This window comes from Solanum lycopersicum, chromosome 7 (assembly GCF_036512215.1).
Source record: "Solanum lycopersicum chromosome 7, SLM_r2.1".
Classification (NCBI taxonomy): domain Eukaryota; kingdom Viridiplantae; phylum Streptophyta; class Magnoliopsida; order Solanales; family Solanaceae; genus Solanum; species Solanum lycopersicum.
The window spans coordinates 4944797-5007062 of NC_090806.1; the positions used below are offsets into that span (position 1 = coordinate 4944797).

General features: G+C 27.6%; 2 protein-coding genes across 2 annotated transcripts; both read right to left on the reverse strand.

The window, feature by feature from the left end:
* Nucleotides 1-6083: 6083 nt before the first annotated feature.
* LOC109120649 (uncharacterized) lies at nt 6084-6519 on the reverse strand. The gene has a single exon (XM_019214650.3). It carries the CDS (start codon nt 6380-6382, stop codon nt 6179-6181), a length of 204 nt encoding a protein of 67 aa, XP_019070195.1. The 5' UTR covers nt 6383-6519; the 3' UTR covers nt 6084-6178.
* Nucleotides 6520-56011: 49492 nt separating this feature from the next.
* Nucleotides 56012-60722, reverse strand: LOC101252698 (purine permease 3-like). Its single transcript, XM_004242747.5, has 2 exons — nt 59360-60722; nt 56012-56414 (listed from the first exon to the last, which is right to left on the reverse strand). Exons 1-2 carry the CDS (start codon nt 60107-60109, stop codon nt 56064-56066), a joined length of 1101 nt encoding a protein of 366 aa, XP_004242795.2. The 5' UTR covers nt 60110-60722; the 3' UTR covers nt 56012-56063.
* Nucleotides 60723-62266: the final 1544 nt, after the last annotated feature.

Sequence of the window (62266 nt, forward strand, 5' to 3'; positions counted from 1 at the left end):
GTACTTTTCATATAATTTTAGAATATCTAATTTTTTTGTTTAAAATATCAAATTAATATGATTTAATTTACTTTTGAAAATTAGTCAAATTGACTTTTGGTAATCGCAACATGACAAACAATTCTGGACGGAAGGAGTATTTTTATTAAAAATAATTATTTTAAAATACTCATTAGTTTTTACAACAAAAGAAAATTATTATTTTTTTGCAATCTTTATTGTTATGACTGTAATAAATGTTCTAAGAAAATATACTTAAAGGATTAAGAGAGATGAAAAGATAATAAATTAGAAAAAAAACAGTCTTAACTTTTTTTAAAAAATATTTTCTTAAAAGATGTTAGGAATATTAAAAGTGATAAGTAATAGATGTAGGGTTTTATTTGCCTTGATTTTCTTACTATAAATAGGTTTTACTTTTAGGAAAATATTTTGGATTGACTAATATTTTTTCTTGTAGGAAAAGGTTTAGAACTCTATAAGTAGAGACATATTCCTTCTAACTTAATCAGCATTCACAATGTAGTTTTAAGGTTTTTGAGAGTTTTGTTTAGGAGGAAATTTGTGGGTCACAAATTTAATACGTTATCCCTTGTGTGAACTTCACATGTATTCCGAGCGAATTGGTTGAGGTTGTTTCTCTCTGTATTTTGTACTTCATATATATAGTGGATTGCTCATCTCCTTTGTGGACGTAAGTCGATTGACCGAACTACGTTAAATCTTTGTCTTTCGCTGTATTTCTCGTTTGTCTTCTTACTCGTGATCTTTCGAGATTCGCTTTGCTAGCTTCCGCATTACACCTACTTATTTTCGATCCTAACAATAGTATCGGACAGAATACTTTTAAATAATAAGCAAAAAATAAAGTTAATGTTATAAAATCTAAACTCAATACGATATAAATGTAAAGAGAAGAAGACAAGAAATATAGATGGAAGCGAGAAGACTTTTCTTCTATTCAAGTGTATATCTCAAATGGTGAATGATATCTCTATTTATAGTGTTGAGATATCACTCTCAAAGGTCACCGAATTAATACATACATAGTTATCAAATAAAATCCTAAGGGGTATATTACCTTCTTTTATTTATAATTTTTAAAAGAATGTATAAAAAAATACAATTAATATAAAACGAAAATAGTATAGTAAAACCTCACCACCTTTTTTCTAGCTCTGGGACCAAAAAAAACTAAAATGGTCACAACAAATATACATTGTTTTTTCTTCTTGGAAAATTGGTAAAAATTGTCAGAAAATTTGGCATTTGATGTCCTATACGTTGTTTCGATTATTTATTATTACTTTTTTTTTTGTCTGTTAATTGTAGGAATACGTGTTTGCAATTTCCAAATAAATTCCCGTGAATATATAAGTACGTTTTTTGGTCGATATAATTAATTGATAGGTCACCACTCTTGCCAGCTACAATTATGTTTGAGCTGTCAAAATTCATCAGAATTTTTGTTGTGGTCAGAGGTTTCGAGGCGTTGTCATGATTTGAAATTTATGAGTTTAAAATTTTAGCATATTGAAAATTACTATACATATGTTTTGTCTAACTCCGCCTATGATGGTATGCTTCTTTTTTTGTTAAGTCTACTGATGATTTTAAATATATGAATCGGCATGAGCAGAGACGGATCTAGGATTTGAAGGTTGAGGGTGTCACAATATTTAAGTAAGATAAAAGGACTGATTGCTTTAATTTTGAGTTACAATTCAGGTTATTAATTTAATTTTGTTTTATAAACAAATCGATTAAATGTGCTTATAGAAATATTTTCTTTTATATATTATGTGATCAGAGATAACTAAACAATTCAATTTATTTTTTTTGGAATTAAATGTCTTATTTGCTGAAACTTTTGAAAAAATAGTCACGTTAAACTTTGAGCTTATATAAACCATCTAATAATATTAACAACCCATATGTATTATAGTAAATTTTATTTATTAGTAAAACAAATTATATAAGTACCCTTTGATTTCATAATTAAACATAATCTCACTATTATAACATAGTGATTCATGGAAAAAACACCCTTTGATTTTATTTATGATATATTTTTACTTAGGACCCGTTTGGTAGGAAGTATTAATCAAAACATTTCATTGATTAAAATATAGTTCAACAAAAACATTGTTTGGTTACTTTATTTAACCTAATCAATGGATTAATTATACCTCATACAAGGTCTTTCTTAGAAAGAGAGGGATAGCTAATCCAAGGTTTAGCAATCCTTGGATAAGACCCCTTAAATGACTAAATTATTCCCAAATATTTTTTCCTTTTTTTTTTTTTGTAATTCATGTTCTTTTTTTTATTTATATGAGCATATTTATGAATGTTCGTTGAATTCTCCAAATTTATTCCATGTATTTTGATGGTTTCACAAACTAATATTTTTTTCTCCATGTTTGAATTGTTATATTGGGTTGATTTTTTGTTTTTAAATGTAGTTCGTCAATTGACCACGTGAACTATTTTTAAAAAAAAAATAAGCTAAGCGTATTTAAACAATTTAAGTAGCCTTAAATTCATGTTAAGTTCAAGGTATATTTGACCAACAAAAAATTAGAAATATACCATGTGACATCACACCTCAAAATTAATAATATTTTTATATTTTTTTTAATATTTAACTTGACTAGTTAAATGAAACATAATCTCACAATAACTAAAGGGTATGATAGAAAATAAACTTTTTCTAAAGTTTTAAACCAAACATAAGACTAGGTAGGAAATAATGAACCAAACGCCTACTAAAAAATAATCTCTGCACTACTAAACCCTGCATTACTAATCCATACATTACTAATTCATGCATTACTAATCCTTGCATTATGCATCTTTGTACCAAAGGACCCCTTAGCCAGGTTGTCATCTACCAACACCTTGTAGTCTGTTTGGATTGATAAGTCAAAAGTCATACGTCTGTTTTTTTTTTCTGAATGACAAGAAAAAGTCGCGGTTGTTATTCTTTAGGTGTGCACAGGGTAAAATCTCAGTTCTTATGTAATAGCTCATAAACCACACAGGAGAGAGGTAATCCGCACTAGGCAAGCCCGGTGAGACGAGCTCGACCAGAAGAAAACTCCCTGCTTTCATTGGCAATTAGTTTCGAACTTGAGACCTCCAATATGGAAGTCCCAAGCCTAGATCACTGGACCACTCGAAGGGCGTCCTCTATATTATTTTATGGACATTATTTGACTTGATACGATTTTTTTAAAAAAGAAGACTTTTAAAATTCGTGATCCAAATAATTTTTAAATATATGTAAGGTTGAAAAGCATCTCATTAAGGGTACAAGAGGTATTGTAATGTTAAATTGTTCCTAAGAGGGTGTTTGAATTGTTTTAGAAGTTGATCAAATCTATTTTTAAGTCGGATTTTGACTTGTGAAAGTGTTTGACAAAGGTAAAAATAACTTTAAATATGTAAGATAGTAAAGTAAAAATAACATAAAATAAGTTAGGAAGTGTTTCGCAAGGATAAAAATAACTTAAAATATGTTAAAAACTAAAAATAGGTATCCTCTACATTTTATGTTTTGACTTAAAAATCATTTAAGTTTAACTTTTTATTTTGATGTAAAAATTAATTTCTTTTAAATTACTCTGAATGGGCTCTAATCACAGTAAGATCGTAATATTCTTTTTGAGATGGACTAAAAATAAAAGAATGCCACATAAAATAAAAAGAAGAAAGTAATTTGTAAGAAATTTGAACTTGTAATTTATTCGTATTATTTTGACTTAAAAATAAGTGCTCATCAAGATATTTTTTAGATTATCCAAACAACATAAAATTGTATAAAAGTTATTTTGTCTTCCAAACAAGCTTTTATCTTTGTGCTTTATGAGTGGATGCATGCAAATCTACGGTGAGAAGTGAGTGTTCATTTCCTCATTCATTCATGGTTAGTCAGTGTCCTATCAATTCTACAAAAGACAAAAGATTATTGGTCCAAATGAAGTTTTTTCCAATTGCTTTTATCTTTAGTAACTTATATATATATATATATATATATATATATATATATATATATATATATATATATATATATATATATATATATATATATATATATATATATATTTATTGTATTGTTTCTTTTCTAATAGAAGTCTTTAATTTGAATTTTGAAAATGAAAAAGTCTTTTATAGGGAGCAATGTCCCTCCTAATTATGGGGCCCTACATGGCGCTGAGAAGTGAGTTATTAGGACTGTCTCTTTTCTAATCAGAAGTTTTTTGTTTGAATTTTAGAAATGATTTTTTTTTTGATAAATCCCTCCTAATGGGGCCCTACGTGACGCGAATACAAAATAATCAAATTTCAATATGGACACCAAATACGTAGCGGAAAACCAAAGAATAACTTGATGCTTGTATAAATTGCTCAAGAGTCTTTGATTTCTGAATCCTCAACTAGTGTTAACCATTTGGAATTTTGATATTTAGTTGAAGTTTGAATCAAATAGTTTATGTTGAAGTACTTGAAATACGGATAACTCGATACATAAAGCATTTTGTGTAAATAGAATTTGTGGAGGAGTCATATTTCAAAAAGTTTGATGTGAACAACTTATTCTAATAAAATAACAAGATAGTTACTTTTGCAAACGACGTAATACTTTTAACTATACAAACAAAAATTAAGTTAAATACATTAGTGGGGAGAGTTTTTATATGCTCATTAGTCATTAGGTAATCTATTTTATTCTTAAAGAAATTTTCCCTATCGATATACTTCAATAATTTGATAATGTAATTATTTTTCACATATATAACTTAAATTCAATAATAATTGGTATATGATATGTTTGCCGTTTGCCACATGTTGCTATGTGGGTGTCTTCCTTTTCTTTTGGCCTCTATATTTAAAAAACAAAATACAACATGGTACATTTAGACATTTTTAATTTCCTTTAACAACGAAATTAATTTTGTTGATGTCTATTTATTTCGAACTTTGAAACTTTTATGTCCTAGTTCAATGAAACATGATTTTGATTTCTTGTCATGATAGGTAGGATAGCAATTTGAATTAACTTTAGTTCCTACTTATCACTAAAGAGAAGAATTAAATTTTTATGTCGTATATTAAGCTCTTATTTATAAATTTTCAAATCCGAGTGAATGATCGTTAAAAAATAACCATTTTTAGTATTATTGACAAGAACAATGACATACTTGTATTTTTAGTCCCAAAACTTGGCAACTTATAGCCAAGTGCAATAAATTAAAAACCTTTTGATAAGTTTACAATTATAAAATGATATACACGATATATATAATGTGAAATAAATTGTGAAAAAATATGCTAGAATTTTTTATATAGCCCAACTTCTAAAGAGTTTTGTCACTTGATCTGAACTTATTTCTTCTATTTTTATGATTTCTTGATAATAGGTATTCTTCTATTAAGATTAGGTTTATATTTTGTGCTATACTAAGTTCATTTCTCTTTTTATGTCTTACCTTTTGTAGTTAAAGATATTGCAATTTTGTAAGTTATTAATTGGTTGTTGTGAAAAATATCTAAGGTCTGTTGAGAAAAAATAAATGAAGAAAGAGAGATACAATTATAGGAATTATCTATTTGCCATTTTTTTTGGGACTAAAATTATCTATTGCCTTTTTAAAAATTTATACATGACAATTAAACAAGTAATTTTTTTTTTACTAGAATTATCTACTTATTTACAAAAAGAAATTAAAATTAGCTAACTCTCTTCATTTCTTTTTAGTTGTCATGATAAGATTCGACATGATTTTTAAGAGAAAAAAAATAAGGAGTATTGACAAGTAAAAAGAAGCGGGGAAGTAGTTAACAAGTTTAATCGCTAGACTATCATTACATTGCTCATATTAACATACTTTTTTAATAGAATGAGCAACTAATTTTACTATTTTACAAAATTTGACCATGTTTGATTTCTATTGTTCGAGTAATGAAAAATACCTTTCTTCTAAAGGTATGAAAAATACATTTATTTTACAATGCACGAAAAATAATAGACGACTAAAATCGTGCAAAGCTAAAAGTCTAAATACTAATTCGACCAAAAGTGCAAAGCTAGAAGTCCGAATATTAATTATGTTTGAACCAACATAAATGCCAAAGAAACAAGCTAGAAGTCTGGATACTGATTCGATCGAATAATTTAAGGGTACAAAACAAGTCGCCTAGAACATAAAGAACAAATGTACTTTATTTTAAACCTCAAACAAATAGGCAAACAAAAAAGCTTGCCTTTGCCTTCAATATCCACAGCCTCCACTGTCCCTCCACAATATGGACATGCCCCTGATGCTTTCTTCCTTCCTACTTCTTTTTCTTCTTCTTCACACACATATATCATACGCATTCTCTCTTTCTCTCTCTAGATCTCTCTCTCTAAATTTCTTTCTTTTTTACTCTTCTTCTATGTGTGTGTGTGTCTAATAAATGTTGTGCTTTATATAGGTGTGTTTTGGACTTTTGGTGTGAGAGTGAGCTAAAGTCACTAGTAGAAAAGAAGATGTTGGTGTAGATGGACAAATTCTATAGATAAATATCAAAATTTATCGCTAATTTTTTTTATGGGAAAAAGGATAAATATACTCTTGAACTATCGAAAATATTATGCAGATACCCTTCGTCATGTTTTTGGGACATTCATGCCCCTGTCGTCCAAAATCTAGAGCATATATACCCTTTATACTAACAGATATATACGTATCATAATCTTATTTACCGACCGAAATTTATTAAATATTGAATAGACGGATAAGATTGTGTCACGTGTCCTCATTTAGTCTTCCGTTAGAGTGAAGGACATATATGCTCTAGTTTTTGGATGGCAGGGCACCAATGTTTTAAAAATATAACGGACGGTATCTTCATACCATTTATGATGATTTAGAGGTATGTTTGTCCTTTTTTCCTTTTTATTGATGAATTTGTGAAGGTAATCAAAAGGTTTTGTTAGCTACGAGCAATCTAATGAAGGATTATTGACGAACTTAACGACATTGTATCTAAAGTAATTAAAGTCTTTAGCAGCATTAATAGACTTTTAATTTAAATATTTATATTTATTATTACCGCTAAATATAATATAGCAACAATTATATTAATACCGCTAAATCTTTTTTTTGTTAAAAGGTGGTAAATGATATACTAAATAATATATGTTCAGGAGCAAAACTAAGTAATGCAAAAATAAAATAAAATTAGGGCATGGTCACATTCTTAGTGGAATTAGGTTACCATCTATATACTCTTGTTGTTCTTGTCATACGTGGACTCTGAATTTCATGTGTCCAAAATCTTTTGAGGAAAAAAATGTTCGAGTAACATTTTCTTTTCTAAAACGATAAAATTTGATCACAAGTTTTAAAAATAAGGCAAAGTTGCTCGATATTAAACAGTACAAGAGCAAACATGACCTTAAATATGTTACTTCGTATGTAATTTTTATCACCGTTAATTATATCGACCCACTATTCGAATCTTTAGTCCTTCTAAAGTATTACATCATGATGATATGCCTTTCACAAAAATGTCATGTCTTTATGTAAAATGTACAAACTATGTGATGGACCATTTCTATGAAAGAAAAGAAAAAAAAAAGCAAGTTACCAAACTATTTATAGCCATTTTTTCATATATAGTTGTCAACACTTTCATTTTGGTTTAGATAATAGTAAAAAATAAGAACACAACCAAATTACTTTCTAAACTCGTAGAGTCCAAACAAAAATGCTCTAAGCAATGTTAGTTTCATTTGACAATGACATCCTTCTGTATTGGGTCAATCTACTGTCCAACTTTCTTGAGTCACTTTTTGAATGTTCCTTTAAAAAAATACATGAAGTTATCAATGATATAATTGATCATTATTGTGGTTTATTTTGGACATTTTTGTGTTGAGAGTGTGCAATAGGTCACCTATAACACGGCTCTCCCACTTGAGTTATCTTAGCCCCAGGCAGATCCAAAAAGGGAGAGGACACACACCGTTCGGTGCGTGAAAGACGAGGAACGGGGAGAGGGGGAAGGGAGAAGTAGGGCTCGAAGAACAAGCCGAGCCGTGATTCTGGCAATGTAGTTGGACTCTCATGTCGATCCGAATGAATCATCCTTTTCTAATTAACTAATAAAATTGTGCTCTCTCTACTAGCTTGCGCTTTTAAATAAGATAAGTCAGACACTTCAACATGTCAAAGCAAACATAAGTGTTCTGATCGAAATATCAAAAAAAAAATCCACGTGTTTAGTCTAGTCTGTGAAAAGAAATCAGGACTGCACGTGAGGTGACATATTGAGAATAGAATTAACTAATAAAAGTATATTCTCTGTAGCAATATAAATTTTTAGATGAGATTGTCACCGTGTGTGACATTTTCTAGTATTGTTAATTAGTGGTGTTTTTACCTTTATTTGCACAAAAGAACTTTTTGTATATCTTCAAAAAAAGGTATCTTTTCCACTTTTATGGTGAAATTATTGAAAGTGAAAATTAGTTGCACTATTAGTTTTGCTTTAAAAAATAATCCTTCTCCTCAAATGCTTATTGTACGCGTATATATCAACCTTTGTTTTTATTCTTTTTAAATCAAGATATTTTTCCTTTTTTAAGAAAATCTATATAACAAATTCCTATAGAAAGAAATTATTTTGAGAACAAAAAAAGAATTATTGATTGAGTGCATGAGTTAATGGTGTTCTATAAGAAAATAAATAAATATAAGAAATTAATTTTACAATTATGAAAAAATTAGTTTTTATTATGATACTCATCATTGAAGTTTAATTTGAATATTTTTTTTTTTGGAATTTTCTGATATTGCTAATTATTTTTTTGATTTAGTTTGAACTTTAATACTTTAATTTTTACAAATCTTAAAAGTATCTTTTCCACTTTAGTGGTGAAATTATTATTATTGTCATCTTATCTCGTTTTGATTATAATTATTAGTTCACACATGGAAATTTTTAGAAATTATTGTGCTATCAATTTCTAATTTTACTAACAATTTCCTTTTTCAGTGGCAAGAATTACACCAATGTTTGGCATACAAAGGAATTTCAAATTAAGTTAAATTTTATCAATAATGGGTATCAAGTATTAATATATACAGCAAAATGAAAAAAAATAAGTAACATAAAAGGGATGTTTTCCTTTGTATAACAAATACAAAATAATTTGGCTTCTAATTATCCATTTTTAAATGGATGAACCATTTTTTGGGAAATAGCAAAATAATTCTAACCATATACAATTACGATAAAATATACACATGATATACATAAATCATACATTTAAAATTATATCATATTAAAACTAATCATCGAAAAAATACCTAAATGCACAACTTATTATACTATATATTCTAAAATTACCTGTCATTTAAAAAAAACACAAAAATTTATATTTCTCCACTCTCTCTCCTATTCTCGGATACATCAGTACAATGTATAGGGACAAGCGTGTCTACTATCAACAAAGGCAATGAATCAGGATGTTGAGCGACGTGTCTTGTTTCAACAAAGGTAATATATTGAGATATTAAGTGATGTATACGGGATTCTTAAATTTTAAGAGATTTTAATAATTTGAAAAAGAATAGACATATGATTTAATTAACTCTTAACACTATGAAATTTATGTATTTTTTACATTTTATATACCCGTGATATACTCCAAATATACAACTATGTTGTTATGTGTAATTTTTATGCCGTTTGTTGTTATTTTTTTTAAAAAGCATGACTATCATTTCTTCCGCCGTTTCAATGCAAGATTTGAGCTCCTAATTCCTAGATATTGTTTGATTGTTGGATAGAGTTATACAAATATTAATAATATGAATATTAATTGTATAGGTATTGAATACATATATCAGTTATGGCAGAGTAAATGTAATTGTTAAATTTTCATATTTGAGTGGTTAAGTACTTTGAAAATATATTTTTTCTACGAGACTAAGCTTTTCAAAAATAAGGAAAATGAGCACCCTTATTTTCGTAAGGAAAACAAGCTATACTATTCCACAGCTGTCAAAAAATCACTATTTTTCCATTGAAATTTTCCTTTGATAAATTTTTCGCAGTTATTTTCACAGATATTTGAGTCAACTAGCGAGAAAAAAAAACATATAAAGTAGTGTTTTCACCCGGAAAATTTTAAAAATTTCAAGAGTTCCAATTAAAATCTGTTAATTGTTTTTCATTATACATTTTTCAGTGGGTCAGTTTCATGGAAAATAAGTTGAAAAATCATGTTTTGTAACATCAATTTTCCACTGGTTCTTGTTACAATTTTTTGTTTATGGTTATGGGAATTGGTTGTCCTTCTGAACCTGACTTTTACTCTCATTGAATCATATTCTATTTGTTACAAGTCACCTTTTTTGCTAATATTTTTTTTCCAATCATATTCTAATTTTCCTCAAAAGAAGACATTGAATTTCAACGAGAAACTGAACTCATGTTCAAATATTGTTAGGACACAATATATGTTCATTTACTTCTTCTCATTCTCATATAAATCCAAGAATATAAGAAAAATAATTAAAGTGCACATCTTATTCTTTATGCACAAAATAGCTTTTCTCGTTGAAAAGAAAATTGAAGGTGTGCAGTGCTTGAATGCGCTTGGAAAGAAAATAAACTAATCTTACCAAATATACTGAACATGTTAAAATAGTACTAATTCACACCAAGTCTCTTTTATATGATAAAATAATATGCTTTTTCTTCTTCTTTTTTCCCAATAAAAAGAACACAGAAATAATTTTCTTACCACAGAAAATACCAACAGTATAAATTTCCTAAGCTTGTTATCTCCTCTATTCAGATTAACAAACTACAAATAATAAAATATGAAAAAAAAAGAATAAAGAAATATCCGAGTCCACAGAATCCACCGTATGTCCTTAAGAAATTTAATCCCCTCATGTACCCGAGGTTGCAGATTAATTTCTCCAAAGATAAAACGAATTAACCATTAAAGGTAGTTGTACCTCAAACTTCGATAATTTCAACGAACTCAAAAAGACAGTAATGAATCTCATACATAGACACAACCGATCGATTTTGTTTTGTAAGAAGTGTATGCAAATGATGGGAAGAGTTCGATGAAGAAAATGAGAGAGAGTCTCTCTATGCATAGCCAACGAAGGTTAAAGGTCACAACTCTTTGTAAAAAAGATAAGGTCATAATTCGTTGGGAAAGGCACAACATTTCAAACGGTCACAACACTTATTAGAAAAGACAGACCATTTATAAAGGTCACATCCTTTCGGCAAAGTCACAATCCTTTAAAAGATTCACAACCCTTTTTTTCTTGTTCACACTTTTTAAAACCTATCAATAACTCTGTAGTGATCAAAAAATACTTAGGACCTGTTTGGATTGACTTTTGGCTTATGACTTATAAGTAAAAAACCATAAGTTAGAAATCTAACTTATGGCTTTTTGGGTTATTTTTGTTATTTTCGCTTTAAAATAAGTGCATATAAGTACTTTTTAACTTTATTCAAACACTTCAAAACTGCTTAAAAGATATTTTAGCTTAAAAGCACCTAAAATAAGTCAATCCAAACGAACACTTAGTTTTCTCTAGCTTTTATCTTCTAGAGGTTTTGTTACCTCATCAGGATTGATAAGGTAAAGCCTAACTCCCTTTACTTGTACTTATTCACGCTGATAATTTTATTTTATTATTAATAAAAGGCTGCTAGACGTGTCTAGTGGTCTAAATTTGTTTTTTTCTTATATTAAAAAAACACTGCATCAAAAATAACTTTTAGTGGTATTAAATATTGACATTAATAAAGAGTGTTAAAGTCTTTATCGACATTAGTTAAGTGCCTTAGAACAATATCGCTAAAGGCTTTAGGAACATGTACAAAGAGTGAAAATTGCCGCTAAAAATACATATTTAGCGACAATTAAGAATTAATTGCCGTTAATAATCATTTTATTGTAATATCATAATATTTATTTGAATGACGTATACATACTCTTAATATAATATTTTTTTTCTTACCTATCAAACATAAGAAAATAAATTTTAAAAGTTCACTTATTTCTTAAAAAGTTTTCCATAAAAATATTTTCTTCGCACCGATCACACCCCAGCTTACATTATATTAATAGTCGATATGGTTAACATATTACAAGATAAAGGTACTTCTAGAATAATTTTAACAAATGTGGATGAAGCTCGTAGGTTGTACGCCAAACATAAATGCTTTAAATTAGGAACCACTTATTAATAATAGGAATGGCAATAGTTTCTCTATAACATAATATTGTGGTGATGATTCAAAGGGAGCATTAATCAAAAGGCAATTTCAATTTATAAAACATTATATTAGCAAGATTCGAAGAGGATCGAACCCCAAGTAAAGTGATAATTGAGAAAGACAAATAGGTCAAATTGATTAGAAAAGAAAAGACACAAAGCAACAAACATATTGTAGCACTTTTTGATTTGATAATGTAGTAGGTTCCTCATTCACATTCAATTTCCACAAAGGAAGGGCATATCATGTTTTGTTCCATGAATTATTTTTCTAGGTTGTATAAGAAAAGTGTTATTTTGTGTATTAATAACTCGCATTAATTGTGCTGAAATTATTTCTTATACAATTATTAATTTGGTGCATCAAAAATAAAATTCGTTGCATAATTTCTGAAAAAGTATTTGTTTACATAAAACCATTCACAAATATGATGGAAAGAATAAGGAAAAGATTTTGAAGGATGTTCGTGTTTTTAACCATGTTAATGCATACATTAAAAACGTTTGTATCATAAATATCATAAAATTTTCATGTATTAGTTATACATTCCTTAGTATCAAATAGAGTGTACATTTTGCATTAGTTATAATTAGATTGAAAAAATATACCAAAAACAAATACTATAATACACAAAATTAATATATTGTCACGATCCAAATTCACAAGTCATGATGACACTTATGTTCCAAATTGATAAATAAGTCAACCCAATCATTCTACCAATTTAATTAAACATAATAGTAGAAAGATAAGTGACAAATTACAGAGTATCCAAACACTAAGCCTTTCACAAGTATGAAATGCGAGAAACTAAAATACCACCAAAAATTTTGTGTCGTAAATACAAGAGCTTTCGAAACTAAAGTAACTAGTCCGATTATAAAAAATCTCCTTCCGGAATACTAAAAAAACAGAATAAATAAAGACTTAGAGAAGGTGTGGTCCACATATAGCCAAGCAACTAACCACAACTCTAAGATAACTCAAGCTCAAACCAAGAAAGCTCCACGAGATGAATTCAGATTTGAAATACAATCTACGCTATAAAAGAGCGCAACATGTGTAATATAACAACGAAACCACGTGTATTCAGTATATAGAATTGTAAAAGAAATCATTCGTAGAGTTTTAAAAGTTTACATTATACATATCAATCAAGTTTCACCAAATAGGGTTAATCAAATATTACAGAATGTCCAAACATCAATGAAACACCAATCAAATAAGAATGAAGGATGTATTGAGATGCAATTCAACACCATGAAATGATATGCCTCAAATATTACATAAAACTTCTCGAGAGCTCATGACCCTCATGAAGCTCGCGAGATCCATATGACGATACGCAATGATCTCTACGTGTCTATACAGATGATCTAAATATGCTCTCATTAAATTAAACAAAAGAATTTTGGACAACTTACACATCAAAGTCATCTATTTATTTATTTATTTTGAAAAATCAGTTTATACTTTACTTATTAAAATAGATGACAAAATTATAGTATCAAATAAGTGGGAATATGTATAATTTATTAATCTTTAAAATGTATAAAAATACTTGAGATAAATGTGTTACACGTTTTCATAGACTCATAGTCTTCTTCTACTATTTCTTTTTAATTAATGCCCTTCTGCTCAATTTCAGGAAAACATAAAGAAGTCATATTTATATTGCAAGTTGCAACTACTATTATTAAAATTATAATTAGGGAGAATTGACCAGCCACTTTTCTTGATTATTTAAAATTATACCCAGGAATCCTAATTACAATTGATTTCTTCCAGAATCTCACTTAAAAAAAGGTTAATTATTCCATTTGTCGAGGTTTATAGGATGTAATTTTGACTGGACATGATATATAAGAAAGTAGTTTTAAAAAAAATTATGAATCAAGTTTTTGAAGTTATTGATGTTTGTATGATTATAAATCATATTATTAAGAATATAATAAATATTACATTAAATTAATTACTATTAACTATAAAAATATATTATTAAAATTACGTAATTACATGACTTATATAACATAAATTCTAAAATCTCTACAATTTGAATAAATTACAAAAATCACTTTTTCTCACTTAACATGAGAATATATTACTCCCCCCTATATTAGTTACATAACAATTTTCTTTGTGTATAATGTATTGCGAAGACATAGCCTCAATTAATTCAAATCAAAATAAGTATGGATATGATTTATAGTAATGTATCTGACTATTTTACACATAATTCATGCATCTTTTGATATGAAAATCTAAATTATTAGATTTTAAAAAAATTATTAAGACAAAATGTAATCGACGTCAAAATTATTAAAGTCTCCCTACTTTATATATTTCTTTTATACTGACTTAAAAAAAAAAAGGAGGTGGCTGAATGAAAGATAATAAAATCTTATTAATGTCATCCTATTGAATATATACTACTAGAAGATAGATAAATCTTCAAAATGTTTTTCTAATTCAAGGAAATTGTACTAACTTGTCATTCATTTGTTGTATGAATGTATTTTCTTGCTCTAAAAGCTTGGAATATAGTTAAATATACAAAGTTCTAGTTGCTAAACTCACTACTTTATTTACCATGGATGAAATTCAATAAATTAGTTAACTCCAAAATTAGGAATTATACAAATTTTTTCACGTTTGAAATTATCACTCTTTTTATTTTATTTGAACATCCTAAATTATGTTGCGACCTGACGCGGGCTCCATTTGGTTTAAAATATTTGAATTTTCTAAATTTATTATGCTTAATTTTTATTTGAAATGTATATCTTGTTATTAGTTTAAATATATTTTTATCGTTATTAGGTGGAATCAAATTATTAAACTATTTTGAAATGAAACAAATGAGTCATACTTCCCCTTTCCTTTCTCTTTCTCTCTTTTCTATCACTTTCATCAATATCTACATTATTAATTCAAACGCGTTAAATAACTTGAATATGCAAATATAAAATACTATTTTAATTTAGATATACATTATACGTTCTTTTGGGTTTTTTTTTCTTTTTCTCCCTCTCTCTAAACAACTACTAATTTTGATGATTAGAAATCAATTTGAAAGGGGAAGAGAAGGTTGTAGGGGTACTTGCTCGAGCATAGATTGAAGGTGTACTTGTGAATTTTTTCTTAAAAATATAAATAAAACTCAATTATATATGCATGTGTCCATAGTTCCTTATTTTTGTCTCTTCAAGTTTCATTTTAGATTGTGATATTAACTCACTTATTGTAACCTGGTCGGAAAGTCACTATTATCTGTTGAATAAAAACCTTTTAACTTACTTTGATAATAATTATATTGTGGAAATTAAATACTAACTTCCAAAATTTTAAATTTTTAAATTTTTCAACAACCATAAAGCACCTTAATGGGCTCCATTTGCTCACCATTATTGAAGTTTAATTTTTTTTTTTTAATTTGCTCAAAAAGTGTAGTTTTTCACATGTTGAATGATGAGGTTAGAAAACAAAGATATTGACACCTTTCATCCTCGTATTCCCTTGAGGGACAAGATAGACCATATTTTAGGAGAATAATGAGTCAATGTCACAAGTTAAAATGCTCAAATAAGTCATCGAGCTTTGAAAAAAGATTTATTTATGTCATTCATTGAAAGTTTGACTTATTTATATTGTTTTTTATTGAGAAAAGACTCATCCATGTCATTATTTGTTAACTGAAAACAGTTTCTGTTTTGCAAAATGATTTCTTACACGTTGTCAGTTATGATAGCATTAATTAAATCATTTTTAAAAGGAAAAAAAACTCAAATATGTCATTGAACGTTGTGAAAAGACTCATTTATCCATTAAAAGTTTGGGAGTGAATCTTATCACATACGGAAGTGACATAGATAAGTCAATCTTTTAACAAATGACATAAATGTGTCTTTTCATAAAGTTCAGTGACATATTTGAATCTTTTCCTCTGTCACTATAACAACAATAATATAGCTTGCTAATTCCATTAGTAAAATTTGAAAAGGATAATTAGAGAAGATAGCTAAAGAGATTATTTTTTATAGACACTCGACAAAAAGAGATAATCTTTAATCGTTTATGTTAATGCCACCAAGAGGACATCTTTAATCCTAACAAGGTAATTAGAGTTCTAATTATATCCGTGAATCTTTACTATCACAAAAATAACTTTTAGCGGCAGTAAATATCGACATCAATATATAGTGTTAAAGTTTTTATAGGCATTAATTAAGTGTCATTAGAACCAACGTCGCTAAAAATTTTAGAAATATATACAAAGAGTGATAATTGCCACAAAATTTACATATTTAACGGCAATATATAAGATGTAGTGCTTCTCGATTGGACATTAGTGGTCAGGAGTCTACTAAATAAAGGAATACTTGCAATATCTTGATCATTCAGTTATTTTGAAGTATGATTTTTGATAATATTGAGTTGTTCTGATTCTTTAGGGGACTCGAGAGATGGAATAGATGAGAACTCATAAATTTTAAATTTATTATTAAGAAATTCATATAAATGAAAAAAGAGAAATTCTCAATTAAAAGAATGATATCTAGATCGAGAGTTAGAGAAAACTAATACCATTATACAATAATATGGTAGCATTTAGTTTTATGATAATTAAAGTGAAAGCCCTTTATTGTTGTGAAAGAGTGCAAATACAAGGAACAAAGGATGGATAATTTGTGTAGCCTATAAGGTGATGAAGGGAGACTTTTGATCCCACGATGGACCCTTGACTAAGAATCTTTTCGATTAATCGATTTTTTAGTTCTTAAAGATTGGTTTCGATTCAATCGAAAGAAAATGTTCATATGATTATATATACACGATGTTCATAAAAATATAAATAGTTGTAGGAAGAGAAGTCCAATACTAATTTCTACATTCATTACTTTTGTTTAGGACATTAATTTAAACATAACTGTTTGATGCCAATGTGGAATTTGATCTAATTAGGTTTGGTGATCGACCTAAATGCTAAATAACTCTTTACCTACTTTTTATTTATCTTGTTCTCTATTTTTTTATTGTGTCGTTTTCATAATTAAAATATCCCCCCCCCCCGCCCCCCCCCCCCCCTTTATTTTCGTTGATGATTATTTTTCTGATTTAATAAGCAATAACTTTCTTAATATAGTTCACGTTGTATTTGACTAAGCTTTACTAATTAAATATCCAACGTGGTAAAATTGTCTTTGTTCTGAAAAAGGAAATCTTTGAAAATTATTTGAAAGTGAAAGGGTTTTTTTTTATAAAGAAGATTTAAATTTATTAGATACTTTTATTTCCCGTGAATTAAACATTGAAATTAATTGAAGTGGTTTGTGTTGGTCAAACTTTTTAGAGATCAACTATATTTTATTAATATTTTCAAGCTATAAAGAAAGTAACAAAGAGTAAAGGTGTTAATAAGTTGTATAGCCAACTTAAAGAAATGCATTAATAACTCTAGTGTCAAATATACGAATAAAAAGAATCATTATTATTTCACAATAAATTCTCTTTTACTGAAAAATGTTTAGTGATTCTAACTAAAATATCTTTAAAAAATTTCAAAACAAAAAAGTAAAAAGTTTTATAATATTTTAAGGAGAATTTGTTTCATCATTTTTTTTAGCAAAGGTGATTTTAGATCCGACCACAATGATTCATCTCGACTCCAGATCCAAGACTCAACTTTTAAATCGGGACGCTGACAATCGATTGATAACAAATTCGAGATTTGATTTCGACAATCAATTTGAGACTCAAATTTTGAATTGAAACCCGACTCTGACACCCAAATCCGATTCTTGATCCAGATTTGATTTTGAACTGAAACATAATTACGATGACCTTGTCTTTCAGATTAGGACCTAACCCCGATACGGGACCCAACGACTGATTTGAGACCTAACCCAGACATCCAAATTGGGACCCAACTTTTAGATTATGATCCGACCCCGACACCAGATTTAGAAACCGACATCAAATCTAGACGCTAGCCCAACTTCCAAATGGAAATCTGACGTCTGACACCCTACCTTGATGACCTATTCGGATTCAAACCTAATATCTGACCTCGACTCGTGACCCAAAATAGGACTCTTACACCCAACTCGAAACCCCCACCTCGGCACCTGACTTAGGAATTGACCCTGATATCCGATTTAGAATTCGATCACGATCCTACCCTAAACTCCATGTCAAAATTAAGATCCCATTCCGATCCAATCTAATCCTATTTAAAATTTGGAATTTGAATCTCGCATCGAGATTGAGAGTAGATTCTCGAATCAAGAATCATGAGTTAGAATCCTGATAAGAATTAGGAGTAGAATTCATCTTGATAATAAGAATCATACATCACTACTTGAAACTTTAGTAAGGATGATTAGTTGTGGCGTGAGGCTGTGAGCTAGGTTTAAAAAGTAATTTAAAATGAGAAAAATAAATTAATTTAAAACATATCTTAAATATTTAAGTCAACTAAAATAATAATAATAAAATTTAAAAAAACATTTTTCATTCATTCTAGTAGCACAACCTTTTTCATTGATACATAAATTTTCCTGTTTACTTGGCTGCTTGAAAATCAAAATAGAGGTGCCTCGATGTTTCTCATAATTTGTCAAATCTATCCATTTTTAGTAGATATATATGGATCGTTAACAACCAAAAAAGTGATAATATATCTCAAACATCCAAAAGCAATAGTATAAAGTTTGCAAATACTTGTATTTTTCTAGTAAGATCTAGATAGACCTAAGATATATATACAAATAATTAAGGGGGGAAGAGTGCAAAAAGACAAAAAGGAAAAAAAAACAAGAAAGAGAATAAAGTTTTACTTCAAACTCACTTTAGATCTTTGTTCTCTCGTTTGGTTCACTCAATTTTTTATATTATATTCCAAAAAAAAAAGTGTCAGAGATAAAAACAAAAAAAATAAAATTGAACGGATTTAAAATTTGATTTTTGTGAGTTTTTTTTTTTATATATTTCGAATTAAACGTTTTTTTATAAAATAAAGATCTACGTGGACCAATTACACTATTAAAAGACACTGAAAATAGTTATGGACTTCATTTGTTATCCTCCGTTATTTATAGCTAGTGAAAATTTATCACTAATATATTATTAAATAAAATTAATAGTAAAATTTTAATATTTTATCACAAAATTTGTTGGTTTGCTAATTTTTTGAGGTCTTAACCAAAGGAATAGCAAAACTTTGTGATTTTATTATTTTAAAATGAATTATGTCACTAAATGAAGCTTATCATATGATCACGATATTAACTACTTTTATTATAACTCATTTTATTTGCTTTATATTATTTCAAGTCAATCAACATTTATTGTTTCTTTTTCATTTTATGTACTTTCACTTATTATTTCATGTCAATGCACAATTGTCATTTTTTTTATCTTGTTTCACATTGAATAAGTTATATTATACAAACAATATGTTTTGATTATCTCAATTTGTATGATTCTAAATCACTTTTATAAATTAAACTATATGTGAAAGTAAATAAGGATCAAAATATAGTACACAAATGAACAAGAATTGAGATTTTCATAAGGATTATAATATAAAAACCATCTCTTTTTGATTAAGAACTCAATTATTACAATACTATATTAACTTAGAAGTATTATAAAATTTCTTATCCATAAACTATACAAAGTAATCCAAAGAACATGAAGATCCCACCAAATCTTGTAAGGCCAAGATCTTGATCAGATTGAAAAAGGGTACATAAAAAATAATTATTAGTAATAATTAATTCTTAATTATTATGAATATATATTTTTAGCGATAATAAATATTTTTTTTATGTATCTCTATTAGCAACATTGGTTCTGATGAGATTTAGCTAATGTCGATGAATATTTTAACATTCTTTATTAATGTCAATATTTAATATTGGTAAACGTTATTTTTATCGTAACGAGAGTTCAATTTCAAGATCATTTGGAAACATCCCATGATATTTAGGGAAGCTTCCTTAATTTGGCAAAAGCGTAAAGGCTAATTTTTTTTTATTTTTTTTAGGGGTTTTGGGGGGGGGGGGGGGGGGGGAGAGCTAATGGTATGTTTGTTATACTATACAGGGAAGAGACTCTAATATGTCATTAAATTTTTAGAAAATGGTTTATTTATGTCATCAGTTAAAAGTTTGACTCATTTATGTCATTACTGTTAAAGAAAAGGCTCATTCATGCTATTATTTTTTAATAATGACTTTGCAAAACCTGACACGTGATCAATTATAATTCGGCTACGTCATCAATTTTTTAAACTAAAAAAATCAAAATAAAATTAATTCAATTTTTTCAGAATTTTGATTTTCTTATTTAAAAAATTGATGACGTGACCCAATTATAATTGGCCACGTCATCAATTTTTTAAATAAATAAAATTAATTCAATTTTTTTCCAGAATTATGAGTTTTTATTAAAAATATTGATCATATGACCGAATTATAATTGACGATATATCAAAAAATAATTTTACAAAACTATTATTAAAAATAATAGTATGAATAAATTTTTTCTTTAACGATAATGACATAAATAAGCTAAACTTTTGCGGAACGTGTTTGCCCCACACTCACATCGTATCATGCCATTCACACATATCTTGTGGAGGGCAAATTGAACTACTTTGGCCAACAAAATAGCCTCACTTAAATTGATAAGGACATTGTCCCCACTCATGTGTGCTCAATTTTTTTTTTCTCTCTCTCACTCTTTTTAATTTAGCATTTGAAATTTTCACCAAATTATATTTTTGTCAATTAAACTCAATAAGAGGGTAAATTATTCATATTTCTCCAATTTTCAATGTGCTCTTTTTATTTCTACAATCCATTTTAATAAATTGAAAAACGTAATTGTTAAAATCATTGTCATGTTATTCAAAAATCACAATTTTGAATAGTAACAACAATGTCTTGAAAATAATGAAAACAATTCTTGATAATCACAAGGGATATACTTCCTCATTTCAACAATAATTCTTCGCTATAATATTTTAAAATATTCAATAATATCTATTCACTTTATGAAATTAATGCATAATTTTATATTTAATTTTTAATTTATCTTATCATAATTATAATTAATATTCTTAAGATATTACATTTTATTATATTTAATAAATGATAAATAATAATTCTCTTGTATAGTTTGTGAGCTATTATATAGGAGCGAAAGTTTTATTTTGTGCGCAACAAAGAATAATAGCTACGGATTTCCATTGTCATAAAAATAAAATAAAATTACTAGATAAGTATTTATTTTTATTAAGAAAAAATGCACAAGTATCGTTCAGTCTATGTTCGATATTTCATAGACACACTTATACTATATTAAGGTACTATTACTTCTGAATTTATTTTATAAGTAATTTTCTATCATTTTTTCGACCTATGTGACACTAATTTTAAAAAAAAAGTCAACTAGCGTTGAATCCACAAAATAATGCCACGTAGATCAAAAAAGAGATAAAAAATTATTAATAAAATAATTTAAAAATAATAACATCTTAATATTATATAAATATGTCTCTAATTTTGAAGAAATACTTATACATTATCTCTTTTATTAATCCAAAAATTTAGTACATCGAGTTATACTTCTTATACTCTTTTCAACTATCTTAAAAAAAAGTGCATTTTTTAAGAAAGAAAGAAGAGAAAATGGATACATCCACTAAAGTCACCGTCCACCGAGTAGGTGAAAAACAGCAAATAAAAATTTCTTTTCTAAAAAAATTAACCTAATCCCAATTAAAAAAATTATAAATTATAATTAATAATTTACTTCATGAACGAGATCTCTAATTCAACTAAATTGATAGGAGAATTAATAATCAAATTTCTCAATTCTCAAAACTCGAATATAAGACAAAGAGTAAGAAAGGGAAATTCCAATCTTATTATATTTTGGCTCATTTCATAATTTCACTAAATTGACCACAACTTACATTTCATACATTGTTGAGCAAAATGAATTGAGAGTCTCAAACAACCCCTCTTTCAACAAATTTAAAAAAAAAAAAAAAACCTAATTCTATCTAACTCGTTCGATCTCTTCAAAAATGTCAATTTAACACATATCGAATACGTATGTGCAACAATATTTTTGAAGAGTCAGAACTCACAAGGTATAGTAATAGTAGTAATAATCAAGAATACAAAACTAAATGTTTTGAACATAAAGTACATAAATACTTCCTTTTAAACCTAAAACAAATAGGAAGAAAACAAAGACGAAAACGCCCTTCAACATCAATAGCTTGAACTTTTCCACCACAAGAAGGACATGCCCCTGGTGCTAATTTTCTTCCAAGCTCTTTTTCATCTTCATCACAAACACATGAAAAACAAAACATCTTTTATTTGTATTTTTAAAAAAAAATATAATTCAAACTTTTTTTTCTATTTCTTATAAATAATATCAAAGAAAATGTTTATTTTTTTTCCTTGAGGAATTTTGAGGACAAAAAAAGAAAGAGAGAGAAGAGAGAGAGAGAGGTGGTGAGATTTTTGAGGTATGAGGTAAGATAGGTGACTATATATAGAAGCATAAATCTATGATGTGGGTCTAATATTTTATAAAATAAAGGATATATTATAAAATGATTTATGCACTTTCACTATGTATACTTTATTTTATTTTTAAAAAAATTGTGTTTGGTGTTTAGTATTTGTACGAGAGTGAGATTAATTTATTATGTAAAATAAGATTATTATTTTTTATTTTCAAGGATTAAATGCAAAATCTATATATATATTCATTGTATTAAAAAGAGAAAAGATTCAATAACATTTTTGGAAAAGTCTTATTTATGTCATCAGTTAAAGTTTGGTTCATTTATATCATTACTGTTAAAGAAAAGCCACATTCATGTCATTATTTTTTAACAGTGGTATTGTAAAATCATTTCTAACACATGTCTAATTTAATTCGGCCCGCGTTATCAATTTTTTAATTAAAAAAATAATAATATGAAGAAAAAAAAAGTTGAATTTAATTTTTTTGACTTTTTTTTATTAAAAAATTAATAACGTGGCCGAACTATAATTGCAACGTCATTAATTTTTTAAAATAAAAATTTAAAATTTCGAATAAAATTGAATTAATTTTTTTGATTTTTTATTAAAAAATTAATGACGTGGGCCGAATTACAATTGGACAAGTGTTAAAAATGGTTTTGCAAAATCACTGTTAAAAAATAATGGCGTGATTGGGTCTTTTCTTTAACAGTAATGATATAAATGAGCCAAACTTTTAACTGATGACATAAACGAGTCTTTTCTGAAAGTTCAATGGTGTATTTAAACATTTTCCCTATTAAAAATATTATTAACAATAAATAATTCTTAATTAACGTTAAATATATATTTTTTAGCGGTAATTAAAAGTTATTTTTATTATAGTAATTAGAGTTGGAACTTGTCTGATCCATCTAAAAAAAACTAGGCTTTAAGCCGGATTATTTTTCATTTTTAGAAATTAAATTCAAAATTTATTAAGATACTTTATTTTTTAGTTTGTTTGAAAGGGAATATTTTTTTTTAAATGTATATATATTTAATACCTCTTTCATTCAGTGACGTGGTATAAATTATACATTAAAATTCGAATAACGTTACACTCATAAGGACATTATAATTTATAAAAAATGTTAAAATTCTTGACGTAAGATAAATAAGATCATTTCAATTTCACTATTTATTTTCTTATTTTACTTTTAAAGAGATAATTTGTAATCACATCAATTGATTTATTTATCTTACCTCATAAATTTTAATATATATTTTTTATTTAAAATTACTAACAGTTAAATATCATCACGACAGACATAATCCATTTATTTTTAGTATCTCACTTAACATATTTATTTAATAGCTTAAATACAAATAACATTTTATTACCAATACATCTTTATTTTATTTTATTTTATTTTATTTTATTTTATATGGTACACTTGGAATATGTTTATTTTACACGTGTGGGGGTGGGGGTGGGGTTATTGAGTTGAAAAAGAGAGATCTAGAGAAGTGTAGGCTTCTACGTGGCAAGTGTGTGGATTAAAGTAAAGCCAAATAGACAAACCAAAAATATCAAATTGAAAAAAAAATAAAATGGAATTAAATGCTCCAAAAATATGTTTATTGGTTTTGGTTTGATGCAAATTTTCATATTTAAGAAGGGAAAAATCCAAACAATAATGGCTTTGGTTTGGTGTTGATAGAAAAACAATAGTTTGAACTATAATTTTTTTCCATATTCAGATTTGCATCGAGAAATCTTATATATATTGAGTAAATTATTTTTCAATAAAATCAATTTCGTATTTAAGAAAATTTAAATTTAAATTCAAAAATTTTTAATTAAAAATAAATATATATTTATCATTCTATCATAATTCGATAAGCGACAATTGAATCAATACCAATTACATTATATAACATTTTCAATTGTAGGTCTAGAAATTGATTAAAATATAATGTACCTTGTTTAATTTTCAACCTTTCTTTAACACGTGGTTTTTGGAACTTATTGTTATTGTGTCAATTGGTCTAGTATTTTTAATTTACTTGATTTTAATAAGCATATTGTGTTATGAATCCAAAAGTTGACTAAGGAAATTTTAATACGTTACTTGATTAATTAGACTAATTTTTTATTTTATTATTGAGGATTCAATTTTTTGCTTGAAAATATATATTAATTTGTCATTTTGAAAAGAGCTTATGCATCAATAAATTCTCAAATAAAGAAAATTACATCTTATTCACTTAGGAATTAAAATCACATTTTTCCTACTCAAAAGACCAATCAAATTATGAAACTATTGATGGATTAGCAAGAAAGTAATAAATATTAGGTTAGATTTTTACCACTAAATTGAATCATAAAATCGTGTGGATACCTATTCTATTTTAATCAGATAGGTGAATCTTTATCACTTATACCTATTTTACTAAGAAAATCTTTTAGAAAACATAACCGAATTAATAAAGTAAAATAAAATAAGAAAATTAATTCGACTTACAAAATCACTAATAACTTTTATGGATCATAAAAGAGTGATAGAGTCTCATAAACAATGACTAGTGTTACTCTTTTTACTATTAAATTTTATTTAATGAATCATTTAAGGTGAATTAAGAGGGAATAGTTCTTTAACTAACAAATTCTAAGAATCCATCCCTAAAAAATCAGGAGAATCATCCTTTTTGTATGCACAAAAGATTGATACTATTGAATACTTGAAATTTCTATCTAAATATTGTAACGTATTCACCCATTTTTGGGTATTAGGCCCAAACATGTCATGATTATTTAATGGGGAACTTACACATATAGCCATTTAAAAATTGTCTAATTATTTCCATAGCTATAGTTTGATAATTACAATTAGTAACTACATGTTATAGAGATAAGAGAGGCGAGCGAGACTGGGAGAGAGAGAGGAGAGAGACAAGAGAGAGGGCAAAAAGTGGGAGAGATGTGAATTGTATATGTATATTGGTTTAGATGTATAATTGTATATTTTACATATGTATTTGTATATATAGCAATCAAGATTGGGGGAGGGAGGCGAGAAGCGAGCGAGATTGGGAGAGAGGAGAGCAAGAAAGGCCAGAGAGTGGGAGAGCGGTGAATTATATATGTATATATTAGTTAGATAATTGTATATTATACATATGCATTGGTATATATAACAAGCGAGATTGGGAGAGGGAGGAGAGAGTCGAGCGAGAGAGTGGGAGATAGGTGAATTGTATATGTATATCGATTAGATATTTATATATTATACATATGTTTTGAATATTTTGACGAATTAAACATAAACAAATGTGCTAATTATATAAGCTAAAAGTCAGCCCACGTAATTAATGTGTAATGTTAGTCGTTAGTGATAATTATAGCTAACTGTAACTATGATGAGTAATTAAGTAATATAAATTTACTTAACCGCATAATTTTTTAAATGTGATTAAATTCAGTCAATTAGTCTTAGCTTATTTCCTTAGGTGCCCACCCTACTTGGCACCTTAATCTTTGTATTGGTTCATTTATTAGAACTAATGCATGTTCCGTAGATCGAAAGGGAAATTAATTTTTTTATTTTGAGTATTGCAATTAGAATGGTCAGCGTTTAAGCGAATTCAGAATTTAAGTTTTATGAATTCAATTTTTACGATTCTTAACATTATACCTATTATATTAGGTATTGCAATTGTAATATTTTATAAAATTATATTCTACATTAAAAATGCTAAATTCAAATGAACTTTATACTAAAAATGTAATCTCCACTACTAGGTTTGAGAGGCAGAACTCGATCTCAAGGGTAAAAGTTAACTATTCATAAATATAAAAAGGGATGAATCTTTTTAAATATAATCAAGAATTCAATAAGACCAAATGCTTAGAACATAAAGTACATAGATACTTCCTCTTCATCCTATAACAAATTGGGAGGAAAAAAAACTTCAAGCTTCCTTCACAATGTGGACAAAACCCTAATTCCTACCTCCTTTTCTTCTTTATTGAAAACACATTTCAAAAAACACATTTTCTAATGGCTTTTCAAAAAATGGGAAATATATGTTTTTCTTTTTAAGAGAATTTGGGGAGAAAAGTTTAGTTTTTTTTTTTTTTTTTTAAAAAAAGAATAAGCTTAAAGGCTAAGTTATGAATAAAACTATTTACTAGGTTTTGTTTTATAGTAGTTAATTTTTTTGAATGAGTCTCTCTTAATTTCAATGATGTGGATATACATTGGATATAAATTGTCATATCATTTTTATCAATACAAATACTATTTTTCTATGAAGAAAATATCAAATTCATCTCCAAAATTAACCTTTCGAAAGTGTTCCACTGAAAAAATGTCTTTTTTATTCACTTTACTCAACGTTAATGGCAATGACAACACAACTATTTTTTTAAAAAAAGTAAAAAAAAACGGAAAAATCTACATACAATAAGATAACAGAAATGACATAATAAACGAAAGGAAAAAGATTAAATAATATGTCATTAAATTTTGAGAAAAAATTTATTTTTGTCTTTAGTTAAAAGATTGATTCATCTATATTATTTCTGTTCGAGAATAAATCTTATCCATGTCATTATTTGTTAATTGGAAACAATTTTAGTTTTGCATTATCATTTTTAACATGTGGTCATTATGGTTCGATCACATAATTAGTTAAATCATTTTTTAAGGAAAAATGTTCAAATATATCGTCAAATTTTGAGAAAAGACTCTTTTATTTCGTTAGTGTTAAAACTTGAAGCTCGTCTATGATACTCAATTAACAAATAATGAAATGAATAAATATTTTTTCAAACAAAATGATATAAATAGATCAAACTCATAAATAAACCCAAAATTCGATGGTATATATCATCATTAGCACCTAAAAAAATGCAGCAATAGGTTTTGGAATTTTAGTCCAACTCTTGTATCACAATAAAACCATTTTTGTCGGATTAACAATAAATTTTTTTTATTAATAGTGATCACATAAAAATAAATATGAATATCATAATTTAAAAAAGAGATGAACCAAAATTTAATTGTGAAAAAGACTAGAATAGCTTAATGTAGAACACACCAAAAAATTATACGGTATTTGATTGAGTGTGAAACTTATCGAAAGCTTCTTATTCTTCTTTTTCGTTTTCAGTTTGCAATAAAGAAAATCGTGAAACAGCAGAGATGAATTCAAAATTTAAATGTTATGAATTTCATTTTGTAGGTTCACTGATTACAATTTTAGTATATTTTTATATATAAATTTATGTTCTCTAGTTATAAAGTACCCAATTCAAATGAATTTGATACTCTGATGGCTACAAAAATTAAAAGTTTTAATTACTTATTGCAATTTAAAAATATTTTATACATAAATTTGTGCTCTCCAGTAAAATACTGAATTCAAATGAATTTGATATTTGGATAGCTACAAAAATTAAAAGTTTTAATTACACATTATAATATTAGTATATTTTTGGATAAAAATTTATGCTCTTTATTAAAATACTGAACTCAAATGAACTCTATACTACTATCGCTAAAAGAAATTAAAAATCTGAATTACTCATTGCGATATTTAGTATGTATTTATATATAAATTTATACTACACTAAAATGCTGAATTCAAATGATCTCGAATTCTCGATACTAGCTACTATGACTACAAAAATTAAAAATCCAAAGTTAAATTAAAAATCCAAAGTTAAATTATTTATAAATATAAAAAGACATAATTTTTTTTAAAAAATGAGAAAAACTTTTACTTTTCACCATAATAATCAAGAATACAATAAAACCAAATGTTTAGAACACATAGTACATATATATTTCCTTTTCATCTTATAACAAATTGGGAGAAAACAACACTTGAAACTTCCTTCAACATCTATTGCTTCAACTTTTCCTTCACAATGTGGACAAAACCCTAGTGCTATTTTTTTTCCAACCTCTTTTTTTTCTTCATTACAAACACATCTCAAAAAATGCATTATCTCTTCTTCTTCTTCTTTTTCAACAAATGAAAAATGGATTTGTATCTACTTTAGAGGTTTTGGGGGAGAAGAGGTTCTTTTATATATATATATTTTTAAAAATAATCTTAGGGGCTAAGTTACAAGTAAATCTTATAATTCCTAGTTTTGTTTTTTAGTAGTTGTATTCTTTTTTACTAACTTGACTAGTAGTTGTGTCACGTGTGAGCATGAAAAAGGTACTACTAGGTTGTTCTAGAACATTTTAATTTTTTTTTTATATAATTTATTTTAATGTGATTTACTGTTAATTTTCAGAAATCTAAACTACAATGTAACAAAAATTCAGGAAGAAGAAGAATTTCATTGAGAGAAAATTTGTGTTTTACATTCAGGAGGGGAGTCTAATTTCAGTCCAGAGGAAAAATTAAAATGAGATCATCATAGTGGAAAATGCTCTCTTTTTGCTAGGAGGAGTAGACCTAGCTAAACCTCATTAAATCCTCGTGTTATTTTTTTTTCTATTTTCTTTATTTGTAATTGTGTGCTAGTTAATCCACGATAATTTCAGAACTTTAGATTATTCATTATCTTGAAACATCGAAAAGTAAGCAACAAAACAGAAATAACAACAGAAAGGAGAAGAAGACATAAATATATACAATCATACAAGATTCAATTGCAAGACCTATTAGACGAAGGTACAAAACTAGTAAAATGAGTATAAGCTACAAAATAAACTAAATAAGTATAGAATTTTCCGAATACAAAAGACTAGACAAAAATTGTATAGAGATGGAGATGAATCTAACTAGGTCTCTATCAACTCACCCTCTATCTCTGAAAGCCCTCATTATTGCATAGTAATCAACAATTTTGGCTGGCGCTCAGATGAAAAACTGATGTATAGTGTAGCATTTGTCCAAAACAACAGGTACCTAGTAGACATCATAAGATGATTGAGCTTAGAAAGTAAATACATAGTGAAAAGCGAGGAAATAAATGGTAGATAAACGTCATATAAATGGAACGATGGTCGAAAGTCTAACTATACACCTCGATAATCTAGTAGGAGCAGAGCGATAAGGTAAAACAATTATCTATAACCTAACTGGATCCTCATAAGCTCAAAAAGTACACTATGCTCAATTAAAAGATAAATAATCCAAATGGACCTCCATTAGCCCGATTAGTACATAAAAGAGCTAATGATATCATATCTCCAGCTATGAAACTTAAACGGTTGACCCTGGATTCGAACCGCGACGAAGGCACCCTGAAGAACCCAATAGCATACAAGACATCATGACACAAACCTGACTAGAAGAAACGTACCCGAACTCAAACCACAACTAGTAAAAATGTGCCCAAACCTCAAACTAGATAGTACACTTCCTAGGACTCAATAAACACATATTCATCATAATGTTGGAGCAATTATAGAATGAAACATCTTTTTAAATCACAAGGACCCACTCCATATCGAAACCCATGACCCAATCCAATGTAACTAATAAGGCCCAAAATCACAAGTAAAATACGTTGCGACCGCAGCATAGAGCAATTATGGATGAAAGTGTTAGTAAAAAAACTTACAAGATAATAAAATTGCAAGATTACAATTGAAAATAAAATGAAGAAAGTAATCTCTTCAGGCTGAGGCGCGGATATCTCGCTCTCTTTAAGGAGATTCAAGCCCACTGCAGCAAATGTTTTCACCGGTCCAGCAGTAGTCCTCTTTGACTTGTCCCCTCCAGGATACAACAGCCTTTACAAAGTATAACTCAACAACTCTGGACAAGAGTTGAGTCCAAAGCTCCACAAAAAAAGAACATCTCCCTTCAACTAATAAGAACTCTCTTTAGACTAACTCTTTCACTCTTTGTTTTCTCTTATGAATTGTGTGTGACTAAAACCAAATGAAGACTACCACTATTTATACTACAAGAAGTCTTCCTAGCAATGAATAGGAAGATAATGGAGGTAGTAAATAGTGAAGATAATGGCCTTAGGAGTTACATAGGTTACAATGGGAGTTACATAGGTTACATAAGTTACAATGGGAGTTACATATGTTACAAAGGGAGTTACATATGTTACATAGGTTACAAAGGGAGTAATGGAGGAATTAAGAATGAAATACATTGATGGATAACCAATGCTAATGGATGATGTAGAAGTCATCCATTCTTATAACTCCAAAATAAAGCAATTTAATAGGTTAAATATTAATATTAAAATGCTAATAACCTAACAATCCCCCACTCATTTTAATATTTAGATAAGAGAGTATATCAGCTGAAGGAAGACTACTATGCATAATTAAGGTGTGCTTTGCATTGAACCTCCACTTAGTGAAACAGTAACTTTTACTCCAGAGTCGTAGTGGTCTCAGACTTGAACTATGACTGCTTAAGGGAAATAAAATATCACTGCTCACACATAATAATCAAGGTGTTGACATGAGCTTTAACAGCCAGCACGTTATGGCCATGTGCTATCCCGGTTTCATGAGTGCATTTGAGAATAAGCCCCATTCTCATAGGAAGCGACCTACTTCCACACATCACATAGGTGAAATCTGTCGAGAGTGCTCCTGTAAGATTAACACTCCACCCATACGGGCTACAGATATTCATTAAGAGTTTTATCAACTCAACCTTCACAAACTACAGGAAATAATGCACTCACATCATAGGGAGGGAAAAAAATAGTGCATTTTTCACAACAAGTCATCATATGATTAGTTTTTCCCTTTGAACCTGGTTATAGGATCTCTAGTCCCCAGGTTGGGTTTCCTCATATATGACTCAAGAATTTGTAGGCTTCAATCCCATCCCCCTCGATGTGCTCCAAACCTTTTCTCTTGTTAAGGCCTTTGTAAGAGGATCTGCAAGATTATCACAAGATTTGACATAATCAACATTAATGGTACCATTTGTCAAATACGATCTTACATTACTGTGTTTCCTCCTTATAGGTCTGGATTTACCGTTGTAATAACGGTTTTGAACTCTACCAATTGCAGCGGTGCTATCACAATGAATTAAAATAGGAGGAATTGGTTTTTCAAAATAAGGAATTTGAAACAATAAATCTCTTAACCAATTCGCTTCCTCACTAGCTGAAGCTAAAGCAATTAGTTCAGCCTCCATGGTAGAATTGACAATTATAGTTTGCTTTTTTGATCTCCAACAAACAGCACCACCACCTAAAGTAAAGACATAACCAGTTGTAGAACAGGAATCACCTGACAAAGTGTTCCAATCCGCATCACAAAAGCCTTCAAGTACAGCAGGATACTTTTTATAGAACAAACCACAATTTTTCGTTCCAATTAAATATCTCATAATTCTTGTTATAGCATGCCAATGTTCATTACCTAGCTTGCTTGTAAACCTGCCAAGTACTCCTACTGCATATGCAATATCAGGCCTAGTGCAATCAGTCACATATCTCAAACTTCCGATTATACTAGCATATTCCTTTTGATTTGTTACAACATTTTCACTTTCAACAGGAAATAAGTGAACACTTGAATCAAAAGGAGTAGCAACATGCTTGCAATCATGAAAGTTATATTTTTTCAAAATTTTCTCAACATAATGTGACTGGTCAAGGAAAATCCCCTCACATGTTCTTGTTATTTTTATTCCAAGAATAAAATTTGCCTCACCAAGATCTTTCATATCAAAATGGCTTCTAAGAACATTTTTAGCTTCATCAATAACATTCATGTTAGAGCCAAAGATCAACAAGTCATCAACATATAGGCAAATGATCACATGTGAATTATTCCAAGACTTATGATATATGCACTTATCACACTCATTTGTCTTAAAACCATTTTCAATCATGCAGGAATCAAACTTTTCATGCCATTGCTTTGGTGCCTGTTTTAAGCCATATAGGGATTTAGTAAGTTTACATACTTTGCTTTCTTGGCCTGCTTCAACAAAACACTCGGGTTGGTCCATATAAATTTCTTCATTTAGGTCTCCATTTAGAAAAGCAGTTTTTACATCCATTTGATGAATTTGCAAATCAAAAATTGCAGCCATAGCAACTAAAAGTCTAATGGATGTAATTCTTGTTACCGGAGAAAAAGTATCAAAAAATTCTAGGCCTTCTAGTTGTTTAAAACCTTTTGCAACTAGCCTAGCTTTGTATTTATCAATAGATCCATCCGGTTTCAACTTTTTCCGTAAGACCCATTTACAACCAATTGTTTTACAACCCGGTGGTAAATCAACTAACTTCCAAGTTTTATTAGAAATTAGAGATTCCATTTCATCATTTACAGCTTCTTTCCAAAAAATAGAATCATGTGAAGATAATGCTTCTTTCAAAGTTAGAGGGTCATTTTCAACATTAAACACATAAAAATCAGGACCAAAATCTTTTTCTACTCTAGCTCTTTTACTTCTTCTTAACTCAAAATCAACAACTTCTTTATTTTTCAAAGTTGAAGTAGAAGAACTAGGTAGTGACAAAATATTTTGTTCAATCCTTTGACCCCCACTATTTTTAGTATCAAAAGGAAATTTATTTTCATGAAAAATAGCATCACCAGATTCTATTACAATATTATCTTCAAGATTAAAAAATCTATAGGCTGTACTATTTGAAGCATAACCAAGAAAAGCACAGGTAGTAACTTTCTTACCCAACTTTGTAATCTTGGGATCCATTAGCCTCACAAAGGCTAGACAACCCCAAACTCTTAGATATCCCAAACTTGGCTTGTAACCTTTCCACAATTCAAAAGGTGTCAATTTAGACTTTTTATGAGGCACACGATTCAACACATAACAAGCAGTTAAGATAGCTTCACCCCAAAAATTTAAAGGTACATGTGACTCAATTAGCATGGCATTAGTCAATTCAACTAAAGTTCTATTTTTCCTTTCTGCTACTCCATTAGACGAAGGAGAGTAAGGAGGAGTAGTTTCATGAATTATTCCCAATGATCTAACAAAAGAATTAAACTCATTTGATTCATATTCACGGCCTCTATCATTTCTAATTCTTTTTATTTTTCTTCCAAACTGATTTTCAACCTCATTGAGATAAGTTTTGAAATTTTCAAAAGCATCACTTTTATTTTTCATCAAGTAAACATATGTAAACTTAGAAAAATCATCAATAAAAGTGATAAAATATCTATTACCTCCACGAGTTAGAATTCCACCAAGTTCACAAATATCAGTATGAACTAATTCTAACAAATCAGTTTTTCTTTCAACTTGAAAATGAGGCCTTTTAGTGATCTTGGCTTTACTACAAGCCTCACACTTTTCAAAATTCTTTTTAACCATTGGGATTAATCCTAAACTACTCATGATTCCAACATAACGATCATTAATATGACACAAACGAGCATGCCAAAAATTAGTAGAAGAAAGCATATAAACAGAAGTAGAAGTTTTATTCATTTCAACATTCAACTTAAACATCCCATCACATGCATACCCCTTACCCACAAAAATACCTTTCTTCACTATTACATATTGATCAGATTCAATAATTTGTTTAAAGCCTGCTTTATTAAGAAGAAAACTAGACATCAAATTTTTTCTCATAGAAGGAGTATAAAGTACATTTTTCAGTGTTAATATCCTTCCAGAAGTAAAACACAATTCAACATCTCCCTTTCCAAGCACTTGAGTAGTGTGAGCATCACCAAGCATGATGGTTTTGGGCTCCTCAAAATGAGTATATTTTTTAAACCAGTCTTTGTCATAACAGACATGACGGTTTGCACCAGAATCAGCCCACCATCCATCAACATTCTCAACCATGTTTATGTCGGTAATCACCGCCACAAAAGGTTCTTCGGTAACGTTTGCCTGAGGGTTAGGACCACGTTTCCGGAATCTGCAAAATCGAGCAATATGCCCACTCTTGCCACAAACAAAGCATGGTCCCTTTTCTTGAACTTGTTGAGTTTGTGCTTGGTGATTTTCACCATTATTCTTCTTGGGAGGTCTACCATTATTTTTCTTGAATTTTTTCTTCTTAGGCTTTAAAGAAGTATTTTTGTGAGTTTCAGGAGTAGCATTATTCGAAGTAATTAAATTTACCTTCGATGTGATGTTGTTCTCTTCTGTTTGTAAAAGTGCATCTTGGCCTCTTGCTTCTTCTTCCATGCGGATTTTCATTATCAAGCTTTCAAGAGAGGTTTCCTTTTGTTTGTGGCGCATAGTTTTTTGAAATTCCTTCCAAGAAGGTGGAAGTTTATCCACTATGCCACAAACAATAAGGTTATCTCCAATTTTAACCTCTTCGGACCTAAGCTCTCCAACAATCATGATGAAGTCTTGAGCTTGATCTACCACTGATTTGTTGTCCACCATTTGGAAACGAAAAAATCTACTAGCTGCATATTTTTTCGCTCCAGCCTCTTCGGTATCATACTTACTCTGCAATGCCTTCCAAATTTTCTTTGCACTAGAGTAAGTTCTATCATAATAATCATAAAAATTATCAGATAGACAATTAAGAAGATAATACCGACACTTATAGGAATCACCATCGTACTTTTCCACTTTCTCTAGATGAGAAATAGTTTCATCATCATTCATAGTGGTGATGTCTTCTTTATTTGGATTCTTCTCCGTTAATACATAAGAAACATTGAGAAGACTTAAGTAGAAAAGTACTTTACCCTTCCATCTTTTGAAATGGTTACCATTGAACCGAAATGGCTTGTTAAGATCTCCATCTTGACATCCGCGGTTTTTTCAATTGTAGCCATGTTGAATCTCCTTAAAATTGTTAGTGAAAAAACTTACAAGATAATAAAATTGCAAGATTACAATTGAAAATAAAATGAAGAAAGTAATCTCTTCAGGCTGAGGCGTGGATATCTCGCTCTCTTTAAGGAGATTCAAGCCCACTGCAGCAAATGTTTTCACCGGTCCAGCAGTAGTCCTCTTTGACTTGTCCCCTCCAGGATACAACAGCCTTTACAAAGTATAACTCAACAACTCTGGACAAGAGTTGAGTCCAAAGCTCCACAAAAAAAGAACATCTCCCTTCAACTAATAAGAACTCTCTTTAGACTAACTCTTTCACTCTTTGTTTTCTCTTATGAATTGTGTGTGACTAAAACCAAATGAAGACTACCACTATTTATACTACAAGAAGTCTTCCTAGCAATGAATAGGAAGATAATGGAGGTAGTAAATAGTGAAGATAATGGCCTTAGGAGTTACATAGGTTACAATGGGAGTTACATAGGTTACATAAGTTACAATGGGAGTTACATATGTTACATATGTTACAAAGGGAGTTACATATGTTACATAGGTTACAAAGGGAGTAATGGAGGAATTAAGAATGAAATACATTGATGGATAACCAATGCTAATGGATGATGTAGAAGTCATCCATTCTTATAACTCCAAAATAAAGCAATTTAATAGGTTAAATATTAATATTAAAATGCTAATAACCTAACAGAAAGTATGTTAAGTTTTTGCTTTAGGCTACTAATATGCTTGAATTGACTCATTCGGCTCAAGAAGCTTATACCCCAAAAACGGACATAATCCAACTTTAGATTCAAGCCAAATAGCTCATTCACCACCAAGCTCAACAATTGACCATTGAATCTTGCTGGTCAAACGCGCAATAACAAGCCTAACAATCAACCCACCCAAGCTCAAAATCACAAAATACATTGGGAAATAAGGTTGAAAAATAGATAAACCACTCGCAATGACCGCTAAAGTGGTGTCTTTGCCACTAAAAAAATGGATCCCACACCCAAGACTCTATTTTAGGCAAAATCTAAAAGGTAGCTTACAATGAGCTTAGAAGCCTCAGGACATGAATCAAAGGTTCTTCTAGACCAAACTCAACATTTCAAAGTTAAAGAACCATTAGAATAACATTGTGAGGTCGCTTACATGAAGTTTTGATCGAAGTCAACTGTTCATATTTCAAAGGTTCTCAAACACAAAAACTCGCATAAACACTAAATGAGCAACTAGGTACCAACCTGTCAGTACTAGCGAATCATTTATGATTTGTGGTCACTATAGAAAAGCTCTAAACGTCGAAAATATCACAATACTTTTAGTTAACCAACAAAAGTGAGAATCTAATTATTCTTCACATCTTAATTAGGAAAAATTGATTTCATTTAATAATTATGCATAAAGTAAATTTGTTGCAAAAATTTTTTTACCCTCTCCGTCTCATTTTATGTGGCACCATTTCTTTTTTGGTCAGTCCTAAAAGAAAGTCGCATTTTCTTATATGATAAGTATCTAAAGGTATAATTTCTCTTTTACCTTTATTGGTCCACTTAATTTTCTAATACATTTATGAGAAGAGAGAAAAATGAGTTACTTTTTGGAAGGGCAATTTGGTAAAACATTTCAAAGTTTTCATTATTTCTTGAACTCCATGCCGCTCAAATGTTGCCACATAAAATGGAACGGAAGGAATACTTGTCAAACACAAATTATTTACATATATATATATATGTTCAAGATGAGTCTTGACAATTACTATTAATTAGATATTAATTAATATGAACTAAATGGTTGTACAGGTTCATCACAACAGGAGTAGAAGAAAAGTTCCTCTTCGAACCCTAAAGAAAGTATGGAAAATTTTGTCCCATAATTTTGATGAAATGGGGAAGGAAACAAACCAAGCTATGATAAAGTTCAAAAAGCTACGTTGAGTTTCTTACAATTATAAATGAAAAATAAAAAATAATCCCAAGTATATGATTGAAGTCATTATTATGAAAAATACATTTTATTTTTTTTACTTTGAACTATTAATTGACCATACATGTTCTTTGATGAAATATTTCCATTGTTTTAACTTATATCCTTCAACTGCAATTTTGCATTTCAAAAATTAATCTTGTCCGTCGATTTTTATAAAAAAAAATAAGAAGAAACCGAGAAATTACATCGATTTTCTTTACAAGAATTACAATTTTTGCGCAAAAAAAAATGTTCTAGAAAATTAAACCAAGGGACATGGTGGATTTTCCCTCGATATTTTGGATGGACGATTTTTTTTTTACTTTTTTCATTATTTTAGTAGTGTAATAATGTTTATTTGTTTATCGAAGCAAGAAATACATAATTAAATGTCAAGATAACTATAAGAAAGGAAAATGACTTCCGTTCATAAATGAAATTTTTCCTTTTAAAAGAATACATATGTATGACATTTTTAACATGATTATAATTGAATCAAGGTTGAAGCTTCAAAGAAGATGAGAAGTGATCAATTGCCAGCTGGTTGTTGGAATTAAATGGTCTTTGCAACTCTATGTTTTAAAGTTTTATTTACCATAAAAAATTTGTTATAAATGTTATGTCTAAGAACATATATGTGTTTTGTTATAAATGTTGGTTTGAGTATTTTATGTCTAAGCATATTGCGTGTTTTTTTTTTTATATAAATGTTGGTTAAGTATTTTATGTTTAAGAACACATGTGTGCTTTGTTATAAATGTTGGTTAAGTATTTTATGTTTAAGAACATACATATTTGTTTTTTTTCTTTTCATTTTATTATGATTTTTGATCAATAATCTAAGGTAGATTTTTCTTGTACCCATTGGGGTGTAGTTTTTTCTTGGACTTGTTAAGAGTTTAATTTTTAATCAAATGAACTTTCACCATCAAAATATAGGTCAGAGAGTAATTTTAATTTGTCGTTTATTTGGTCAGATTTTAAGAGGTCAAAAGTTCGTTCATTTTTTTTTTATATAAAAAAAGTGCTTCGTTTTTTTTAAAAAAATAAAAGGTGTTTGATAAAGTTTTTGAGAGAAAATAATTGTTTCGGGGAGTATTAAAAGTTATTTTTATAAAATTGTATATTTTGTTCTTTGTATGAATTGATCATTAATTTTTATTGTTCAAATAGATTAGTTTTTAATATACCCATAAATGAGGCATAGTTTTGTAAAAATTAAAGGAATGTCCAACATAACTTTGTAAAATATTATGACATGAAAATATAAATTTATGTCTAGCGAAAAAGTAATTTGTTAGGCAAAAACTAAAACCAACATAAAATAGGGGCAAAAGTGCAAATCCATTGTTTTTTTAAAAATCTAAAAAAAAATAGTTTCACCCAAAATTTCTTCTCTGAAAACACTTTTTTTGAGAAAATACACTTAGAAATATTTTTTAAAAAGTTCGTTCAAAAACTAATTAATGTTTAAAAGTATATTTTTGAAAAATACTTATAAGTAAATTTTTGAAAAATACTTATAAGTAAATTTTAATAATTTAGCAAACAAGACATCTCATGTTTAATCATTAATTTCGAAGTTAATACTTAAAAATTTGAATATTTTAAAGTTGATACTTTAAAATTTGATGGACTATTAAATCATTTGTACATGTAACCTTGTTTCTTTCTAGTATGTCTTAAAAGGAATGATCCTCTTTTTATATTTGAATACAGTTTCACTTAATTTATATTGAATAACAAGTTTTTATGGCTTCATATAAAAGTTATGCCATTTTCAAAAAGAAAAATTATATATGATAGTAAATTAATAACCTAAAATAAATAGAGTAGCTAGAGTTTGATTTAATTGTGCTCCATAGCAAATGTTTGTAAAAATTGTCAGGCGCCTCTCTCCCAAATATCTCGCTCGCTTCCTCACGTTTTATACAAACACAAGCGTATAAAAATTATTTCTAATTATATAAATCAGAGAAAACTATACAAATACATATATTTTTGTTCCCCTTTCTCCTCTCTTCCAGATCTCGCTCGCCACTCTCCCAAATCTCGCTCGCCACCCTCACCTTTCTCGCTTATACAAACAGAAGCGAAATGTATAAATTGTGTTTTTGTTTGTATAAAGCGTGAAAAAATTGTATATACACATGCAAGTACATATATTTTCGTCCTATACACTTATAATTATACAACAAAAATACTCCCCTGCCCAGTTTCTTTTGCATTTCTCTCTTTCTCGTTTTATACAATTTTCAAATTATATCTAATTTCTCTCTTTCTCGTTTTATATAATTTGATTCAATTGTATATTCCTTGTCAAGTCTCTTTTGTCTTTCTCTCTTTTTCATTTTATACAAATTCAAATTGTATATAATCGTTCTATACATTTATAATAATACAATTCGTTTTATACACTTTGTTTTTATACAATTCTCTGCCCAAGTGTCTTTCTCTTTCTTGTTTATACACTTCATTTTATACAATTTGCTTCAACTGTATATGTATAGCAAATTATACAGCTTCTATGTTTGCTATGGAGCGCAACTATGCAAACTTTGCTATAACATACAAATATAATTTTTGTATTTGTTATATGTGAAAGTTGCCCTTTTCAAAATCACAATATAACTTTTTTTTTTAAAATAAAATAAAAATTTTTATATTTAATCAAGCGATGTCACATAAAATTATGATAAAAAAAGTAATTCACGTGTGAATTTAATAAATATAAGAACACACTAACAAATCTCTTTGGTACTATGAATCTAACCCTAAACTACTTTTCGTAATCATGCATTGTATTTACAATTGTCTTAGATTTGACATCATCTTTTCATCTCCCAAATTAAACAGCTCCTATAATATTAACTATTCCACTCTTTTTCCTTATAAAAATTTCTTAATTAACTTCACTTCAAAAAGCTTTCATATCATAAATGTTATATAAACATATCTGAAATGGAAAAAAGATTATTACAAGTTTGATTGAAGACTTAATGAGTCAAGTTATTTGATGTGAAAAAAAATAAAGATTAATGTTGAAGAATATTCTTATGGTTGTTGTTACACTATGTCTCTTGGTATTACCATTGGTTTTGCCACCTTTTCCACCACCACCAATTTTATTTCTCTTCATTCCACTTTTTATTATGATTTATCTCATTTTTCTAGCCATTACTCTACCCAATTTACCATTATAAATGGCTCATAAATCTTTTCTTTTTTTCAATTTCATTTGGTGTAAAAATTTCAAAGATTTTTATATTACTAGAAAAAATAGAAATGTAGTAGTTTTTATTTGAATGATGTAGGCATAAATGTGAATATTAATTGAGATTCATGTGGGTAGTGAAAATTCATATTACAATCTCAATTAATTTGTGATTTGTATTGTTAATTGTTTTCGTAATTAATTCACAATAATCCTTAGAAAGGGCATTAAAAAAATTAAAAAAAATTAGTCCTTCATATATATATATATATATATATATATATATATATATATATATATATATATATATATATATATATATATAATGAAAAATAATTTGAATTGTATTATAAAGAAAACTCAGAATATAAGAAGTAGAAGTCAAGAAGTATAAGATAGAGGAGATAATTTTTCTTATTCAAGTGTGTATTTCAAATGGTGAGTGATATCTCTATTTATAGCGTTAAGATATCACTCTCAAAGATCACCATGATAAATGCACAATTAATAGGTACATAGTTATCTACAAAGGTTCATGTCACCTTGAAAATGTAGATACATGATACGATAAGTTCATGAAAAAAGCAAATGGACAATCAACTGTTCAATAGATTTATAACAAATTGTAAGTAATCAATATTAATATCAAAGATAATAGATGAGAAAAAGAATATGTTTCTCTTAATATGTTAAAGTGACGAATAAAAATAAAAAATATTCTTAAATCTAGTGAACAAATAAAAGTAAATAAAAAAGTAAATTTTAAGTAGCATACTAACATTCATCTTTATTTCAATATTTAATAGTAAAGTAATCCATATATATAGAAGATTAAGAACAATCTTCAACATTGAACGTATAAGACTTTCCAAATTCATAACCCCCCATTGGACATTTTCTTATGTCAAAAGACACATTTATCTTATTGCCCTATAGAATTGTTATTTAATACTCCATCCTGTCCTAATTATTTATCTATTTTTTTTCTTTTTTACGTGTTTATTTTGATAAATTAAGAAAAAAATTATTTTTTTTATTAATTATATCCTTAATTAATTATTTTGAAAAGGTAAAAATTTTTAAAATTTAAAAATTTTAATTTATCTAAATCATAATTATTAGAGGAAAAATTGTAAACTCACTATGTTGATCAATAAGTTATATTTTATATATTCTTTTCTCATATGATATGTACCTTCAAATCTTTTCAAAAGCATTCGCTACCGGTGGTCAGAATTTTTTCTCATTCACATCTTTCTAAAGAAACTTCTACCTCGAGCACACGCAATGAAGCCATGGGTTACCGAAAGCGATCATATATATATATATATACCTTTTGTCTTTTAAACAAAGTCAATAATATATTTGATATTGAAATTAGAGGAACGAATGTCAAAATACTCTTAAAAAGTTACAACAAAGTTGTGATCTCCTAGATATTTCAATGGAAATTCCTTTGTAAGGTTGTTATTGTTATTTCCTTGTTATATTTAAAAAGGTTAGTTCATACAAAAATTTAAAGTGCGTACAAATTCACTATTTCAAATATTTAAAAATAATTGTTTTTATATAGTGACTTTACTAAAATTTAGGTAACATATATTTAAACTTAACCCCTCACATATAAACCGCGTTAAAAACACCCTCCTCTCCTCCGGAACCTCTTTAAAAGTGAAAGAAATATTTATATTTTTTTAAAAAGAAAATATCACTAGGAAAATTAAAGTGGGGAATGTATTAAAAGATCTAAAAGATGTGTTTTTTCAAATGTGTTTGTAAATTGTGGCTATTTTTATGTAAATAGTTGAACTTTGCGACCATTTCATCTAAAAGTTTATTGTTAGAATGCAACTTAAAAAGAATAAACTTTTATTATTTTCATTATATTCTCAACATAAATATTTATTGACTAACCGTTATTCTTGATTTAAACTTTGTTTACGCTAACTAGCCAACATAATGAGACCTAGTTTGAACACATACAAAAATTACGAGAAAAATAAATTATTGTAAAAATTAATAGAAAATTATTCATTTTTTATATTTTTAACACTAGTAGTAAAGTAAATGTTTTTGCCTTTATACTTTGTATCCCACCAAACAAATTAATATAATACAAAATAAAATAAGCTATAACAAAGTGGACACAATTTACATAAGGTTTTTGTCTACATGATGGTTCAAATAATTCATAAATAGGAGTACGAGGAACATAAAATCACCTAATGTTTTTCATCTAGAGCTTGTCAACATCTTCAACCTTTTTCGTGTTAATTAATCGAGGTAAAATAATAAATAATTTATATAAGTGAATTTCGGAATTTAAAGAAATTTATTTCATTCCTAGACTTCAAAACTTTTTGATTGGTTCATTTAAATGTTTTATTTTATCTAAGTGACCATTGAGAAAAATAGTTTGAATATATTTGTACGAGAGGCGAAGTCAGAATTAAGAGTTTGACGTTTCACAATCACTTTCTTATCATTGAAATAGGTTCACAAATTAAAATACATATATATATTTATTTAATATTCTAATAAAAATATAGTATCTACTAAAAATCTACTGAATTTGTCTGAACCCACAAACCCCATCTGGCTTTGCCTATAATTTATTCAACCTCTAGCTAAATATGAAACGACATGAGCAAATAACATTTTCATAATTAGAAGGAATATCTCAATAAAATCAATCTTTTCTATGAAATATTGAAATTTTTTTTGGTTTTCCAACCAAGCAATAATACATTTTTTAGTTTTTTTCTGTTTTACTCTTTGAAAGAAAATTCCTGTTAATCAAACTATCAAATCTCATTTCACTCATATAACTCAGTCTTCTGGGCTACAACTATGATGAAGTATCATTTTTTACTAAATTCACCATTCACTAAAAATGAGTCCAGAGCCTAAAGGGTATAAAATATTAATAAAAATTTCAAAACGGTATATAAAATTTTATATTAACTAAAACGGCAAAATCGCTGGAACAACAACGATTTTGCAAAATGTGATTTTTTTTAAAAAAAATTCAAATCGCTACCTAGGCAATGATTTTCAATTTTTTTAAAAAAATTCTTTTTTTTATAGAAAATCGCTGCCTAGGCAGCGATTTCCATTTTTTTTTATAAAATTCTTTTTTTTTTTAGAAAATCGCTTCCTAGGTAGCGATTTTCTAAAAAAACTTTCTTTTTTTTAAAAAAAAAATGAAAATCGCTGCCTAGGTAGCGAAGCGATTTTCTAAAAAAAAAGAATTTTATAAAAAAAATGGAAATCGCTGCCAATGATTTTCAATTTTTTTAAAAAAATTCTTTTTTTTTTATAGAAAATCGCTGCCTAGGCAGCGATTTCCATTTTTTTTAGAAAATCGCTTCCTAGGTAGCGATTTTCTAAAAAAACTTTCTTTTTTTTTAAAAAAAAATGAAAATTGCTGACTAGGTAGCGAAGCGATTTTCTAAAAAAAAAGAATTTTATAAAAAAAAATGGAAATCGCTGCCTAGGCAGCGATTTGAATTTTTTTTTTAAAAAAAATCACATTTTTGCAAAATCGCTGCAGTTTTTCTGATGGAGGAAATCGTCGTTGTTCCAGCAATTTTACCGTTTTGATAACATAAAATTTTATATATCATTTTAAATTTTTTATACATTTTAGGCTCCGAACTCCATTAAAAATAAAGAGTAGATTTTGACAAGTTAGGTCACTTGTCACCTTGAGCCATAATAATTAAAATATTTATAGTAAGGTTACATTTGTCACTCACTACCAAAAATAATATAATAACCCTTATTATCAAGCCTTACTATCCACATTAGTTTTCCAACAAATTGTGTCAATGTGAAATACCTCAATCTCACCATCATTTCCATTTCTAACATTTCAAAATAACATGAAGTACAAGAAAAAAATCACATACAAAAATCATTTGTATTCGTCATTTACGTCAAACAATAAATATATAACACATATTTGTCATACATAGTTGTTATTATTATTATAATTATGTAAAAAATGCATAAATTTGCAGTTACATAGTGTTAATTAAGAGTTAATTTCATCATATCTCTATTCTTTCCTAATTACAAAAATATCTTAAAATTAAAAGATATCAGATACATCAAAAAATCTGCAGTTACGTAGTTCAAAAATGTACCCGAAAGGGGATATGTATATATTCGAGAGAGGATAAGGATGTATTCAAGAGAGGATAGGAATGTATGATGTATCCGAGAGGGGATTTTTGTAATTTTGTAAAGAGAACATTACGTGGTTAAGCAAACTTATACTATTACTCATCATAACTATAATTTGCTCTAATCACTACAACAAAAATGACCATTAGCGACATTTAATTCTTAATTGCCGCTAAATATGTATTTTTAGCGGCAATTGTCACTCTTTGTATATGTCCCTAAAGCCTTTAGCCCATTGGTTCTATTGACACTTAACTAATGCCGATAAAGACTTTAGCACTCTTTATTAGTGTCAATAATTAATGCTGCTAAAAGTTGTTTTTGTTGTAGTGAATTACCACTGGCGACTAACATTACACATTAATTACGTGGGATGACTTCAAGTTTGTATAATTAGTCACATTTGTAAATATATAATTCTCCAGAATATACAAATACATATGTATAATATACAATTATCTAATAGATATACATATACAATTCACTTCTCTCCCACTATCTACCCTCTCTCGCTCGCCTCACTCCTCCCTCTCCTAATTTCGCTTGCAATATATACAAATGCGTGTGTATAATATATTATTAACTAACCAATATGCATATACAATTCATCTCTCTGCCCTCTATCGCTCGCCTCTCTCCTCCCTCTCCCAGTCTCGATCACCTCTCTCCTCCTTCTCCTAATCTCGCTAGCCATTTATACAAATACATATGTATAATATACAATTATCTAACCGATATACATATACAATTCCCTTTCTCACACTCTTTTCCCTCTCTCTCGCCTCTCTCCTTTCTCTCCCAGTCTCGCTCGCTTCTCTCCTCTCTATAACATGTAGCTACGAATTGTAATTATCAAACCTATAGCTATGGAGAGTAATTACACTATTTTTAAATGGCTATATTTGAAAGTTCATTTTTAAAAAAATGATAGAAAATTGTAGAGATTATTGTATGTAAGAAAAAAACTATTTTATTAAAATTAAGATAGATGTTTTTCACATAAAATTTTTAACTACTGCACTAAATTATTTCTTTTAATCAATCATTTTGAGTGTGATTAACTTTTTAATAGAGAATCACTATGGATGGGGATGTTTGGGCCATGATCAGTTGATGGGGCCATTTTCAAATCCTGAGCAATTATAAATGCATGCATGATAACAAAGTTTAAGGTTGGATTCATTGTACAAAAGATTTAAAAATAGTTTTCTTTTTGCTAGTGTTTTACAAAGTATCATTAAGACTAACAATTTGACATTATTATATCTTTGTTAAGAAGTCGGGGGAATTTTTTGTTCCTTATTGTTATTCGATTGTCATATTATTTTGTTGCTATTATGTTTTTACATTGTTTTGTCTTCTTTATATTTGAATTTTGATGTACTCGAGTCGGAAATTTTTTAGAAACAGAATTTTTACCTCTCCAAGATAGTAATAAGGTCTGCATATAGTCTTTCATCCGTAGATTTCACTTATTTTCCATGATATTATTGTTGTTGTGCTTGTATGGAGGACACTTTTTTTTAAAAATAAATCATTTTACTGTCTTCATATTTGATTGATAAAAATATTATATCCAAATGTTTTAAAAATAAGATATTGACTTCTTTTTAATACGATTAAAAAATAATAATTCAAAATTTATATTTGAAAGTGTATTATCTCCTTAGTTTCTCTCCACCCTATTACTTACCCCAAGACAACAACATAAACTACCACATTAAAGCATAAAATTAAGCAACATAAGATTTATTCGAGTCAAAGATTAATTAAATCAAGAAGATTATTAAAAAATATTCTTATGTAGTATGATTTATTTGCTTTAATGTGAGATTATATACTAAACAATCTTATCCTCAAATTAAATTGCCATGTGATTTATCACGTTATGAGTTTATGTAGAGATTAATTGTGTATACTCATATTAGTAAAATATTTATGGTCATTAATGCCTAAAAGTTTATTATTATTTTTTGTTGAGTCTTCAAATTCGGGATAAAGAAAGTAAATCGAGTCTAACAATATCATTCCTTGTTTTATGAATTATAAACAGGAGCATGGATACATATAAATCTAATGGTTGATTTCTTCATATTCATCAATAAATATAGAGTTATAAAAAAGGATCAATTCAGTCCTACTTGGCCTAAGTCTTGCAAGTCAAGAAATTTGATGGGCTAGAGCGGGTAAATCTATCATTTGAAAGAGCCTGAAAATGCTCAACCCATCCAAAGAAGGACCGTGGGCTGGGGCGGGCTAACCTTTTTTTTTTTTCTCAAACTTACAATTCTATAATATCAAGAAAATGAGAAGATTTTGAAATCAAATATGAAAAAAATCAAAAAATAAATATCACTAAATGTGGATTGTAAACCTTATTAGATACCATTGACTCTGGTATCTAGTAAGTTTTACCTACAATTGGATTTGAACCAATGACTCCCGCCATATGAAAGCAGTATTCTGATTACTGAGTTAAGTAGGTCATTTATCATCCCAAATAATTGTGTTGTTTCAATGACACTAGTAAAATGTTTAGTGCGATTAGCATGTATTTAGGATACTTATTATGTGAGACACATGTATCTGGTATGATGACTCCCAGATACACGAGCAAGATAAGAGAGTGACGAGCGAAAAGAGAGAGAGGAAAGGGCGTAAACATGGATTTGCTATATATCCTAGATACATGTGAGTCCATTTGCATAGAGTATATCTAGAAAAAATTATACCTAATTTTGAGTGCATATATCCTGAGGATACACCAAAATGTGGTAAGATTTATACTATGACAACATAACATGCCTCTAAGCAATTAGCTCATACATTAGTGAGATTTCTATAAGTTACACATAAATAAATATTTTTGGCTCACTGGCCGACCCCACCTCGACCCCGGTCAAGTCTCAAGGACCAAAGATTTATATGAATCGAACTTCTAAGCCCTAATTTTAAATGGACTTAAAAAATTTTATCCTATCCTACCCATTAATGAGTAGAATTGGACCAACCCTATAGATTAAGACAAACAAAAGACATTTATAACATATTGTTATGTATTATATGCTTTGCGTCAATTTTTTTCTCTACTTTTGCCCCGATGATACAAACTTTGATAAACTTCATAAAGTCTTGGGTGTTCCTCAACTTAAAGAGGAAAAGTTTAAGAACAAAATGATTTTGACTTTGACACGTAATATTAAAAATTAAAGAAGACTTTTAAATCGTACAATTTTAAGTAGAAGATAAGTAAAATGTATTAAAATGTCCTTTAAAAAAATTTATGGTTTTAAAAATGTTATATGAAAAGTTGAAATTAAGAAATTGTCAAAAAAAAAGTTAACAATTTTTTAAAGGGAACTAAAAAAGAGTAATATAAACAAATTAACAAGAAATAAGTATACAAAGAGAGCATAAAAGTTATTGAAATAATTTTACTAAATAAGACTCATTTAGTAATTACATTGTAGAAGTTATTGTATTATTGTAGTTAATTTACAGAAACCCAAAGCCCCTATTCAAAGAAAGGGTTATTCACAAGGGACTTGGGCCTAGTTGACCATTGAGAACGCTTCTCCAAATTACAATTCAAATAATGGAATTGTTTGATTCTAAGGTTGGGTTTGTTCCCATACAAGAGGGGTTATTCGAATGATCTGATTGAGATTGCATTCCTAAATAATTCAACTCATAGACAACTCATCATGGTGCAACAAAATCCGGACACAATAGGGCTCTTACTCCTTCTTGGAACTTCTTTCCAAGGGACCTGGGCTTAGTCCGCCGCTGAGAATGTTTCTCCAATTACAAATCAAACAACAAATTTGTCTGATTCTAAGGTCGGGTTGTTCCCATACAGGTATTCGAATAGTAAGCCACTTTCCACCTTTAAACCTAAACTCTTAGATCCGAGAAGTGAAAGGATGAGAGCCTCTAGGGGAGGGGTTAAAAATACAAAAATAGTTATCGTAAAAAATTCAAAAAAGATAGAAAATTCAGAAAAACCTAACATTTACACGAGATCGGAGGGCACCAAGGGAGGAGATAAGGCCAAGAACATAAGATAAAACATGGCGAAAATCGGAATGACTAGAAGCCAAAGTGGAGGTGGAGGAAGGGGTGGTAGAACCAATGGCAATACTAGAAGAGATAGCGTTAGAATCACCATAAAAACTATAACCCGAATCTTGAAATTTTTCAACATCAACTTCTTGAAATGTTGAATTTCTTATTAATTAATTACTACACCCCCATGCACCCTCAAACTTGTACATCATTTCTTCCATTTTAGAACTTGATTTTTGTATCCATAACATATATTGTATATATGTAAAACGAATTAGTCAAGTAGTTGAGTGTTTAAGTTGTATGGAAGGAAAAATAAGTTTGTAAAACAAGAGATGGGGTCATTGTCAAGGCACAAGTCAAGGCTAACATCTTAATACGTAGGCATAATTAATACCAAAATTTAATTAGGGGTTAGATTCATTGTACAAGGGATATATAATACTTTTTAAAGGAACCACGTGGAGAGAAAAAAATATTTTTTTTCCCCTAAAGTTGGATAGATTATCTTTGGCATTATCCACCTATTAATGAAATAATAAACATTAGTTAAGACGTTTGTTTTTTAATTGAATATATATACTGGAATGGTCAAGTGGCATATATTCAAGTACCAAGTAGTGAAATAGAAAGAAAGAGAACATGAGAGGGGCTAGATTTTCAAATTTTGAAATTTTATGATATTATACATTTATAACATTCTTTTATATAATGAAAATATTCTTAAAATATATATTGAGTATCAATTAAGTGAAATTATCAGCCTAAATGATCTCAGTACAATATATGTTATTGATTTAGTATTAATTAAACGAAATTAAGTAGAGTAATGTAAAATTGTTTAGTAGAGTATGAATATAAAAGGATATATAATTATAATTATTTTATTTTTTATAAAATATTTACTTAGTTTCTCCTATTTTTACGTAAATAAAACTTGGTTATTCTAGTAAGAATATACAAATTTCTTGTTAATGGACTTCTTGTAAATATGGTCATATCTAAATCGAGCTTAAGTTGTTTTTACTAGACGTCTAGCAGGAGTCGAGTAATTTCAGGTTTAGTATATATAAAAGTTATATTTGTATGCTATAGTTATAGTTTGTACAACTGTGCTTCATAACAATTTTACTTTTGTTATGACTATTAATATATGTATTTTGGTATACATATACAAATATGACTATTAATATATATTTCGATATACATATATGAATCAATTATATGATCTCTGTTTATATAAAACGAGAAATTAAAGAAAGAGAAAAAAAAACTCGATAGAGGAAAATCTATATTTGAATAATTAAAAATGTACATAACGAAAATACATATATTTATATTTACTTTCTTACTTTATACAGATAAAAATACAACTTGAAATCATCACTTGTTAGTTTTGTACACTACTTACAGACTGTATAGAACCAGATGGTAGAATAATATCTTGATAAATTTGTTCATATTAAAAGATGCTTAGAAACATGTTTTAATATTTACATGACATCATATTAATATATATATTTGGTTTGTCTGAATGTAAAATTATTTTTATATAATTATACTTAATTAATATATATTTATTTTATTAAATCACTTTATTATGATAAATTATATTAATTTAATATAAGCGCTTGAGGTAACAAACAAATATCACGGTCCAAGTCGTCTTATTTTTATCACAGTCCAAACAATTATTTATGGATCAAAGTCAATTTTTATCATTATTTCTAACTTTAAATTTCACACTACTTGCCTCAACCAATATTTAAATATAAAGAAAAGTTTAAAATATATCGGAACTTTGATTGAAATTATTATAATAATTTTAAATTTTGGGTATAATTTATGATTCATTGTACTATTTAATAATATATTTTAAAAATATTTAAGTGTTCAACTGAACATAAAATTATTATTTATAATAATGTAATGTTTTAATGTTCAGCTAAGCACATATATATCTTTAAAATAGATTATTAAATAGTACTGGAGATAATAGGTCATAACTAAAATTTGAAATTGTTACCACAGTTTCGATCAAAGTCTCAATATACTTCGAATCATTTTCCTTTGAATAACATCATTAATTTTGAATACTATAAAAGCTCAAAGGATATACTATCTGATTTGTTAATATTGTTATTAATATATAATACGTGTCTTTTATAGAAATTGTTCTCTCATCATCATCAAACATCAAAAATATATTCACGTATCTATAAAAATTACGAAACTAACTAATTAAAAAAAAAATAATGTCACGCATATAAAACTAAAGGTGAGGATAAAAAAAATACAAGAAATGATAGTTCCTCCATTTTAATTTGAACGTAGGACAAAAGTGTTTTTAATATAATGCACATAGTAAAATATCTTTTAATTTCATAATTATAAATATGTTATAAAAATTTAAAAGTTCCCCAAATTGAAAAGAGACAATTTTTTTAAGTGAATTAAAAAAAAAAAGTAAGATAAAAAGTTGAAACATAAATAGAAAGAGAATTTTTATATTAAAAAAAGGAGAAAAAAAACATAGATGCTCAACTAGGGCTGCCGCTTCTTAAAAAAACACAATATAACAAATCCAAGTTTTGAATTATAATAATATAAAATGATTCTTGAAAACAGTAAGAAAATATTTTTAAATCATTGTACAATGAATCTAACACATGAACATTCAAATAGTGCCTGTAATTGAGGTGACCTTAAGTTGACGACGACCCGTAGAATCGATTTGGTGGATTCAGAATTTAAATTCATTATAATTAATATTTATAATATTTAATATTAAAATTTTTATATTTTAAAATTTTGGTTTAAAATTTATTATACTTTTCGTCTCAGTTTACATAATGTAATTTATTTTAATATAACATTATAAAAAAAATATTTATTGTATGAAGTAAGTCAGGTTTGTGTGAGTGTGATTATAAATTATTTCATTAAGATTAACACTTAAGTAGATTAAATTTTTTTAAATAGCGAAATGTCTATTCTTTTTTGAACGGATTAAAAAAAATGAGTTATATATAAATTGAGATAGAAAGATTATTTATTATTTTCTCTATCTCAATTTATGTGACACTTTTCATTTATAAGAGTCAAACAGTTTAAGTTTGATCAGAAGTTTGCCCGTGAAACATTCATTTTTTAAAAATAAAATTTATATATTTGTAAACTACGTAAAAAATACTAAGTCACAATAATTGACAATTCAAAAATAATTAAAAGATATATAAAAAATTTACAGTCAAAATTAGACTTATTTGAATATCGAAATTCAAAAAGTGTCACATAAAATGAGACGAAAGAGTATTATTTTACTAATAAATTTCATATGTAAATTCATACTTTATAAAACTAAAAATATTAAATTCAGATAAACTCGAAATTATAAGATTGCATCTCTACCTAACAACCTTCATTCATCATCCCTCCATTCCCCCTTCTCTTCAAGTCCTACTTTAGCCATACAAATTTCACACATGAGCAAAACAAGATACTACTGATAACTACAAGAAAGTGGAGATACGACGATATTATATAGATATCGTTTTACACTATATAAAGGAAGAAAATATTGAAATAGAAAGAAAATTAGATCCCCAAAAAACCTTTTGATTACTCATTTTATTCCAACTTCATTTAACGGATAATATCACTAGCTCGATCGTGATGTTACACTTTCATCGATACATGTTATGCCTACATAATTTGTGTTACAAAAAATCTAACGATGTACATGATTTAAGGTTCGTTGAAGATGAGGATTAAGATGAAGAGTACATCGAAAAGAGGATTTTAATTCATATTGAAGAATATTAGACATATAATTATTTGTCAATCATCAAAATCAGAAGTAAATTGATGGCGAAGAATATTAGGTGTGTTTATGTTATAATTTTCATGGTGATTCTAACGATATCTCTCTTAGTATTACCATTGGTTCTGCCGCCTCTTCCACCACCGCCGCTTTTGCTTCTCTTTCTTCCAGCTATGCTCTTGGTGTTCCTCATCTTCTTGGCCTTCTCTCCTTCATTACCACCCACCAATGAATCGGGTTGATTTCACATATGGTCAGTTAATTTTTATTTTATCGTACTAAGCTTGTAAATTACTTTTTTTTGTACATAAAAGTTAACTTTGTTTTTTTAACAAAATAATCATTCTAACTTTACTTAAGAATCACTTGTCACTAAATAATTACATGTAATAATGAAGTGCTTCAACTTTTTCTTTTGAGTATCTTATTAAAATGATCTCTTTTATTTCCTCTTGATGACTTTTTATGATATTTCGATTAAAGTTATGTAATTTTTTTTCAAGAAAATGTTTTAATGATTTTTGTAATACTTATATTTTAACGATTTTAGTGTAATAAAATGAAAGTAATTAAGGTGAAACAAGATTTTTATTTAATCATTTAGTAATTTTCGACTACGATTCATTTATTCTCATGATGAGATGATCAAGTTGCACTACTAAAATTAAAATAAAGTCTTTTTGTTACCAAACTTGGAGTTTCTTTTCCTTGATTTTGAGACTATCATGTTTTGTAAAGTCTTTTTTTTCTCTTTTGGCTTGATAACGAAAGGATTTTATTGAGTCAATTTATCGATCTCTAATTTTTACTTTTAATATTTCAGTACGTTTGTTTGCCATATGAGCATTTACATTACTTATTTTTGGAATTATAATTGAACTTTTTGTGTTTTTAATAATATAGCTGAGAAGTTGGCTATCCTTACATTGAATTTGAGTTCTTTAAATATGAAAATTCAAAAAAACACTAGGAAAACAAAGTTTGAAACATGAAAATATAAAATATAAATTAATAATAGGTATCTTTACGTAAATAATCGGTATAACTCACTATTATTATTATTATTTTGGAAAAACTACTTAATTAGACAAATATTTCTTTATTAATTATCTCTATGGTTTGAAATAATTACAAATCATCTCACTAACAAATAATTTCATACAAGATTTCAAGTTACATACATCTAGATACATGTGTTTTTGTTATCATATACACTAAAATAGTAAGAAAAGCGAGCTAGAGAACCTAGGCATCCCAGATAAATGTGAATTACACATATGTATGTATCAAGATACTAGATACATGTATTTGAGATATCATAAACAAAGAGAGACGCGAGTGAGAAAGGATAGTGGTGAGCGAGAAAAGATCGTGGCAAGCAAGATAGCAGAAAGGAGATCAACAAGAGAGCTAGATGCATGTAAATTCACTTGGATACCGTGTATTTATAACAAATTATACCTAATTCGATCTTATGTATACATAGTTCAAAATTTTGATACATTTCAAAATAATAAAAAATGAAAAGAAGAGAAGTAATTAGATACTAAACTAGTGAAATTTAGGTAAGTTTTTTTTTTTTAATGAAGTGATATTTAGAAGGGCAACTTTCACATATCGCAAACAAAAAATTCATATTTGTATGCTATAGCAAACTTTGCATAATTGCGCTCCATAGCAAACATAAAACTGTATAATTTGCTATACATATGCAATTGTATAATTCGCTGGCCTAAATTGTATAATTCGCTGGCCTATTTCGCTGCAATTGTATAATTTGTTATGCATACAGTTGAATCGAATTAAAATGTATGTATATTGCATAATTATAAGTGTATAACAAGAAGATATATGTTTTTCTTGCTTTATACAAAAACAGAAACACAATATATACAATTCTGTTGTATAAAGCTAGAGAAAATTGTATTTTACATTGTATAATTCGTTGGCCTTTTTTCTCTGCAATATTTGAAGTAAAATGTTTGTAAATTGTATAATTAAGTGTATAACATGAAGATATACATTTTTGCGTATGTATATACAATTTTCTCTCGCTTTATACAAAAAAGAAACAGAATTATACACTTCTGTGTATAAAGCGAGAGAGGCGAGCGAGAATGAAGAATGGCGAGCGATATTTTTGGGAGAGAGACGCTGACAAATTTTAGCTAGTGTTTGCTATGGGGCACAATTAAATCAAACCCTAGTTATTCCATTTAATTTAGGTTATTAGTTTGCTATTACATACAATTTTCCCTATATAGATTAGTCTATTTTAAATGAATATCGTCCCACCAAATTTTTGGGCTTAGGCCTGTAACGATATACAGGCTGAAACATAGCTAGCTGCGTACAAGATGGGTGGCGTAGCCACTTTTGGGGCTGGTATTTAAAATTTAGCCACTATTTAAAATGTAATTCAAAATTAATCACTTATTAATGTGAAAATAAAATTTAGATAAAATTATTCCTAGCTAAAAAATGCAAAAATCTAATATAATATACTGGATTTTGAACTTTTATAAGTTAAACTCCAAAATAATGTATTATTGGGTTCGAAAACCCCATTCATGTGAAATTTTAGCACATTATAATAGAGCTACGAACATGTAAACATGTGATACTTCATTATAGTATAATGAAATTTCGAATTTAAAATATTATAATTACAGAATTACGAACTCTAACCCTTTTCTTAAGTTATTTTATAGGTGATGATAAAAGAATTTTAAGGCATTATTTTAGGATCATACATCATATTCATAGAATTGTATTTTCTAAATAATTCGAGGTGTTTTTTCATGAATCTTTTTTACGAATTTCAAGAGTTAATATGAAAAATATGTCCGTTCATAAATTTTGAAATTTTATAAATGACATAAAAATATTTCGCTTTATATTATTCATATAAATTCAAAAGCTACTTCAATCTATATTTATTGGAAAACATAACTGCCCAATTTTCAAATTTTATTTTTTTTCATCAAAAATAAATATTACTTTTTTTTTAAGTACCTACAATTTTCATATTTTTATTTATATATCACATGCTCAATATCGTTAAACAGTCTAATAAAAACATTTTGAATATTAAATTGATAGTGACTTTTCAACAATCTATTTGTTATCCTTCAACAAGTAGAAAAGAAATTTAAACAAAATTGCAATCATTATTACTATTATAAATGATTAATATTCTTAATCATGGAGTACAATTAATTTTCTCAATCATCTCTTGTTCTTTTGATTGATTTTCTTTCTTCTTTTTGTTAGCTTTAATATCACCATATAGGTAAGAAATAAAACCCCATATAGAAAGTACAAGAGAAACACCTTTTTCTGGTGTAAATTTTTCACCATAAAAAACAACACCTAATATTTCAGTAATAGGAAGTAAAACAGTAATTAAAATGCCAGACACTAATGATGATGAAAAATAAATAACTCCAATGGCACCTAAGAAAAAACATTGCCAAAGTATTGCTGACCATATTATAACAATATAATATCTAGCTTCTCCAAGTTCAAATAATTTTGCCTCCCTTGACATTGCCTGCATGTTTAAGCGTCATACGGAAGCTAATAAATTATTTAACGATATATAATTGTCATAAACATATTCAGAATAAGAAATTTTTAAATTCTCTGTAACGATCACAAGTTAATATATATGCAATAATAACTAAGATGATAGTTACATTTTTATATGTATATAATAATATAAATATAGTTTCTGGTGAAATTATATAGTATGAAAACATGAAATTAGTAAGCTTAAAAATAAGATAAATAACAACCTACTCAAGGTGCATGTTTCAATGATTAAAGTCAGAAATTTCACCAAAAATGATGTCAAAATATAAAAAGAGGAAATATATAAAGATTAAGTCAATGAAAAAAAGTGAGAATAATCACTAAACAATTTTTTTTAGTGAAATTTTCATTAGAAAAATAGTGATTTTTTACTAGTGTGCCCACTGCTCCAAACACAAAAGATAGAGAGAGAAGGACGTGATTAAATAACAGATTAAAAAAGGAAATAATTTTTATGCCATATTTAGTATCTGCATTGAAATTTGATTAATTCGAATTCATGTAATATATGATTCTAATTATTGGGAAATGCTTTTTATTAAATATTTTTTTGAATTCAAATCTGAAACATCTAGTTAAAGAAAAAATTATTTCATCCAGGGGCGAAGTCAACCTTCTGTTAGGGCTTAGGGGGTTCATTCGAACCCCTTTCGACGAAAATTTTTACTTGATTAAAATTATTTTTTAGGTATATCTAATAAATATCGAATCTCCTTTAATTAATTTGTATTTTAATTCTTCAAATATTGACCCCCTTATTAAAAATTCTAAATTCACTGTTAAATCTCGCTTAAGATCTTATGTATCGTAATTTATTTTTTTTTAGGATAAAATATAATAATAAAGTTGTTATTATGTGGGAGTCTACTTTGTTGAATCCAGAGCCATAACTTTTAGAATTTGTTAGAAGTCAATTTTTCATGATAAAGATGGACAACAAAGTTTTGATAGTGGAATTTTATTCAAGACTAGAGGACTTTGCTACTTCACCACTACTTAGATATTATCAATTTTCTTGGTCTTATTCTTTAACTTTATTTATATTAAATGGACAAAATTGCATTGAAAATAGGTACTTGATATGATGATGCCAATGAATTAAAATTTTCTTCTTTTAAGTGGGAAAATGTATTGCATGTCAAGACACTAACTAAAAGTTAATATTAATGTCACATCAAAAATTATTTATTATCGACTAAATTTTAGGTGAGATATAATTCACAAAGTTATCTTGTGCTAATAAATTACACTAGTATATGAAATTATGTGTGTGCATGCATAACCAAAAGTATAATCGATTGAAATCGAAATTTTATGCCGTTAAAAATTCCATTCAACAAAAAGTTCTCTTAACCAAGTTAAGATGATCAGTTTTATCTTTTTACTATTTAAAAAAAATATTCTTTATTTTTAATTATTATTTTTAATATATTGATGCTATACATTATCTTTTAAAATCTAAGACTTTAGATCAATTAATATAGATATTACGATAGAATATTCATATGTATCAATATATTTAATGAGAGGCGTAAAAAATTTAAAATGGACAAATAAAAATGAACAATAGACTCCCTCCGTTTCATTATTAAAAGCACTATTTACTTATTTTCTCTCCATTTATAATCACACTATTATTTTCTTATATATATATATAAAAGGTGTTTATAATTGTGTTATTTTTTTTTAATATAAAGGGTGTGTAAAGTCTAAACTGGATGTATTATCTTCCTTTTTATTCATCACTAAAGTCTAAATAATGTGATTCAAAATATCTGTTAATTTTAAAAACTAGCTAGAAAGAACAATTTTTTATCTTTTTTTTAATCACCCTAAATATTCAAACATGACATATAGTTTTAGACTTAGTTACTAATCTAAGGAAGCTAGAGGCCGGCAAGCTAAAATTAGTTAAATATTTCTTTCGATTAGTTCTATAAAATGTTTTTCTTAATTAATATTTTTTTCTTTTAATAATAGTTGTCTACTATTCGTTGACACATTTTAAGAAATAATAAATAATAGGAGATATTAGTATTATACTACCCTTTGAATAACAAAGGTATAATAAATACAAAAGAATAAATTATTTTCTGATTTTTTAAACTGAACAAATATTCCTAATAATTATTTTTAATATGATGAATAAATAAAAATATTGGAGAAAGTACATCAGAACCTTAATTAACGACAGATTAAAAAAAGGATAGGAGGAAAGTACATGGTTAGTGATTATAATCAGAGTTTAATTATTAGCCTGTCATAATTAGTAAACCAGCTAATTATACTTTGATTTACAATGATAATTCCAATGACTCAAAAGCAAAATCATCAAAAAGAAAAAAAGAAATAAAGAAGAAAAACCTCAACCACAACAAACTAAAATGACTGAAAAAAAAAAGGACCTATTTGACATAGCTAACAAGGAAAAATCTTTTTTTATAGAAAATTTGGTCAGAATGGTACTATGTTATTTTACTTTTTTTTTTAAAAAACATTTTAACTTTTTTAATTTTAATATATTTTAATTAAAAATGAAAAAAAAATTATTTTTTTTTAAAAAAAATTCAGACTTTTAAAATTTTTTGATTAAATTCTGGTCAAATTTTCTGGCCATTTAACATTACCCAGCTAATTAACAATAATTGTACTTCATTTATTTTTTACTTGCCTAATATATATATATATATATATATATATATATATATATATATTTACTTTTACTTAAACATCTCCACTTTAACATATCAAGAGAAAGACAATTACGTTAAAAATAAATTCATCTGTTCAAATTTTGATTGAGGAAGTTATTTAATATCTATATATATTGATGGACTGACTCGAACACTACGATTATCTGAAGAAAAAATGATTGTATTAAAAGAGGGAGAAGGAGAGACAAACCTGAAAGTCCTTGTTTATTATCATCCCAATTGTGCAAACCACAGTAGAAAAAATGCAATAGACAGCTTGAATCTCCATAACAAGTGTGTAAGTGATACCTTGTTTTGCCTTTTTATACAACAACTCAAACAAAGGCAAAATAAGTCCATACAAAGCTGCAGCTCCAAGTGTCATGATAAACCCTAGAATATACTCCTTTCTAGACTCCCCGTTAGGTCGGTCACCGTTCGCGTGGAGGGCCAATACCACCGCGCCAAGTGTCAGTAGAAAGATCGAGTTGATGGAGTAGGACGTGAACTTTTGCTTTACAAGAAGGAAAGCAAAGCCCGCGGTAAAAGCAAGTTGAGAAGCTATGACAAGTGCTGACGTGGACACAGGTAATTTAGCCACGCCATAAGCGTAGAGATAATTATCAAATCCAGTCAGGATCCCAATCCCGATACTCGCTACAAAGATCCTACGAGTCATCAAAATGAATTTAGCATTATTGTTATCGTTATCGTTATTGTTATCGGTAGTTATTTTGCCTCGAAATTCGCGACGACGGTTGAAGTAAGAGAAGGATAGAGGGACGAGAACAATTGGCCAACCAACTGTTTCTAACCAACTTGATAGCCAAATTCTTTCACCTCCTTTGAGAAAATAAAGACGGGTGATTAAAGGGCCACCACAATTTCCTATAGCTAAAATTATACAATTTATAGCTAGTAAAAATTTCTTCCTTCTCCATGAATCTTCTTGAGTCGTCATTTAATTTTTTTTATGAAGTGAAGATATGATCTTCTTTTAAGTTTGAGTAGTGATTTATAATATGTACGAACAAGTGAAATATATAGATGTCTTGTGGGTCAAATTTGTCAACAATATTATTTTATTTTCGCCTAATTTAAGGATTTTTGTTTTACAATAAATTAAAAGATATAAAAAATTGTATTCAATACAAACAGAAAAAAAACAAAGTTCAAAAGATGCTTAATTCTAATATATATATATATTATTGGTTGCCGAATTTAAGGATTTTTTTTTACGATAAAACAAAAAATATAAAAAGAAAATTAACCGATATAAAAATAATAATTCAAAGATGCTTAAATTCTACTCTATTTGTGAAAAACAATTTATACATAATTTTGAAGGTCTTTTTACTACATATATTTTTTTCATCTATTTTGTATGAGTTGATTTAAAGTATGAGTGTAAAATTATGTAATTTCGATGTAAATTCAGATATAAAATTTCTTCGATCTTCAAATAAAGTTTATATAGTTAAAAATTCTATCGAAAATATGATAAATCATAATTGTTAATAATTCGAAATATTTTGAGAATAGTGAATTACAATGAAATTTTGGATATCAAATATTATAATATAAGGTTCTTAGCAATGCAAACTTATTTTTCGTTTTGAATTTTTTTTTCTAAAAAGATATTCTATCGCATAATTACAAAAACATCTTAAATGGGCCAGTCAGCTAGATGATGTAAATTTGTTTTTTAATTCAAAATATCAATAATGGCAAAAAAAAAAAAAAAAGATCAATGAGATGAAAAGTGCCTTCAACAAATATGGGCAAATTGGAAAGATTAGTCAAGTCAAATATATTATTTTGTATAAAAAATATCACGGATATATATGAAAAATATACTCTTTTACTATTATTATTTTAATAGACAATTATAGAATATATTTAGACAGATCATTCTTCTTTACCCCCTCCCCACACACGCTACGTGCTGCATGTGTAAAAATCGAACCGATAATTATTGATAAAAGTATTATTTATTTGTTGTTATTTGGGTATTAAATTAGCGGTTTTATAAAAAAATTTACTGAATTATTGATTTGATTTTTAATATTGGATTATTAGATAAATCGATAACTTATTAAGATTAGTAATTACATTATTTTTAATTGTACATAAATATTATATATTAATTTTAATATCTTACTAGTTACTATATTTGTCCTTTAACCTTCGATTTTCATTTCATAATGACTTTGAGTCCACAGTTTCACATTATTCAAAACGTTAAAATCTAAAGTAAGAACCTTATTCTTCTTAATTTCTTTTGCGTTATATTTGTATAGTTTTTTTCTTGTTTGTTATTAGTATGAGCATTTGTAAAGTTATATTATTGTATTTAGCATCAAATATATTAGAAAAGTCATATAGTTATTTTATAAGTATTAAACGAAAATCGAACCGTTAAGGATCAAAATCAATAAACTAGAAATCGATAAAAGTATTTTATTAATTTGATTATTAATTTAACATGTTTGAAAATCAAAAATTATAAATCAAATCAATAATATATAAGATCGAACCAAATCAGCCGATACACCCCAGAAGCCATTTAATTGCCAGTAGAATTTCTTAATAAAAGTTGAATAGGTAGGATCAATTTAAAGATTTGTTTAGATAATACTTGATCTAGCGTAAACTTTACATATTTTATTTTAAAAAAAAATTAGCATTTTTTATTTAAACTTCGTATATTAGCAATATATTTACGGAATCTATTGAGTGGAAGACTGTAAAGACTATTGATACACCAAAAATTGTATTAAAATATTTAATTGTAATTACTATATTAACATGTAATTATTCTGGAAATCTAAAAGACTTTTACATTTTGAAGCCGTCAAACAATGAATAATTAATATTTTCATACTTTATGATGACGAGAAAGTAAAGTAGAAAATTTTTATGATTAAGCTTACTTTCTTTTACTCCAATAATTGTTTGCCAAATTGACATTCTTTTTTGACATTTTTTCTTTAGGCGTCCGAAATCCATATTGATACTGATAAAATTTGGGTTACACACTACAGAACCTATTTAATGGTGATACTCTCAATATAATTTTCTTTATATTCAGAGCTCAAACATAAAATATTTAATTAAA

Coding starts and splice junctions, on each gene's coding strand:
- LOC101252698 (XM_004242747.5), bottom strand. CDS start 60,109: ATGACGACTCAAGAAGATTCATGGAGAAGGAAGAAATTTTTACTAGCT. Junction 56,415..59,359: donor TAATAAACAAGGACTTTCAG/GTTTGTCTCTCC, acceptor TTAAACATGCAG/GCAATGTCAAGGGAGGCAAA.
- LOC109120649 (XM_019214650.3), bottom strand. CDS start 6,382: ATGCGTATGATATATGTGTGTGAAGAAGAAGAAAAAGAAGTAGGAAGG.